The sequence below is a fragment of the Mya arenaria genome, chromosome 1 (assembly GCF_026914265.1).
Source record: "Mya arenaria isolate MELC-2E11 chromosome 1, ASM2691426v1".
Lineage (NCBI taxonomy): Eukaryota > Metazoa > Mollusca > Bivalvia > Myida > Myidae > Mya > Mya arenaria.
The window spans coordinates 34,983,477-35,052,059 of NC_069122.1; the positions used below are offsets into that span (position 1 = coordinate 34,983,477).

A 68,583-nucleotide genomic window follows, 5' to 3' on the forward strand; every position below is an offset into this window, starting at 1 on the left:
TAGAAAAAAGATACCTGATTTGGACACATTATACCAACATTAACATATAATGGATCACAAGTGTCACAATAGCCTAGTAGAAATTGCGTTATTTTTATACCACTAATGACATATGCTAGCAATAAAATGGACTTCTATTGAATTATAAGTTGTTGTTTTTCTTCACTCTATTCCCTTCCCTAACTACGTAGGAATCTTTCCGGAACCAAATGCGTGTTCACTTTGAACGTCTAGGGACGTGTTCTTTCTCCTCAATCCCGGCGATAACGCTACCACCCAATCTCTTGCTTCTGTCGGCGACGTGGCCTTAAACACGAGACCGTTAAACTGGCCGGAATCTTCGTCCTGTTTAATGAAGGTCGTCTCACCGGTATCATCTTCTTGTGTGATGTATTTTGACTCGCCGGGATCGGCTTCCCGTTTGATGTCTTTGGCGATATCGAGGCTGGGCGGTGATTTTGGCGAACCCATATGTTTTTGCTTGTTGACAATGCTTGCAATTTCAACATAAGTGGGGTCCGTGTCGGAAATTATACAATGACATTTGTCCAAAGTCAAACACCCAAAGCAGAATGTTTTATCATCGTCAGAGTAAAGTTTAGCACGAGTACATTTTCCAGAGCGACTGATTTCTAAATATGCCGGGTGTCTACGACTTATATTTCCTGGTGAGCTGACAATCTCTACCTTTCCACTCTTGACGAAAGGGTCTTCAGATGTGCCAATATCTTCCATTTCTTGCAGCAATGCTCGCCTTTCAACGAACCTTGGCGACACCAAAGCGTTCACCGAGTGCATGGCGGAGAGGTTCAACGGTGGAAGATCGGTTCTACTGTACAGTTGATTTTAACCCCTAATTGCAAATTAAATTTTGGCAGTAGTCCTCTGTATATGTGTTATCCAATTTCTTTATAACACACACTATTTTAAAAGTCAATTTATTTCTTAAAGGTAAAAAACATGGGCTGTATGATATACACGTACTTTACTTATAATGCACTTATTTAAATGTATTTCATCGATGCACGATGTCCGTTTTCTGAACTGACAATCTGGTTTGATAACCAAGTCTCTTATATAAACACTTACATGACGTGCATCACACTTTGAAGTGTTTATTCAAACATGTAGGATATCTTTCAACAACTTGAGCACAAACACGATGATATTGCAATACGGATTTTTTCCCGTTAATATTTGGCATGAGTTGCTTCTAACCGGTGTCGATGCATCGTCGGCAACCGCGGTAATTTTTTCCGTTACACTTTGTCGAAACCGTGGTACAATTGACTGACAAAATCTCGTTTAAATAAGTATGTATGAGGCAGGAGAGACAACTCTTCTTCAAATGAATTCGCATGTTACACCCAAATATTGTTCAATAACTGAACAGTCTCAGTAGCCTCTTTTTCAGCATGGTCTTGACAACTAATAAAATATTAATGTACTGAGAAGGCGGACCCGGTTCAACTCCGCCATTCGCCAGAATATTTTTCAATCGGAAAGCATCTGATACTTTGCGGAACCAAAACTGCCTCATTTGTTATTCATGATTACGAGATTTTCCTAGCCAAATTATCCACGGTACACAACGAAGCATATTTTAGTGTTTACCAGGGGTGTCCGACGTTGGTGTTGATGCAGTTTCCATCCAAATTCGTCATTACACACACCATTTAGAGTTGTTATAGGTATAATGCAAAAGAGTTATAATATAAATGTCTTTATATGGCACTAATTGTAATGTATTTTATTGATAGCACGATGTCTGTTACATTAACTGAAAACCTTCTTTGATACTCCGACTCAAATTCTCTTATATAAACACATATATGACGTACATCGCTTACGCATTTGTGTTATAATGGGCTAGCACGAATGCCAGTAAAAATCAAATGTACTTAAACCGTTATATCGTGGTATGACGCACGGATGTATTTCCATAACTAATATCTACAATCCTGTTTGACATTTTTAGATGAAGGCATATTATGTCGATGTATTCATATGTCGATGTACGCAATTATTCGGAACTCCTCGGCCATTTATATTAAAACCAACATCGGATGTATGCCGGTACATCAGTAGAAGTAGTGCGTAAATTTGAATTATATCATTAATTAAATGTATTTGTTGATCTAAGTTTAAATTGATTGCCAGTGAAGTGTATCATTGCAAACATAATTAAGATTCTTAAGAGTTAAGTCATAAAGTTTAAAGTTAAATTAAATTACTACGCGATCTACTTGCAGCGGGCTTAAACATACCAATTTCTGAGTATGAAACCGTCCATATACATCCGAGGTTCTTTTCAATTAAAATGGCCGATGAGCTTTGAATGGTACGCAATATATTTGAATTACCTTTCATCTTTATAAAACGACGTTCGCGATTGGTCAAATACAGTTCCTCTTTCGCTAAAATGTATGTTACGTTGATGAAACATCATTGATATGCCGCTGATCAAACTACGTTTAAATATCTTGGACACGCTATTTTTTAGCGTTTAAGTTGGCCATTCTCAAAGAAAGTGTGCAAAGCATGAGTGTAGATATATATATAAATATCAAATATTTTGGAATTGCGGTTCAAAGGTGTATGAAAACATTCGGGCAGTTGCTTGTATTCAAGTCAACTTTTATGCTATAAAACATGCAAGATCACAATTTATTTTATACTTTTTGATGAACTATGGAGTTAAATCAGTAAAGTAACAGCAGCGTAAATTTGATATTTTCAATGCAAACTAAGGAGTGATCCACTTTATGAACTTCTTTTGAATTTTATTGTAGTTACTTCCCCTTGATCGATACTAAACACATCAAATTTAAAACAGAAACTGTTACCAAGGATGATAAATTTATATCTAAAAAAATAGCATAAGTTAAAATAAAGATATATTAGGAAATAAACAACTTACATTTATTAGAAAAAGGTACTCCTGTTTTTCAAACGTTTTCTTGAACTTTGAAGCTGAATGTTCAAACATTTGCTTTGATACAAAACAAACTACAGACGAAAACAACTGCTCCAGTTGTTAAACTGTTTGACCTTATAACGCAAACTTCCCAGAATATTCAGAAAACAACTACCAGATTAACTGATGATTTTATTAACCCCACCCATGCCTAAAAATTGTCAACAACCTAGCGTGGTCATTACTCTTTACATGGAAAGCGAATCAGACTAGACAATGGCAGTTAGGGATGATTGAATACCCATGCATCATGAAACAAACCCTGAAACTAAGAAAACTGTTTTAAGTCCAGTTGTTTTGCTTACAAGTTCGACCTTTCAAATTTTACTGTAGTAAATGGCAACCAATGTAGTAATTTGGTCATGTACATATATCCGTGCCCTGTTCAACTTAAAGGACTTGCCCACAGGTAATCTTTAGGCTAGTTTACAGATGTAATTGATTTAATGGGTGAATATTGCTTCCTTAATAAATATTGACCAATCAATTTTCATTTTGGCTTACTTTGACCAAGATGAAAACATTTACAACTGCCATTGTGCAGATCATTCGGGATAGAGTTTCATGCGCATTTTTGAGTTCCTTTTCATTAAGTGCATACATTTTCTTCGTCTAGCAAAATTAAAATTACATCAACTATAGCATGTCAATTTAAACCCTCCATTAGGCTATATTGGTGATTGTCTCGCGATTTCGTTTGATCAGTGGACCTAAGTTCTGTACCATGATATCTGTGACGACTTCCAATAACTATGGTATAAGTGAAAAGCGTTGTAATCCATCGACATGCTAGCTGAACGGCTCAGCTGCATCTCCTTGTAACCTAAACAGAACAAAACGTAGCATTTATTGTAAATTAAAACATATGCAGTTCGACGTGTTTCCATTAACGTTAACACGTGTTCCGATATGGGTTTCAACGTAGAGACCCCCCCCCCCCACTGCTAAACATGGAATAAACACCGTTGGATTGTACATCAGTAGGCACTTCTGACACTCTAGTTCCTCTAGTACATTACAGGTTATTGAAGTCATAACGTGACAAAGGTAAGCTTTATTGTCTTGGTTTGAGTCTTCAGTTTCCATTTCGTTACATTATAAATTAAAGGCATTGTATGACATAAGTAAGTTTTTGTGTATTTTGGCTACTCTGCAGTTTCCGTTCTGTTGCATTATAAATTAAAGGCATCACGTGACATAGGTTAGGTTTTGTCTATTGGCTATTCTGCAGTTTTCATGATGTTGCAGTATAGCTTGAAGGCATCACGTGACATGGATAAACGTTTGTGTATTGGCTAATCTGTAGTTTCCATGAAGTTGCTTATAGATTGAAGGCATCACGTGACATGGATAAACGTTTGTGTATTGGCTACTCTGCAGTTTCCATTAAGTTACATTATAGATTGAAGGCATCACGTGACATAGGTAAACTTTTGTTACTTGGTTTCAAGCGTTTGTATGTGTGAATGTGGTGTAAGTTTGTTTTTAGGTGTTTGTATGTGTGTATGCTTCATACTGGCAAAATCAACGTCGTAAATGTCCGATCACCTTTTAATAGTTCAATCGTAGTTTCACCATTCTGATGCTGCGTTTCACCTTTTAAGTCATAACAGAGCAATTTAAACACTTGAAAACCGTTTTTGATGATAACGACATGCAAATAGTACTGGTACCGGAAGCTGTTGCGGTGAACTTTCCCGATTTTTTTTTTATCATAAGCTCCTCTGATTTTAGTTACTACGTTATCAAATATGATCGGCGTTTTGTAGCTTGTAGTATCCTGGCGTTTCTCCTAAGACACATGGAATGTTGTTTCACCTAAATATGTAAGATTATAAGTATCTACCATGTGTTTCCGGTACGGATAGAAAAATCCGACCCGAGGGCACGCGCGCAAGCCGGTAACGAGTATTGTAGTGATTTTGAATAAGAGTATCACTTTACGGCGAGGATAACAACTGGTACCTGTCCACATGACAAACAAGTACATTGACTCGTTCTTGTCATTTGTACAAAATATCCATGAAAAAAACATTGTGGCAGAGATGGAAATGTAAATCATAATGTCTTTTCACGAAATAAATAACCGTTGGGCTTCATTTTCCATGCATATTAATGTATTTTAATGCGTTCTCGAGTAGCAGTTAAGCAAATTTATGTAAATATCTGAATTTATTTTCATTGAACATAATAACTTCTCAATGTATTACTTCAAACAATATAGTTGGAAGGCATTGTGTTAGACAAAGGTAAGCTTATGTTACTTGGCACGACTCCTTAGTTTCCTTTCTGTTTCATTACATTACAGACGGAAGGCATTGCGTAAGACGAAGGTAAGCTTATATTACTTGGCGCAACTCCGCAGTTTCGATGTAATTGCATTATAGATGGAAGGCATTGCGTTAGACATGGTTAAGCTTATATTACTTGGCGCGACTCCAATTTTTCCTTTCTGTTTTATTACTGATGAAAAGCATTGCGTAAAACAAAGGCAAGCTTATGTTACTTGGCGCGACTCCGCAGTTACCTTTCTGTCTCATTACTGATGAAACCATTGCGTAAGACAAACGTAAGTTTATGTTACTTGGCGCGACTCCACAGTTACCTTTCAGTTTCATTACTGATGGAAAGCATTGCGTAAGACAAAGGCAAGCTTATGTTACTTGGCGCGACTCCGCAGTTACCTTTCAGTTTTATTTCTGATGAAAGCATTGCGTAAGACAAAGGTAAGCTTATGTTACTTGGCGCGACTCCGCAGTTACCTTTCAGTTTCATTACTGATGGAAAGCATTGCGTAAGACAAAGGCAAGCTTATGTTACTTGGCGCGACTCCGCAGTTACCTTTCAGTTTCATTACTGATCGAAAGCATTGCGTAAGACAAAGGCAAGCTTATGTCACTTGGCGCGTCTCCGCAGTTACCTTTCAGTTTTATTACTGATGAAAGCATTGCGTAAAACAAAGGCAAGCTTATGTTACTTGGCGCGAATCCGCAGTTACCTTTCTGTTTCATTACTGATGGAAAGCATTGCGTAAGACAAAGGCAAGCTTATGTTACTTGGCGCGACTCCGCAGTTACCTTTCAGTTTTATTACTGATGGAAAGAATTGCGTAAGACAAAGGCAAGCTTATGTTACTTGGCGCGACTCCGCAGTTACCTTTCTGTTTCATTACTGATGGAAAGCATTGCGTAAGAGGCAAGCTTATGTTACTTGGCCCGACTCCGCAGTTTCCTTTCAGTTCCAATACTGATGGAAACATAGCGTAAGACAAAGGTAAGCTTATATTACTTGGCGCGACTCCGCAGTTTCCTTTCAGTTCCAATACTGATGGAAACATAGCGTAAGACAAAGGTAAGCTTATATTACTTGGCGCGACTCCGCAGTTTCACAGATGAAACGGCATTGCGTTAGACAAAGACATAAGCTATATGTGTATTTTATCTTTCTGAGACGTTGACTTCTGACATCTTTTACGCTCGCACAGCTGAACGAGTGATAAAGGTTCAATATTCGACGACCTTCTAAAAATACACACGATCATGTAAAATTGTGTCCGGGGATCTGCTCTCCAATTTGGAGGAATAAAAATTGACAACTTCTCTCATAATTATTTAATAATAAAAGAACAATTAAAAACAATACAACACAACAAGATGTTTGATATTAAATAAATATACAGAAAATTATACCAAACAATAAAGAAGAAGATGTGCAAAAAATGTATGCACGTCAGGTAAAACACTGATGAAATGGAAACATAAATATAAGAATAAGCATTTTATTTCTCATTGGCAATTCACCATTTTACCAATTAATGAGTAGGTTAATCTACTTATTATAAACATATATATATAAATCCAACAATCAAATTACATTTTTTTCCCCAAAAACCTTTTATATCTTAACGATCGACGTAACGCATTCATCAGTGGATAAATAAACGTTCACAGAAATGAATTGACATGAACGTCATGCACTGTCTTATGACAGCACGTTTTTTGGCGGCAAAACTAATGAGGTTGATAGAAAAAAGATACCTGATTTGGACACATTATACGAACATTAACATATAATGGATCACAAGTGCAACAATAGCCTAGTAGAAATTGCGTTATTTTTATACCACTAATGACATATGCTAGCAATAAAATGGACTTCTATTGAATTATAAGTGGTTGTTTTTCTTCACTCTATTCCCTTCCCTAACTACGTAGGAATCTTTCCGGAACCAGATGCGTGTTCACTTTGAACGTCTAGGGACGTGTTCTTTCTCCTCAATCGCGGCGATAACGCTACCACCCAATCTCTTGCTTCTGTCGGCGACGTGGCCTTAAACACGAGACCGTTAAACTGGCCGGAATCTTCGTCCTGTTTAATGAAGGTCGTCTCACCGGTATCATCTTCTTGTGTGATGTATTTTGACTCGCCGGGATCGGCTTCCCGTTTGATGTCTTTGGCGATATCGAGGCTGGGCGGTGATTTTGGCGAACCCATATGTTTTTGCTTGTTGACAATGCTTGCAATTTCAACATAAGTGGGGTCCGTGTCGGAAATTATACAATGACATTTGTCCAAAGTCAAACACCCAAAGCAGAATGTTTTATCATCGTCAGAGTAAAGTTTAGCACGAGTACATTTTCCAGAGCGACTGATTTCTAAATATGCCGGGTGTCTACGACTTATATTTCCTGGTGAGCTGACAATCTCTACCTTTCCACTCTTGACGAAAGGGTCTTCAGAGGTGCCAATATCTTCCATTTCTTGCAGCAATGCTCGCCTTTCAACGAACCTTGGCGACACCAAAGCGTTCACCGAGTGCATGGCGGAGAGGTTCAACGGTGGAAGATCGGTCCTACTGTACAGTTGATTTTAACCCCTAATTGCAAATTAAATTTTGGCAGTAGTCCTCTGTATATGTGTTATCCAATTTCTTTATAACACACACTATTTTAAAAGTCAATTTATTTCTTAAAGGTAAAAAAACATGGGCTGTATGATATACACGTACTTTACTTATAATGCACTTATTTAAATGTATTTCATCGACAGCACGATGTCCGTTTTCTGAACTGACAATCTGGTTTGATAACCAAGTCTCTTATATAAACACTTACATGACGTGCATCACACTTTGAAGTGTTTATTCAAACATGTACGATGTCTTTCAACAACTTGAGCACAAACACGATGATATTGCAATACGGATTTTTTCCCGTTAATATTTGGCATGAGTTGCTTCTAACCGGTGTCGATGCATCGTCGGCAACCGCGGTAATTTTTTCCGTTACACTTTGTCGAAACCGAGGTACAATTGACTGACAAAATCTCGTTTAAATAAGTATGTATGAGGCAGGAGAGACAACTCTTCTTCAAATGAATTCGCATGTTACACCCAAATATTGTTCAATAACTGAACAGTCTCAGTAGCCTCTTTTTCAGCATGGTCTTGACAACTAATAAAATATTAATGTACTGAGAAGGCGGACCCGGTTCAACTCCGCCATTCGCCAGAATATTTTTCAATCGGAAAGCATCTGATACTTTGCGGAACCAAAACTGCCTCATTTATTATTCATGATTACGAGATTTTCCTAGCCAAATTATCCACGGTACACAAAGAAGCATATTTTAGTGTTTACCAGGGGTGTCCGACGTTGGTGTTGATGCAGTTTCTATCCAAATTCGTCATTACACACACCATTTAGAGTTTTTATAGGTATAATGCAAAAGAGTTATAATATAAATGTCTTTATATGGCACTAATTGTAATGTATTTTATTGATAGCACGATGTCTGTTACATTAACTGAAAACCTTCTTTGATACTCCGACTCAAATTCTCTTATATAAACACATATATGACGTACATCGCTTACGCATTTGTGTTATAATGGGCTAGCACGAATGCCAGTAAAAATCAAATGTACTTAAACCGTTATATCGTGGTATGACGCACGGATGTATTTCCATAACTAATATCTACACTCCTGTTTGACATTTTTAGATGAAGGCATATTATTTCGATGTATTCATATGTCGATGTACGCAATATTCGGAACTCCTCGGCCATTTATATCGAAAACAACATCGGATGTATACCGGTACATCAGTAGAAGTAGTGCGTAAATTTGAATTATATCATTAATTAAATGTATTTGTTGATCTAAGTTTAAATTGATTGCCAGTGAAGTGTATCATTGCAAATATCATTAAGATTCTTAAGAGTTAAGTCATAAAGTTTAACTGTTAAATTAAATTACTACGCGATCTACTTGCAGCGGGCTTAAACATACCAATTTCTGAGTATGAAACCGTCCATATACATCCGAGGTTCTTTTCAATTAAAATGGCCGATGAGCTTTGAATGGTACGCAATATATTTGAATTACCTTTCATCTTTATAAAACGACGTTCGCGATTGGTCAAATACAGTTCCTCTTTCGCTAAAATGTATGTTACGTTGATGAAACATGTGACGTCATTGAGATGCCGCTGATCAAACTACGTTTAAATATCTTGGACACGCTATTTTTTAGCGTTTAAGTTGGCCATTCTCAAAGAAAGTGTGCAAAGCATGAGTGTAGATATATATATAAATATCAAATATTTTGGAATTGCGGTTCAAAGGTGTATGAAAACATTCGGACAGTTGCTTGTATTCAAGTCAACTTTTATGCTATAAAACATGCAAGATCACAATTTATTTCATACTTTTTGATGAACTATGGAGTTAAATCAGTAAAGTAACAGCAGCGTAAATTTGATATTTTCAATGCAAACTAAGGAGTGATCCACTTTATGAACTTCTTTTGAATTTTATTGTAGTTACTTCCCCTTGATCGATACTAAACACATCAAATTTAAAACAGAAACTGTTACCAAGGATGATAAATTTATATCTAAAAAAATAGTATAAGTTAAAATAAAGATATATTAGGAAATAAACAACTTACATTTATTAGAAAAAGGTACTCCTATTTTTCAAACGTTTTCTTGAACTTTGAAGCTGAATGTTCAAACATTTGCTTTGATACAAAACAAACTACAGACGAAAACAACTGCTCCAGTTGTTAAACTGTTTGACCTTATAATGCAAACTTCCCAGAATATTCAGAAAACAACTACCAGATTAACTGATGATTTTATTAACCCCACCCATGCCTAAAAATTGTCAACAACCTAGCGTGGTCATTACTCTTTACATGGAAAGCGAATCAGACTAGACAATGGCAGTTAGGGATGATTGAATACCCATGCATCATGAAACAAACCCTGAAACTAAGAAAAATGTTTTAAGTCCAATTGTTTTGCTTACAAGTTCGACCTTTCAAATTTTACTGTAGTAAATGGCAACCAATGTAGTAATTTGGTCATGTACATATATCCGTGCCCTGTTCAACTTAAAGGACTTGCCCACAGGTAATCTTTATGCTAGTTTACAGATGTAATTGATTTAATGGGTGAATATTGCTTCCTTAATAAATATTGACCAATCAATTTTCATTTTGGCTTACTTTGACCAAGATGAAAACATTTACAACTGCCATTGTGCAGATCATTCGGGATAGAGTTTCATGCGCATTTTTGAGTTCCTTTTCATTAAGTGCATACATTTTCTTCGTCTAACAAAATTAAAATTACATCAACTATAGCATGTCAATTTAAACCCTCCATTAGGCTATATTGGTGATTGTCTCGTGATTTCGTTTGATCAGTGGACCTAAGTTCTGTACCATGATATCTGTGACGACTTCCAATAACTATGGTATAAGTGAAAAGCGTTGTAATCCATCGACATGCTAGCTGAACGGCTCAGCTGCATCTCCTTGTAACCTAAACAGAACAAAACGTAGCATTTATTGTAAACTAAAACATATGCAGTTCGACGTGTTTCCATTAACGTTAACACGTGTTCCGATATGGGTTTCAACGTAGAGACCCCCCCCCACTGCCAAACATGGAACAAACACCGTTGGATTGTACATCAGTAGGCACTTCTGACACTCTAGTTCCTCTAGTACATTACAGGTTATTGTAGTCATAACGTGACAAAAGTAAGCTTTATTGTCTTGGTTTGAGTCTTCAGTTTCCATTTCGTTACATTATAAATTAAAGGCATTGTATGACATAAGTAAGTTTTTGTGTATTTTGGCTACTCTGCAGTTTCCGTTCTGTTGCATTATAAATTAAAGGCATCACGTGACATAGGTTAGGTTTTGTCTATTGGCTATTCTGCAGTTTTCATCATGTTGCAGTATAGCTTGAAGGCATCACGTGACATGGATAAACGTTTGTGTATTGGCTAATCTGTAGTTTCCATTAAGTTGCTTATAGATTGAAGGCATCACGTGACATAGGTAAACTTTTGTTACTTGGTTTCAAGCGTTTGTATGTGTGAATGTGGTGTAAGTTTGTTTTTAGGTGTTTGTATGTGTGTATGCTTCATACTGGCAAAATCAACGTCGTAAATGTCCGATCACCTTTTAATAGTTCAATCGTAGTTTCACCATTCTGATGCTGCGTTTCACCTTTTAAGTCATAACAGAGCAATTTAAACACTTGAAAACCGTTTTTGATGATAACGACATGCAAATAGTACTGGTACCGGAAGCTGTTGCGGTGAACTTTCCTGATTTTTTTATATCATAAGCTCCTCTGATTTTAGTTACTACGTTATCAAATATGATCGGCGTTTTGTAGCTTGTAGTATCCTGGCGTTTCTCCTAAGACACATGGAATGTTGTTTCACCTAAATATGTAAGATTATAAGTATCTATCATGTGTTTCCGGTACGGATAGAAAAATCCGACCCGAGGGCACGCGCGCAAGCCGGTAACGAGTATTGTAGTGATTTTGAATAAGAGTATCACTTTACGGCGAGGATAACAACTGGTACCTGTCCACATGACAAACAAGTACATTGACTCGTTCTTGTCATTTGTACAAAATATCCATAAAAAGAACATGGTGGCAGAGATGGAAATGTAAATCATAATGTCTTTTCACGAAATAAATAACCGTTGGGCTTCATTTTCCATGCATATTAATGTATTTTAATGCGTTCTCGAGTAGCAGTTAAGCAAATTTATGTAAATATCTGAATTTATTTTCATTGAACATAATAACTTCTCAATGTATTACTTCAAACAATATAGTTGGAAGGCATTGTGTTAGACAAAGGTAAGCTTATGTTACTTGGCACGACTCCTTAGTTTCCTTTCTGTTTCATTACATTACAGACGGAAGGCATTGCGTAAGACGAAGGTAAGCTTATATTACTTGGCGCAACTCCGCAGTTTCGAGGTAATTGCATTATAGATGGAAGGCATTGCGTTAGACATGGTTAAGCTTATATTACTTGGCGCGACTCCAATTTTTCCTTTCTGTTTTATTACTGATGAAAAGCATTGCGTAAAACAAAGGCAAGCTTATGTTACTTGGCGCGACTCCGCAGTTACCTTTCTGTTTCATTACTGATGAAACCATTGCGTAAGACAAACGCAAGTTTATGTTACTTGGCGCGACTCCGCAGTTACCTTTCAGTTTTATTACTGATGAAAGCATTGCGTAAGACAAAGGTAAGCTTATGTTACTTGGCGCGACTCCGCAGTTACCTTTCAGTTTCATTACTGATGGAAAGCATTGCGTAAGACAAAGGCAAGCTTATGGTACTTGGCGCGACTCCGCAGTTACCTTTCAGTTTCATTACTGATCGAAAGCATTGCGTAAGACAAAGGCAAGCTTATGTCACTTGGCGCGTCTCCGCAGTTACCTTTCAGTTTTATTACTGATGAAAGCATTGCGTAAGACAAAGGTAAGCTTATGTTACTTGGCGCGACTCCGCAGTTACCTTTCAGTTTTATTACTGATGAAAGCATTGCGTAAAACAAAGGTAAGCTTATGTTACTTGGCGCGACTCCGCAGTTACCTTTCTGTTTCATTACTGATGGAAAGCATTGCGTTAGACAAAGGCAAGCTTATGTTACTTGGCGCGACTCCGCAGTTACTTTTCAGTTTTATTACTGATGGAAAGAATTGCGTAAGACAAAGGCAAGCTTATGTTACTTGGCGCGACTCCGCAGTTACCTTTCTGTTTCATTACTGATGGAAAGCATTGCGTAAGAACAAGCTTATGTTACTTGGCGCGACTCCGCAGTTTCCTTTCAGTTCCAATACTGATGGAAACATAGCGTAAGACAAAGGAAAGCTTATATTACTTGGCGCGACTCCGCAGTTTCCTTTCAGTTCCAATACTGATGGAAACATAGCGTAAGACAAAGGTAAGCTTATATTACTTGGCGCGACTCCGCAGTTTCACAGATGAAACGGCATTGCGTTAGACAAAGACATAAGCTATATGTGTATTTTATATTTTTGAGACGTTGACGTCTGACATCTTTTACGCTCGCACAGCTGAACGAGTGATAAAGGTTCAATATTCGACGACCTTCTAAAAATACACACGATCATGTAAAATTGTGTCCGGGGATCTGCTCTCCAATTTGGAGGAATAAAAATTGACAACTTCTCTCATAATTATTTAATAATAAAAGAACAATTAAAAACAATACAACACAACAAGATGTTTGATATTAAATAAATATACAGAAAATTATACCAAACAATAAAGAAGAAGATGTGCAAAAAATGCATGCACGTCAGGTAAAACACTGATGAAATGGAAACATAAATATAAGAATAAGCATTTTATTTCTCATTGGCAATTCACCATTTTACCAATTAATGAGTAGGTTAATCTACTTATTATAAACATATATATATATAAATCCAACAATCAAATTACATTTTTTTCCCCAAAAACCTTTTATATCTTAACGATCGACGTAACGCATTCATCAGTGGATAAATAAACGTTCACAGAAATGAATTGACATGAACGTCATGCACTGTCTTATGACAGCACGTTTTTTGGCGGCAAAACTAATGAGGTTGATAGAAAAAAGATACCTGATTTGGACACATTATACGAACATTAACATATAATGGATCACAAGTGTCACAATAGCCTAGTAGAAATTGCGTTATTTTTATACCACTAATGACATATGCTAGCAATAAAATGGACTTCTATTGAATTATAAGTTGTTGTTTTTCTTCACTCTATTCCCTTCCCTAACTACGTAGGAATCTTTCCGGAACCAAATGCGTGTTCACTTTGAACGTCTAGGGACGTGTTCTTTCTCCTCAATCGCGGCGATAACGCTACCACCCAATCTCTTGCTTCTGTCGGCGACGTGGCCTTAAACACGAGACCGTTAAACTGGCCGGAATCTTCGTCCTGTTTAATGAAGGTCGTCTCACCGGTATCATCTTCTTGTGTGATGTATTTTGACTCGCCGGGATCGGCTTCCCGTTTGATGTCTTTGGCGATATCGAGGCTGGGCGGTGATTTTGGCGAACCCATATGTTTTTGCTTGTTGACAATGCTTGCAATTTCAACATAAGTGGGGTCCGTGTTGGAAATTATACAATGACATTTGTCCAAAGTCAAACACCCAAAGCAGAATGTTTTATCATCGTCAGAGTAAAGTTTAGCACGAGTACATTTTCCATAGCGACTGATTTCTAAATATGCCGGGTGTCTACGACTTATATTTCCTGGTGAGCTGACAATCTCTACCTTTCCACTCTTGACGAAAGGGTCTTCAGATGTGCCAATATCTTCCATTTCTTGCAGCAATGCTCGCCTTTCAACGAACCTTGGCGACACCAAAGCGTTCACCGAGTGCATGGCGGAGAGGTTCAACGGTGGAAGATCGGTCCTACTGTACAGTTGATTTTAACCCCTAATTGCAAATTAAATTTTGGCAGTAGTCCTCTGTATATGTGTTATCCAATTTCTTTATAACACACACTATTTTGAAAGTCAATTTATTTATTAAAGGTAAGAAATCATGGGCTGTATGATATACACATACCTTACTTATAATGCACTTATTTAAATGTAGCACGATGTCCGTTTCCTTAACTGACAATCTGGTTTGATAACCAAGTCTCTGATATAAACACTTACATGACGTGCACCACACCTTGAAGTGTTTATTCAAACACGTACGATGTCTGACAACAGCTTGAGCACAAACACGATGATATTGTAAAACATATTTTTTTCCGTTAATATTTATTATTCATGATTTCGAGATTTTCCTAGCCAAATTATCCACGGTTCACAACGAAGCATATTTTAGTGTTTACTAGGGGTGTTCGACGCAGTTTTTAACCAAATTCGTCATTACATACACTATTTAGAGTTTTTATAGGTATAATGCAAAAGAGTTATACTATATATGTCTTTATTTTGCACTAATTGTAAGGTATTTTATTGATAGCACGATGTCTGTTACATTAACTTAAAAGCTTCTTTTGATACCCCGACTCAAATTCTCTTATATAAACACATATATGGCGTACATCGCCTCCGCAATTGTGTTATAATGGGCTAGCACGAATGCCAGTAAAAAATCAAATGTACTTGAACCGTTATATCGTTGTATGACGCACGGATTTATTTCAATAACTAATATCTACACTCCTGTTTGACATTTTTAGATGAAAGCATATTATTTCGATTGCATTTATATGTCAATGTACGCAATTATTCGGAACTCCTCGGCCATTTTTATCGAAAACAACATCGGATGTATGTAGAAGTAGTTCGTAAAATTTGAATTATATCATTAATTAAATGTAGTGTTTAAGCTTGTATTTGTTGATCTAAGTTTAAATTGATTGCCATTGAAGTGTATCATTGCAAACATAATTAAGATTCATAAGAGTTTAGTCTTAAAGTTTAACTGTTAAATTAAATTACTACACGATCTACTTGCAGCCACAGGGGCAGGTTGCGTTGTTTTGACACACCACGCCCCCGTCCGTTTTTTTATTGTTTTTTTTTTTTATCAAATTTTAGTAAGAATATTATGTGGTAACTGCAACTTGTGAAAATTGGCAAAAAAAATATATATTTTTTTTTTTTAATTTTATTATCTTTGTAAAGGGTGACGACTTGACCCTGAATTTCCATGTATTTGCCGACATGACCCTGTTTAAAAGGCCATAACTTTATCAAATCTTAACCAAACTCTACATTTTTGGACTTTCCTTGTAGAGTTAGTGTCAGTCTTTAAGAAAATGTACAGTTTTAACGAAAACAAATGCAATTTCAAATCCGAATTTCCTAAAACATGTTACTCGACGAACCAACTACCCGCAAATTTCACCGAAATTTTCCAGACTAAATGCATTATCCCGGTATTGCATCATAAATTTAACACGTGTGCTTAAGAGAAACAATATATCTTTCACGATACAGGTGAAATGGAAGTCAAATATCGTCCCATAGAGCCGTATAAAAGATCACAATTTATTTCATACTTTTCGATGAAGTTTGGAGTTTAATCAGTAAAGTAACAACAGTGGAATTTGATATTTTCAATGCAAACTAAGAAGTGATCAACTTTATGAACTTCTTTTGAATTTTATTGTAGTTACTTCCCCTTGATCGATACTAAACACATCAAATTTAGAAACTGTTACCAAGGATGATAATTTTATATCCAAAAATTCAAAATCAAATGTTGTGCTGGCACGACATTGGACATTGGACATTCAAAAGTGAAAGTCGTGCTAGCACGACATTCGATTTTGAATGTCCAATGTCCAATGTCGTGCTAGCACGACTTTCACTTTTGAATGTCCAATGTCCAATGTCGTGCCAGCACAACATTCGATTTTGAATGTCCAATGTCCAATGTCGTATGTTTAGCTAACTTCACACAGCTACACCACTGAGGGTCAGAGGACAGGCCAAGTCAGCCACCGAAAGTGTAAAACGCCTCGGTCCATTCACCTTCGGGACTGACTGGTTGGTCCTTATAATGGCATATAGCCCTAAGTGGTGTGTTAGTATTTCTTATATTATACCGAACATTTTTAATACCATTCAACAATTCTAAAGTGCTTGTAAAATAGATGTGTTTTATTGAACAAAGCTAATAATGTTTACTTGCGACAAATGTTCACCGTAAATAGCATGCCGCGCTCATCAGTTGTATGACGTCAGCGGTCCATATTACATCTTTGGCGAGGTCCGGACCGGCTAAAATATCATATGGACCGTTGAAGTCATAAAACAGGATTTTAATCACAATACAGTGATATACGGACCGATCGACTTTAGATATACAAAGAAGGGACACATTTATTTAAGGTATTATATAAGCCTATATTAGTGATTGTCTCGTGTTTTCGTTTGATCAGTATAAATAAGATTTGTACCATGATGTCATCGGGGACTTTCAATAAGACTAAGGTTGAAGTGAAAAGCGTTGTAATTCATCGGCATGCTAGTTACTGAACGGCTCAATTGCATCTCCTTGTAACCTAAACGGAACAAAACATAACATGTATTGTAAACTTAAACATATGCAGTTCGACGTGTTTCCATTAACGTTAACACGTGTTCCGATATGGGTTTCAACGTAAAGACCCTCCTCCTCTGCCAAACAGGGAATAAACACCGTTGGCTTGTACATCATTAGGCTCTCCTGACACTCTAGTTCCTCTAGTACCTTACAGGTTATTGAAGTCATAACATAACAAAGGTAAGCTTTAGTGTCTTGGTTTGAGTCTTCAGTTTCCATTTCGTTGCATTTATAGATTAAAGGCATTGTATGACATAAGTCAGCTTTTGTGTTTTGGCTATTCTGCAGAGGTCTAGTGCCCCGTCACCCCCAATGAATGGAGAGAGGTGGCCCTGCAGTTCCAGAGGAAGTGGAACGTCCCTCATGCTCTGGGTGGCCTGGATGGGAAACATGTGGCCATCAAATGCCCAATTAAGTCAGGCTCCTATTCCTATAACTACAAGGGTTTTTACTCCATTGCCCTAATGTCAATGGTTGATGCCAACTACAGGCCAGTCACAGACGGCTTGCTCTTGTTCGGGAGTGAGCACCACCTGTGCGTTCTCCTTTTTATTCTGAGCTGGAAGCTCCGTATCATCTTCTGAAGAAGTACCACCATTAACATACTCGTCCTTCTTCTCGACACCAACGTCTGCCTCCTTAATGACCTCGGCTACAATATCTTTATCGCCACGTCCACGTCAACACCCTCTGCTCCCTGCACCACGACCACGACCTCTTGGATGCTCCCCTCGCTCCGCGATGGTTATCACCTGGTCTACTATCTGGTGCTCGTCGTCTGCTTTTGAAGTGTCTCCGGGCTGCATCACGACTTTGCCCTTCATCTTCTTTATTGTCTGGATGAACGTTTTTCTTGGCTTCTTTGGTGGCATGATGCTGTGGAAAACAAATGTATCGCTAACTAACCGTATGTGGCGCACCCGTATTTATAGCAACCGACATTGAACAAACTACAACCCAAGCTGACCGAATATTGGCGTAACACTGGCGCAGACTGACGCAGCATGACCGAATGGCGACCCATGTCTAACCCAGCCATGCATTGCATGACTGTCCCTTACATTGTTGGCTGACTGAATGTGACCGAATGTCGACGCAGAGTAACCGACTGTGACGTAACACCAACGCAGAGAAAAGCACTGTTGACCGAGTCTGATAAAACAATCGGACAGGCAGGGTTTCTCAGGATTTGTGTTAGGTCGATGGGTGTTGCTATTCGGTTAGATTTACGTCACCTTGCGATGCAGTTCGGTTGATGAGGGTTAGTACTCCGTCAAAATGCTATCTTGGCCTGTCGCAGCAGAATTTTATGCATGCTCAAAATGGTCAGAAAATGTTCTCTCGGTCACTCTGCGTCAGTTGGGGTTTCTCGACGTCATCCTTCGGCCAGTGTTTGGTGGATATTCGGTCAATCTACGTTCCTGTCGGATGCTGTCGGATAGTGGCTAACCGACACCGACGCCGCCTGTCGTAGCCTAGTGAAATGCGCCCATTATAATATTATGTTGCATTATAGATTGAAGGCATCATGTGACAACGGTAAATTGTGTGTCTTGGCTTCTCTGCAGTTTCCATTATGTTGCATTATAGATTGAAGATATCGCGTGACATGGATAAACGTTTGTGTATTGGCTACTCTGCAGTTTCCATTATGTTGCATTATAGACTGAAGGCATTGCGTGACATAGGTAAACTTTTGTGTCTTGGCTTCTCCGCAGTTTCCATTATGTTGCATTATAGATTGAAGGCATTGCGTGGCATAGGTAAGCTTTTGTGTATTGGCTTCTCTGTAATTTCTATTATGTTGCATTATAGATTGAATGTATCGCGTGACCTATGTAAACTTTTGTGTCTTGGCTTCTCCGCAGTTTCCATTATGTTGCATTATAGATTGAAGGCATTGCGTGGCATAGGTAAGCTTTTGTGTATTGGCTTCTCTGTAATTTCTATTATGTTGCATTATAGATTGAATGTATCGCGTGACCTATGTAAGCTTTTGTGTATTGGCTACTCTGCAGTTTCCATTATGTTGCATTATAGATAGAAGGCATTGCGTGACATAGGTAAGCTTTTGTTACTTTGTTTCAAGTGTTTGTATTTGTGAATGTGGTGTTAAGTTTGTTTTCTGGTGATTGTATTGGTGTATGCTTCATACTGGCAAAATCAACGTCGTAAATGTCCGATCACCTTTTAATAGTTAAATCGTAGTTTCACTATTTTACTTCTACGTTTCACCTTTTAAGTCATCACAGATCACTTTAAACACTTGAGAACCATTTTTGATAATAACGACATGAAAATAGTATAGGTACCGGAAGCTGGTGTGGTGAACTTTCCCGATTTGTTTTTAAATCATAAGCTCCTCTGATTTTAGTTACTACGTTATCAAATATGATCGGCGTTTTGTAGCTTGTAGTATCCTGGCGTTTCTCCTAAGACACGTGGAATGTTGTTTCACCTATATATGTAAGATTATAAGTATCTATCATGTGTTTCCGGTACGGATAGAAAAATCCGACTCGAGGGCACGCGCGTAAGCCGGTAACGAGTATTGTATTGATTTTGAATAAGAGTATTACTTTACGGAGAGGTTAACAACTGCTCCCTGTTCACGTGTCAAACAAGTACATTGACTCATTCTTGTCATATGTACAAAATATCAATAAAAAACATGGTGGCGGAGATGGAAATGTAAATCATAATGCCTTTTCACGAATTAAATAACCGTTGGGCTTCATTTTCCATGCATATTAATGTATTTTAATGCGTTCTCGAGTAGCAGTTAAGCAAATTTATGTAAATTTCTGAATTTATTTTCATTGAACATAATAACTTCTCAATGTATTACTTCAAACTCTTTGATCTTTATCTGTAGCCAATTGTATAAAACTAATTTACTGATTAGTCAATAGTTATTAACCAAGATTTACTATCATCCAATAAACTCACTTAAATGTGCAAACTAGCCTAAAGATAACCGTTGACAATTTATCCTATAGTTTTATACAATTGGCTCCTGAGTGTAAAATGTTTGTGCGTTTGTACACATATGAGTAATTTTGAAACCAACAAGACACCGTTTATAAGCAAAACGTGATGGAGAATCGAGCCGTAGTATTCACAAATATAAAGGAGCAGGTGCGCTCAAATTCGAGTACAAATCTTTGCATTTTGAAAACTATCCATTTATTATTCCTCTTAATATGCACGGAATGTGGGTTAATTGAGCCTTTCAATCAGACCCTTTTGTGTTGCTGATAATTGCGTTTTTAGGTGCTGAAAGTCGAAAAAGGTGTCTTGATATTTCCAAATTGAAGGAGTACAGAATGTGATGATGTATGTGGTGATTGTTTTATCAGTGAAATGATAATTGTATAACATTGTTTTAATCAATGAAATATAAATTTGATACTTTTACTATTTTGGAATAGTCAGAAGTCAGCGCGAACCGAGCTTTAACACAATTTCAACAACGAATGTGTCCAAAATGAGGCTACTTTCGCATAGATTTGGCTTTTTTCCTACAAAAATACTATATGTATTAACTCATTTTAATACATATAATTAAATGGAAAAAAGATGTTTGTTTCAGTAGAAAATTGAAATATATTTCACCGTGTAAACACATTAAGTGAATATTTCCCTCGTGACTGCACCTCTCCTGAAATATAACTTTTGGTGCTCAATCTGTAAATTAATATTATAATCGTATACTGAAGCAAACAATAATCTTCTTCGTTGTCTTGTGAGGTTTGTGTTTCTCGTTTAATGCATGTTCACATATGATGTTGTGTGTTGCCCATGTACCTCTGAACAAGGTTATAGTTCAATGTGCTTGTCTACTGGGCTTTTGCTGAGGTTTACCTTGAATTATCAAAACAATAGTTTTCGTAGAACAGCGCGCTCGACTACACGTCGTTGTGTTTATACAGTACGGTACACATTGATTACAGTATACTCACCTCCAACAGCTGTATTCTTCGTTATAAAAAGCTTCGCATAATTTGGATATCTTCGAATGAAATGCATACATATCTCAGATATCTATGTAAAGCATAAAAATAAAAGAACAAACAATATTTATATTGTAAGTTATTATCATAAGTCAAGGGCCATACTGTGTATGTAGATTAATATGAAGTTTTGAAACCTAATTGTGTGATTATCCTAAACAATATGTGTGAATAGTAAAGTCCATTGAATGAAGGGTATTTGAGATCTGAGTTAAAACCCCAAGTTGCCCTTAAGCTTTAGACAAAGTTTCCAAGTCGTTCAAGGTCTGTTTTTGTATCAAGGATAACGAAGCGCTACGTTTCCTAATTGTGTGATAGTCGTTAACAATTGTGTGAAGCATAAAGTCAATTGAATAAAGGGTATGAGCGTTTAAAGTGAAAATCCTAAGTAGAACTTTGAACCAGTAACACATGGTGTCCTAAAACTTTTACCTATCAATAGTAAAGGTTAAATAGTTAAGGCGGCAATATTTTGTCTTAATGATAATATGAAGATATCTAACCTTATTGTGTTATGATCCTTGAATGAAAGGTACGAGTGTTATAGATCTATAATCCAACTTGTCCTAAAACTTAAACAGGACACCAACACCGGGCGGTATATCCCTCCTTACTCTACGATTAGTCGAGCCCACAACAACAACGGCAACAGTATTAGGGCGATAGAATCATACAATTGGTATATCGCTTGTACGATTTTTAAAGCCCTATTTCCTTACATGTTAATCTTAGTAAAACATGTATGAAAAGGTGCCCATACTAAATACAATACATATGCTGTTCTATTGAATTGAAGAAGAAAACAACAACTTAGTTTGTAACAATTTATTTCTATGGAAATTAAGGCAAATAATGACTAATACGTGTAATATTAATAAACAAAATGAGATTGTTGACCTCCTTTGAAATCAAATAAACGTTTATGTTAAGGCATGTTTTATATCTATTGCACGGATTTCTTAAAACTTCAACGAAGTTTTAAAATTACAAAAGCTATAACTTATCAGGTCACTTCAATCGAAAAATGTGTTTATCTTCCATTTCAACTAACGAAAACAGTTAATCAATCGTATAACCTCATTTGAATACAATGCTCAAAATATCCATCAATATAACCATCAATAAAGGTCTCTCTAGTAAAAGCAATGAATAAATGTATCATGAAAAGCAATAGCAACAGTGCCTGTTGGCATAGAAACGGTGTTGGTATAGAAACAGTGTTTGCATTAAATCCTTGGGAACATTGGTTTACGAATGTATCTACGGATTGCTTTTTCCAGTAGTATAACCAAAATTTGCTTCATTTTGGAGATTCAAAAAAATCAATAAAATTATAAATATTCATTCAACATTCAACTACAGTTTGTGATCTAACGATATTCGTCGTAATCTCGGTGAAAAGTTGTCCCTATTTAGCCTTATTTCTTTACTTAAAACAATCAAAGAATTACATCAATAAAATTCAGCGCATGTATCCGTTCACAAAAAAGCTGCACTATGGAATTTACATACAGTTTTACAATTTTCTATTATAACTCTTTCAACAGGTATCCGGAAAATGACGTCATCCCATTACCTCGGACTTCACCAACAGTTCCAAGCGGAAACATCATAGTCACATATATCCTGTCACCTCTTTGCAGTCTCAAAATCGTGGTGCCACCGCCTTGATGTTGTATCTCCCCTTTTAAATCATCACATATCACTTTAAACGCAGGCGCGTTGTTTTTATAGATGGCCAGATGCAGAAAGTTGCGTGCAGCACAGACGGCATTGAGTGCAAACATGTAGGTACCAGTCACAGGAGCAGTATAGATCCCGGTTTGAGTATTATAAGCCCCGCCTATGTTTGTCAGAACGTCATCAAACTTAAGAGGCATTTTGGTTTCTACTTCTTGTGGTTTATCCAAGGTCACGTAGAAACCGGACTCACCACCATCTGGGAAGACAAGAATAATGGTCGCTATATCTTTATGTAAGTTATGGACATAAGGTTTTTGATTAAATCACAAGCTCCTGCATTATTGTAGATATATTTTTGCAGTTTTCAAGATTCATAAAATTAATTAACTTAATTCCAAAGTTATATGTAGTAACCAAATGAAAAATGACTTCATAATTTCAAAATAAGAAGTGCTGCTATTTTCCGACTTTAGCATTTCCTTTCAACATCAACCATCTATCTGTTACTATTTACAGAATACAAGACATGCATATGAATTGAAGATTTTAAAGCATAGTTTTTAACGACAAATCCATTATGAATAAGTCTAAATGTGGACTTACCGTATCTTACGTTTGAAAGCTCGGCTTGTCTGGCTTGCCGGGATAATTCGTCTTTATCTGAAGTGAGATGTCAATTTTAAGCCCATGTACACGTACTTTTTGTGTTTTTAAACATGATGTCAATTAATAATCAATTGTGAGTTATGTTTGTTATCTTAAATGAGACGCCAACTTTTAAAGACGGACTTTGACTCCCAAATAAAATTGACCACAACTAATACAAATGTTTTAATCTACCAAAAAGGATGGTTCAATGTCGAAAACAATGATTCTTATGGAGGATACCCAGTTTAATTTAAAAGAAAGGTGCAGAAAACACAGTATTTAAAAACAAAGTTTCTCAAGAAAGACGCGCAATGTTTAGTCTAATAAGAAACTCAAATCGCCTCTCATTACCTGGTGACCTCCGAATAGAACTCTTTTTGATAAAACAATTAAACCTATTTTGTTATATGGTGCCAAAATTTGGGGATTTTGGTAACAATAGCATACTGGAAAGGGTTCAACTTAATTACTTAAAATATGTTCATAAATTAAAACGATCAACATCAAACTACATTGTCTATGGCGAAACAGGCATGAAACCCCTTTTAATCGATATAGAAGAAAGAAATATAGTTGTCTGGGGAAGACTACATACACCATACAATAATACACTCTCATCACTGATATATAAAGTTATATATAACTATAGCACTTCCATTACATGACAGAATAACAAAGAAAAACTATCCCTGGATATATCTCATCAAACGTGACCTGAATAACCTATGGCTTAATCAAGAAGTAAATGTGGCTATAAACTATGTAAAGCAAAAGCTAATCGATTTATTTCTAAATGATTGGTTGTCAAATATAGAATATGCAAGCAACAGTTTAATTTAAGAATTTTTAAAAAGGACTTGGTTTAAAAAAGTATCTCACTAGATTTCCAAATAACCAGTTATTTTCATTTATCAAATTTAGAACAAGAAATCATGGAATGCCTATTGAAATAGGCATTGGCTTAGAATACCACTAAACGAACGATTATGTACTCATTGCAATGACAAACCAGGGGACGAATTTCATTATTTGTTTGAATGTCAATACTTAGATGAAAGAAAACAGTTTCTACAACCTTACTTTTATAGACACCCAAATACAAATTAGAAAAACTAATAAATACAAGCAATACGCAAACACAGATAAATCTATATAGATTTGTTATTTTTTTTCTTTCCAAAATTAAGTAACTATATGTTAATCATTGTGGTTTGCAGATTTTTCACAAACGTATATGTATGACATGTGCTGTAGTTTAAATTATTATACTTCTGTAAAACATTCATATTGACGTCGTAATACGATGTTAGTTAGAAACAAGCTGCGATGTATTTTTAACATGTCTCTTGTCAGAAAAACAAAACATTGAATTGAAAACCCTTTGACTTTCTATCATTTTGTCTCGGATAGGTTTTCTCATATATTAAGGGGTTTTCGTATGCCTTTCTGTTCTTTTACAGTATTTCAATCGCCAAATATGATTAAATATATCATTTTTCAAAACGCATTTTCAAATTAGCAACATAATTATTAGATAATCTTTTTACTATGTACAAGTGATTTAAAGGTAATATTTATAATATTGATACGACCTTATTAGTTGTGATTTGCCAATTATGTTTTTTGATTTCAAGTGAATGACTCTCCGATACTCGTATTGGGTATCATATGAATTGTAGTTTGAATTTAACAATGTATCTGCCGCCATGTATATATGTTTTGTATATGACCTCATTTGCCATGTTTATGGTATGAGTAAATAAACAGTGTTTGACTTCACTTGACTCTACCTTATGAGACGATTGTTGATCAAAGTAAATCTTTTAGCACTCACCAATCATTTAATATGTTTACGTTTTTAGCTATTAAATACACGGTTGCAATCAATGCTATCAGTAATTAATATTTTCCATAAAGGCATTATTTAGTACTTAAAAGTTTATCACTCAAAATTTATGTTTGTTATACATGTGTATATATTGATTTTGAATAAGTGTCACTTTAAAAAATGCAAACTTCTTAATTGTATTTCCGTCTTCAAATACTGTATTGATGTTTGTACAGCTAGACAAGATCAAATTATCGCTTTGGTTTCTCGGCTTGGTCCTTTACTTACCATCGCATTATTAATATCAATTCATACTTGTAGTGTCTGATATTCTATATACGTATTATAATGGTAGTAACAAATAAAAATATTATCATTTTTGTCATTATTTAAAAAACAATCAGGAGTTCTTACACCTGAAAGATGTCAGCCTGAAAACTATGCATGAATCTGTTTAAGTAAGAGGGTTAAATGCCCAAAGCAGGTTAAAGGAGATGAGACCCCTATAGAAACGGTCTCCAAAGACATTTATATTTTCCTACTGCTTCTGACGCAAATGTCCGAGCAAAACACAACTTTAAAACTGAAAAAAATTGTGAAGTTGAAAGCTCTCGATCTTAATATCAGGCATGATCGTGAACTTTAAAACCCTTGACAAATAACCGATACAAATATATGAAAAGATAACACTAAAAAATATCAAAACAATACCTGTACGAATTTCGAGGCTCTGATGTTGCCGCATTTTGTTAACGATGCGTTCAAGCTCTTCGACCTTTGACAACAATGCAAGATGCTGTTGATCCCAAGGTATGGCCTTTCCGTGTACATCATTAATCAGACATACTGCAAGCAGGGCTCCGATGAAAACTGGATTCATGTTTGATAATCAGTGTTGCAACTAGAAAAAGAATACATTTATGGTTGTTTATCTTCAGGAAAAATTTCATATCAAACAAGATTGAAAGTTTCGTTAAAGGTAACGTGAAAAGCTTTTACATTTTAAAATCCGCTATAAACAAGCCACAGATGATAACAAGTCGTTCAATGATAACATATTGTTTACTTCCTGTAAAATCAATAACCATATTAACATTTTGTTTTATCACACCCCTTTCATATATATTATATGACTTACCTTAATGCACTAACACTTCTTTGCTTCCTATTGATGGATAAATTACCTTAATCCATTAATACATCTTTGCATCCAAATGATGGATGACTTACCTTAATGCACTAACACATCTTTGCATCCAAATGATGGATGACTTACCTTAATGCACTAACACATCTGTATATCCAAATGATTGATTACTTACCTTAATTTACTAACACATCTTTGCATCCTAATGTTGAATGACTAACCTTAATGCACGAACACATCTTTGCATACAAATGATGGATGACTAAATTTAATGCACATAGACGTTTGATTCCTAATGATGGGTGGTTTACCTTCATGTACTAATACATCTTTGCTTCCTAATGATGGATGCCTAACCTCAATAAACTAACACATCTTTGCATCCAAATGATGGATGCCTCATCTCAATGTAATAACACATCTTTGCTTTCTAATGATGGATGGCTAACCTCAAAGTACTAACACATCCTTGCATCCTCATGATGGATGGCTTACCTCAATGAACTAACACATCTTTGCATCCTAGTGATGGATGGCTTACCTTTATGCACTTACATATCTTTGCTTCCTATTGATGGATGACTTACCTTAATGTTCTAACGATTGTCCTAATGATGGATGACTTACCTTAATGTTCTAACGATTGTCTTAATGATGGATGGCTTTCTTAATGCACAAACACATCTTTGCATACAAATGATGAATGACTAAATTTAATGAACATAGACGTTTGATTCCCAATGATGGGTGGTTTACCTTCATGTACTAATACATCTTTGCTTCCTAATGATGGATGGCTAACCTCAATGAACTAACACATCTTTGCATCCAAATGATGGATGCCTCATTTCAATGTACTAACACATCTTTGCTTTCTAATGATGGATGGCTAACCTCAAAGTACTAACACATCTTTGCATCCTCATGATGGATGGCTTACCTCAATGTACTAACACATCTTTGCTTCCTATTGATGAATGACTTACCTTAATGTACTAACGATTGTCCTAATGATGGATGGCTTTCTTAATGTACTAACACAGCTTTGCATCCTGATGATGGATGGCTTACTTAATGTACTAACACATCTTAGCATCCTGATGATGGATAGCTTACCTCAATGTACTAACACATCTTTGCTTCCCAATGATGGATGGCTTACCTTAAGTTACTAACACATCTTTGCATCTTATGATGGATGTCTTACTTTAATGTACTAACACATCTTTGCATCCAACTTATGGATGGCTTACCTCAATGTACTAACACATCTTTGCATCCAAATGATAGATGGCTTACCTCAATGTACCAACACATCTTTGCTTCCTAATGATGGATGGCTTACTTTAACTCGCTTGTCTGCCAAAACAAACAAAACTAACAAGGCTTACCTGAAACAACTGAAAAATAACTCGTTTGTTCACTTCAGACTGTGTGTTTAATATATATATACAACCCGTCCATACCTTTTATAGTTCCGACGGGATTGCAAAAGTTTTCCTAAAATAGCTGAACAAGTAGTCATAAAACTACTAATTTATTACAAATGTTAACCCTATTTCGCAATTCACCGTATAAAACCAACGACCACGCATTTGCTATCATTTTAAGTAAATAGATGGCTTTTCACGAGATGATTCAGATAATTATTTCAGATGAGTGTTTAAAATGTTATGACACCTCAATTTAAGGATTACTTTTAAATATGGGTTTGGGCAGGACGTAAACAATACCTTTTTGTGTGTGTGTAAATTGCAGATAATTTACTCCTACGCTAGCCGTATGAAATGGCCCAGCACTAATAAAATGATCCATAAACATTTATATATCAATTTATTTATCTCACCTGTAGTGGCGATGTGCTGTTATAAGCCGTAGTTCTACTTATGAGCACCCACGCCAGGCAAGTCATGTGAGTTGGTGTCTCTCAAAATTTCCAAAATCACCAAATGGAGTTCAACTATAAAGATTTACATTAGCACACACGTAAAGCAACGATTTTTTTAAATGCATGTAGGATGAGACAATTAGATGTAACGACATAATGGCACGTTTTTTTCCCTGACTCATAGAAATTGAAAAGATAGTTTTCGCACAGAGAAATATCCAACAATAGTATCAAAATAATTAATAAGCGGACGTTTGACCTTCCATAGGTCTAAATATTCGGCATAACCTAATTGTGTTATGGTCCTGAACAACTTTGTAAATTATGAAGTGAATTGAATGAAATGTATTGGTGTTATAGGTGAACAGTCCAACTTGCCCTAAAACCTAAAAAGGACGCAGACGCCGGGCGAGTAGTATAGCCCTCATTACTCTTCGATTGGTCGAGCCCACAAACAGCAACGGCAGCAGTGATAGAGCGCCAGTATCATACAATTGGTATATCACTTTAAAGATTTTTAAACCTTTTTCCTTACATGTAAATCTTAGTAAAACATGTATGAAAAGTGCCCATACTAAATACAATACATATGCTGTTATATTGAATTGAAGAAGAAAACAACAACTTAGTTTGTAACAATTTATTTCTATGGAAATTAAGGCAAATAATGACTAAAACGTGTAATATTAATAAACATAATGAGACTGTTGACCTCCTTTGAAATCAAATAAACGTTCATGTTAAGGCATGTTTTTATATCTATAACACGGATTTCTTAAAAGCTATAACTTCTCAGGTCACTTTAATCGAAAAATGTGTTCATCTCCCATTTCAACTATAACAAAAGCAGTTGGTCAATCGTAAAACCTCATTTGAATACAACTATCAATATAACCATCAATAAAGGTTTCACTAGTAAAAGCAATGAATAAATGTATCATGAAAAGCAATAGCAATATAGGCTGTTGGCATAGAAACAGTATTGGCATAGAAACAGTGTTGGCATAAAATTCTTGGGAACATCGGTTTACGAATGTATCGTACGATTGCTTTTTCCAGTAGTATAACCAAAATTTGCTTCATTTTGCAGATTCAAAAAAATCAATGAAATTATAAATATTCATCCGTCATTAAACTACAGTTTGTGATCTAACGATATTCGTCGTACTCTCGGTGGAAAGTTGTCCCTATTTAGCCATATTTCTTTACTTAAAACAATCAAAGTATTACATCAATAAAATTCAGCGCATGTATCCGTTCACAAAAAAAGCTGCACTATGGAATTTACATACAGTTTTACATTTTTCTATTATAACTCTTTCAACAGGTATCCGGAAAATGACGTCATCCCATTACCTCTGACTTCACCAACAGTTCCAAGCGGAAACATCATAGTCACATATATCCTGTCACCTCTTTGCAGTCTCAAAATCGTGGTGCCACCGCCTTGATGTTGTATCTCCCCTTTTAAATCATCACATATCACTTTAAACGCAGGCGCGTTGTTTTTATAGATGGCCAGATGCAGAAAGTTGCGTGCAGCACAGACGGCATTGAGTGCAAACATGTAGGTACCAGTCACAGGAGCAGTATAGATCCCAGTTTGTTTATCGTAGGCCCCGCCTATGTCTGTCACAACGTCATCAAACTTAAGAGGCATTTTGGTTTCTACTTCTTGTGGTTTATCCAATGTCACGTAGAAACCGGACTCACCACCATCTGGGAAGACAAGAATAATGGTCGCTATATCTTTATGTAAGTTATGGACATAAGGTTATTGATTAAATCACAAGCTCCTGCATTATTGTAGATATCTTTTTGCAGTTTTCAAGACTCATAAAATTAATTAACTAACTCCAAAGTTATATGTAGTAACCAAATGAAAAATGACTTCATAATTTCAAAATAAGAAGTGCTGCTATTTTCCGACTTTAGCATTTCCTTTCAACATCAACCATCTATCTGTTACTATTTACAGAATACAAGACATGCATATGAATTGAAGATTTTAAAGCTTTGTTTTTAACGACAAATCCATTATGAATAAGTCTAAATGTGGACTTACCGTATCGTACGTTTGAAAGCTCGGCTTGTCTGGCTTGCCGGGATAAGTCGTCTTTATCTGAAGTGAGATGTCAATTTTAAGTCCATGAACACGTACTTTTTGTGTTTTTAAACATGATGTCAATTAATAATCAATTGTAAGTTATGTTTGTTATCTTAAATGAGACGCCAACTTTTAAAGACGGACTTTGACTCCCAAATAAAATTGACCACAACTAATACAAATGTTTTAATCTACCAAAAAGGATGGTTCAATGTCGAAAACAATGGTTCTTATGGAGGATACCCAGTTTAATTTAAAAGAAAGGTGCAGAAAACACAGTATTTAAAAACAAAACTTCTCACGAAACACGTGCAATGTTTAGTCTAATAAGAAACTCAAATCGCCTCTCATTACCTGGTGACCTCCGAATAGAACTCTTTTTGATAAAACAATTAAACCTATTTTGTTATATGGTGCCAAAATTTGGGGATTTTGGTAACAATAGCATACTGGAAAGGGTTCAACTTAATTACTTAAAATATGTTCATAAATTAAAACGATCAACATCAAACTACATTGTCTATGGCGAAACAGGCATGAAACCCTTTTAATCGATATAGAAGAAAGAAATATAGTTGTTTGGGGAAGACTACATACACCATACAATAATACACTCTCATCACTGATATATAAAGTTATATATAACTATAGCACTTCCATTACATGACAGATAACAAAGAAAAAATATCCCTGGATATATCTCATCAAACGTGACCTGAATAACCTATGGCTTAATCAAGAAGTAATAAATGTGGTTATAAACAATGTAAAGCAAAAGCTAATCGATTTATTTCTAAATGATTGGTTGTCAACTATACAATATGCAAGCAACAGTTTAATTTAACAATTTTTAAAAAGGACTTGGTTTAGAAAAGTATCTCACTAGATTTCCAAATAACCAGTTATTTTCATTCATCAAATTTAGAACAAGAAATCATAGAACGAATAGACGAATTTCATTATTTGTTTGAATGTCAATACTTAGATGAAAGAAAACAGTTTGTAAAACCTTACTTTTATAGACACCCCAATACAAATTAGAAAAACTAATAAATACAAGCAATACGCAAACACAGATAAATCTATATAGATTTGTTAATATTTTTCTTTCCAAAATTATGTAACTATATGTTAATCATTGTGGTTTGCAGATTTTTCACAAACATATATGTATGACATGTGCTGTAGTTTAAAATATTATATGTTAGTTAGAAACAAGCTGCGATGTATTTTTAACATGTCTCTTGTCAGAAAAACAAAACATTGAATTGAAAACCCTTTGACTTTTTATCATTTTGTCTCGGATAGGTTTTCTCATATATTAAGGGGTTTTCGTATGCCTTTCTGTTCTTTTACAGTATTTCAATCGCCAAATATGATTAAATATATCATTTTTCAAAACGCATTTTCAAATTAGCAACATAATTATTAGATAATCTTTTTACTATGTACAAGTGATTTAAAGGTAATATTTATAATATTGATACAACCTTATTAATTGTGATTTGCCAATTATGTTTTTTGATTTCAAGTGAATGACTCTCCGATACTCGTATTGGGTATCATATGAATTGTAGTTAGAATTTAACAATGTATCTGCCGCCATGTATATATGTTTTGAAAATGACCTCATTTGCCATGTTTATGGTATGAGTGAATAAACGGTGTTTGACTTCACTTGACTCTACCTTATGAGACGATTGTTGATCAAAGTAAATCTTTTAGCACTCACCAATCATTTAATATGTTTACGTTTTTAGCTATTAAATACACGGTTGCAATCATGCTATCAGTAAGTAATATTTTCCATAAAGGCATTATTTAGTACTTAAAAGTTTATCACTCAAAATTGATGTTTGTTATACATGTGTATATATTGATTTTGAACACGTGTCACTTTAAAAAATGCAAACTTCTTGATTGTATTTCCGTCTTCAAATACTGTATTGATTTTTGTACAGCTAGACAAGATCAAATTATCGCTTTGGTTCCTCGGCTTGGTCCTTTACTTACCATCGCATTATTAATATCATTTCATACTTGTATTGTCTGATATTCTATATACGTATTATAATGGTAGTAAAAAATAAAAATATTATCATTTTTGTCATTATTTAAAAAACAATCAGGAGTTCTTACACCTGAAAGATGTCAGCCTGAAAACTATGCATGAATCTGTTTAAGTAAGAGGGTTAAATGCCCAAAGCAGGTTAAAGGAGATGAGACCCCTATAGAAACGGTCTCCAAAGACATTTATATTTTCCTACTGCTTCTGACGCAAATGTCCGAGCAAAACACAACTTTAAAACTGAAAAAAATTGTGAAGTTGAAAGCTCTCGATCTTAATATCAGGCATAATCGTGAACTTTAAAACCCTTGACAAATAACCGATACAAATATATGAAAAGATAACACTAAAAATTATCAAAACAATACCTGTACGAATTTCGAGGCTCTGATGTTGCCGCATTTTGTTAACGATGCGTTCAAGCTCTTCGACCTTTGACAACAATGCAAGATGCTGTTGATCCCAAGGTATGGCCTTTCCGTGTACATCATTAATCAGACATACTGCAAGCAGGGCTCCGATGAAAACTGGATTCATGTTTGATAATCAGTGTTGCAACTAGAAAAAGAATACATTTATGGTTGTTTATCTTCAGGAAAAATTTCATATCAAACAAGATTGAAAGTTTCGTTAAAGGTAACGTGAAAAGCTTTTACATTTTAAAATCCGCTATAAACAAGCCACAAATGATAACAAGTCGTTCAATGATAACATATTGTTTACTTCCTGTTTTACGCTTAATGTAACCATGATGCCGATAGGTTCAAAGCATGTGAACATTTTCAGAATTAAATCATCTTAAAATAATGCTATTTGTCGTGTTATTTAAGAACCAGAATATTTTGGAAGGCACAGTTGCCGCCATCGTCGGCAAACATGAAACATTCTTTCGTTATACTTCATTCACTACGGAGTCTTGTGCAGTAGTGATATGGGGGTGACACGACGGTGAGTTTCCGCATGTCACATTGGTTAATACGAGCTTACGAAGAAAATACCAATGTCATGTAGTTCATTTCTGTGACAAGTTCATTTGTTACTTTTTATCAGTTTACAAAGTCAGTGTGTGGTAACACGTGGCTTCACATGGGTCACAGCAGGTCACAACCGATGTAAAGACAAACGTTAATGACGTTAATTTATTAATAACTTTTTTGACAGAAAAGATATAAAATATTTCTTAGCCTATAAAAGACTATGCTTTATTTCTGCTTCTTTATGTGTGCAATATTTTATATTTGTTTGTATTTTAATGATGCAATCCTTGGCCAACATTTCAGCGTTGCATCGTTTTACAAACGTTGAAATTTTTGCCAATGGTTGCATTGTTTACATCGGTTGTGACCCGTGGTGACCCATGTGAGAACCCCTTGAAGTCATTCAAGGTTTCATTTTAGAGTTACAAAATGTTAAGTTTTAATGATTTTTTAATTTTCAATGTGAGCTTTTTAAAATAAACATTTTTTTTAAATACAAACAAATAAAATCAATAACCATATTAACATTTTGTTTTATCACACCCCTTTCATATATATTATATGACTTACCTTAATGCACTAACACTTCTTTGCTTCCTATTGATGGATAAATTACCTTAATCCATTAATACATCTTTGCATCCAAATGATGGATGACTTACCTTAATGCACTAACACATCTTTGCATCCAAATGATGGATGACTTACCTTAATGCACTAACACATCTGTGTATCCAAATGATTGATTACTTACCTTAATTTACTTACACATCTTTGCATCCTAATGTTGAATGACAAACCTTAATGCACGAACACATCTTTGCATACAAATGATGGATGACTAAATTTAATGCACATAGACGTTTGATTCCTAATGATGGGTGATTTACCTTCATGTACTAATACATCTTTGCTTCCTAATGATGGATGGCTAACCTCAATAAACTAACAAATCTTTGCATCCAAATGATGGATGCCTCACCTCAATGTACTCACACATCTTTGCTTTCTAATGATGGATGGCTAACCTCAAAGTACTAACACATCCTTGCATCCTCATGATGGATGGCTTACCTCAATGAACTAACACATCTTTGCATCCTAGTGATGGATGGCTTACCTTTATGCACTTACACATCTTTGCTTCCTATTGATGGATGACTTACCTTAATATTCTAACGATTGTCCTAATGATGGATGGCTTTCTTAATGTACTAACACAGCTTTGCATCCTAATGATGGATGGCTTACTTAATGTACTAACACATCTTAGCATCCTGCTGGTTGATGGCATACCTCAATGTACAAACACATCTTTGCATCCAAATGATGGATAGCTTACCTCAATGTACTAACACATCTTTGCATACAAATGATGGATGACTAAATTTAATGAACATAGACGTTTTATTCCCAATGATGGGTGGTTTACCTTCATGTACTAATACATCTTTGCTTCCTAATGATGGATGGCTAACCTCAATGAACTAACACATATTTGCATCCAAATGATGGATGCCTCACTTCAATGTACTAACACATCTTTGCTTTCTAATGATGGATGGCTAACCTCAAAGTACTAACACATCTTTGCATCCTCATGATGGATGGCTTACCTCAATGTACTAACACATCTTTGCTTCCTATTGATGAATGACTTACCTTAATGTACTAACGATTGTCCTAATGATGGATGGCTTTCTTAATGTACTAACACAGCTTTGCATCCTGATGATGGATGGCTTACTTAATGTACTAACACATCTTAGCATCCTGATGATGGATAGCTTACCTCAATGTACTAACACATCTTTGCTTCCCAATGATGGATGGCTTACCTTAAGTTACTAACACATCTTTGCATCTTATGATGGATGTCTTACTTTAATGTACTAACACATCTTTGCATCCAACTTATGGATGGCTTACCTCAATGTACTAACACATTTTGCATCCAAATGATAGATGGCTTACCTCAATGTACCAACACATCTTTGCTTCCTAATGATGGATGGCTTACTTTAACTCGCTTGTCTGCCAAAACAAACAAAACTAAGAAAGCTTACCTGAAACAACTGAAAAATAACTCGTTTGTTCACTTCAGACTGTGTGTTTGATATATATATATATATACAACCCGTCCATACCTTTTATAGTTTCGACGGGATTGCAAAAGTTTTCCTAAAATAGCTGAAGAAGTAGTCATAAAACTACTAATTTGTTACAAATGTTAACCCTATTTCGCAATTCACCGTATAAAACCAACGACCACGCATTTGCTATCATTTTAAGTAAATAGATCGAATGGCTTTTCACGACATGATTCAGATAATTATTTCAGATGAGTGTTTAAAATGTTATGACACCTCAATTTAAGGATTACTTTTAAATATGGGTTTGGGCAGGACGTTAACAATACCTTTTTGTGTGTGTGTAAATTGCAGGTAATTTACTTCTACGCTAGCCGTATGAAATGACCCAGCACTAATCAAATGATCTATAAACATTGATATATCAATTTATTTATCTCACCTGTAGTGGCGAGGTGCTGTTATAGGCCGTAGTTCTACTTATAAGCACCCACGCCAGGTCAGTCATGTGAGTTGGTGTCTCTCAAAATCTCCCAAATCACCAAATAGAGTTCAACTATAAAGATTTACATTAGCACACACGTAAAGCAACGATTTTTTTAAAGGCATGTAGGATGAGACAAGTAGATGTAACGACATAATGACACGTTTTTTTCTGACTCATAGAACTTGAAAAGACAATTTTCGCACAGAGAAATATCCAACAATAGTATCAAAATAATTAATAAGCGGACGTTTGACCTTCCATAGGTCTAAATATTCGGCATAATCTAATTGTGTTATGGTCCTGAACAACTTTGTAAATTATGAAGTAAATTGAATGAAATGTATTGATGTTTAGGTGAACAGTCCAACTTGCCCTAGAACCTAAAAAGGACGCAGACGCCGGGCGAGTAGAATAGCCCTCATTACTCTTCGATTGGTCGAGCCCACAAACAGCAACGGCAGCTGTGATAGAGCGACAGTATCATACAATATCATATATGGTATATCACTTTTAAGATTTTTTAAACCTTTTTCCTTACATGTAAATCTTAGTAAAACATGTATGAAAAAATGCTCATACTATTTACAATACAACAACTTAGTTTGTAACAATTTATTTCTATGGAAATTAAGGCAAATAATGACTAATACGTGTAATATTAATAAACAAAATGAGATTTTGACCTCCTTTGAAATCAAATAAACGTTCATGTTAAGGCATGTTTTATATATATATATATATATATATATATATATATATATATATATATATATATATATATATATATATATATATAACACGGATTTCTTAAAAGCTATAACTTCACAGGTCACTTCAATCGAAAAATGTGTTCATCTGCCATTTCAACTATATCAAAAGCAGTCGTAAAACCTCATTTGAATACAACAATCAATTTAACCATCAATAAAGGTTTCACTTGTAAAAGCAATGAATAAATGTATCATGAAAAGCAATATAGGCTGTTGGCATAGAAACAGTATTGGCATAGAAACAGTGTTGGCATAAAATTCTTGGGAACATCGGTTTACGAATGTATCGTACGATTGCTTTTTCCAGTAGTATAACCGAAATTTGACTCATATTGCAGTTTCAAAAAATCAATAAAATTATAAATATTAATTCAGCATTCAATTACAGTTTGTAATCTAACGATATTCGTCGTACTCTCGGTGGAAAGATGTCCCTATTTAGCCTTATTTTTTTACTTAAAACAATCAAAGAATTACATCAATAAAATTCAGCGCATGTACCTGTTCACAAAAAAAAAGCTGCATTATGGAATTTACATACAGTTTTACATTTTTCTGTTATAACTCTTTCAACAGATATCCGGAAAATGACGTCATCCCATTACCTCGGACTTCACCAACAGTTCCAAGCGGAAACATCATAGTCACATATATCCTGTCACCTCTTTGCAGTCTCAAAATCGTGGTGCCACCGCCTTGATTTTGTATTTCCCCTTTCAAATCATCACATATCACTTTAAACGCAGGCGCGTTGTTTTTATAGATGGCAAGATGCAGAAAGTTGCGTGCAGCACAGACGGCATTGAGTGTGAACATGTAGGTACCAGCCACAGGAGCAGTATAGATCCCAGTTTGTTTATCGTAGGCCCCGCCTATGTTTGTCACAACATCATCAAACTTAAGAATCATTTTGGTTTCTACTTTTTGTGGTTTATCCAAGGTCACGTAAAAACCGGACTCACCACCATCTGGGAAGACAAGAATAATGGCCGCTATATGTTTATGTAAGTTATGGGTGGAAAGGTTATTGATGAAATCACAAGCTCCTGCATTATTGCAGGTTTTTGTAGTTTAAATTACTCATAAAATTCATTAACTTTCCAATGACATATGTAGTAACCAAATAAAAAATGACTTCATAATTTTAAAATAAAAATTACTTTGTGCTGCTATTAACCGACTTTTTAATATTTTTTTTCAAAATCAGCCAACATCATTTATTTGTTACTATTTATAGAATACAAGACAAGGACATGATATTTGCTTATTCGGATAAAATGGCGTTCTTTCTTTATGCGTTATGAATTGAAGATTTTAAAGCATAGTTTATGACGACAAATTTATTATAAATAAGTCTAAATTTGGACGTACCGTATTGTACGTTTAAAAGCTCTGCTGGTCCGGCTGACTCAGATAATTCGTCTTCATCTGAAGTGAAATGTCAATTTTTAGTTCTTGTACGCGTACTTCTTGTGTTTTCTAAACATGATGTCAATTATTAATCAATTTTAACTATTGTGTGTGTTAACTTCTTAAATGAGATGCCAACTTTTAAAGATGCCCTCTTTCTCCCAAATACGATTTACCACAATTTATACAAATGTTTTATTATAACATAAAGGATGATTAAATGTCGAAAAAATGGTTCTCTTAATACCTAGTTTAATTTAAAAGAAAGGTGCAGAAAACTCGTAATACCTTATGAGATGATTGTTCATGACAGTAATTTTATAGCACTCACCAATGATTTAATATTGTTACGTTTTCAGCTAGTAAATACACGGTTGAGATCTTGTTACCAGTAATTAATAGTTTCAATTAAGGCATTATTTAGTAAGTAAGGTTTATCACTCAAAATTGATGCTTGTTATACATATGTTTGTATTGATTTTAAATAAGAGTGTCCCTTTAAATAATGCAAACTTCTCCATTGTATCTCCGTCTTTAAATACTGTATTGATGTTTGTACTGCTAGCCAAGATCAAAGTATGGCTTTGGTTCCTCGGCTTAGTCCTTTACTTACCATCTCATTATTAACATTGTCCGATATTCTATATACGTCTTAAAATGGTAGAAACGAAACAAATATTTTCATACTTGTCATAGTTTAAAAAAAAGAGTTCTAACAGCTGAAAGATGTAAGTCCTGAAAGCTATGCATGAATCTGTTTGAGTATAAGGGTTTAATGCCCAAAACAGGTTAAAGGAGATAAGACCCCAATAGAAACGGTCACTAAATACATTTATATTCTCCTACTGCTTATATATGACGCAAATGTCCGAGAAAAACACAAATCTTTAAAACTGAACAAAATTGTGAAGTTGAAAGCTCTTGGTCTTAATATCATGATTAATCATGAACTTTAAAACCCTTGACAAATAACCTATATGAATTTAAGAAAAAAAAGCACTAACAATTATCAATACATTATCTGTACGAATTTCAAGGCTTTGATGTTGCCGCATTTCTTTAACGATACGTTCAAGCCTCGTGACCTTTGACAACAACACACGATGCTGTTGGTCGTAAGGTATGGCATTTCCGTGTATACCGCTACTCAGACATACTGCAAGCAGGGCTCCGAAGAAAACTGGATTCATGTTTGATAATCTGTGTTGTATCTAGAAAAAGAATACATATATGGTTGTTTATTGTTAGGAATACTCTCATTTTAAACTCTAATGAAAGTTTCGATAAAGGTGACGTGAAAAGCTTTTACATTTTAAAATCCGCTATAAACTAGCCATAAATGATAACAAGTCGTTCAAAGATAACGTATTGTTTACTTCCTGTTTAGAGCTTAATGTAACCATGATACAGATTGGTAATTCTTCAAAGCATGTGAACATTTTCAGAATTAAATCATCTTTAAATAATGTTATTTGTTGTGTCATTTAAGAACCGGAATGTTTTGGAAGGCACAGTTTGCGCCATCGTCGGCAATCACAGTCCATTCTTCCGTTAGACCCCATTCACAACGAAGTCGTTTGCAGAAGTGTATCATGATTATCCGACGATAAGTTTCCGATAATCACATTGGTTAATACGAGCGTATGAAGAAAATACCAATGACACGTTTTACACTTCTGTGACAATTTAATTTGTTATTTTAATTAGGTAGGGTGATATATTTAAGGCAATCCATCTATCATAAATACCAGCAAAGCTTTGTTAGGTCATTTTAAAGTTAGAAAATGTTAAAGATGCAGTCTTATTCCCAAACAATGTACCGCAAATTAATACAGTTGTTTTAATTTACTGAAAAGAATGAATAAATCACGAAATGAATGGGGTTTTTGAAGGATACCGTGTTTGGTTTGAAACACGTTTTTTTCTACCTTGTGAGACGAAAGTTGATCACTGTAAATCACCAGTCATTTGATATGTGTACTAACACATCTTTGCATCTTAACGATGGATGGCTTTAGCACATCTTTGCATCTTAACGATGGATGGTTTTAGCACATATTTGCACCCTAACGATGGATGGCTTACCTTAATGCACAAACACATCGTTGCATCCTAATGATGGATGGCTTACCTTAGTGCACTAACACATCGTTGCATCCTCATGATGGATGGCTTACCTTAATGCACTTACACATCGTTGCATCCTTATGATAGATGGCTTACCTTAACTCGCTTGTCTGCCGAAACAAACAAAACTAACAAGAACTGCATATTACCTAAAAAACTGCATATTAATTCGTTTGTTCACTACTGATTGCGTGTTTATAATATATACAGAAGTCGTCCATACCTTTTATTCTTTCACCTGGGGTTTAAAACTTTGCCTTAAATAGCTGAATCAGTCATTAAGCTATTACTCATTTAAAAGCTATTTCGCAATTATATTAAAACATCCACGCATCCGGTATCATTTAAATTAAACAGATTGAATGGCATTTTATTACATTATTCAGATAATAATTTTAGATAAGGGATAAAAATAACCTCAAATTAAAGATATTTTGATGTATTGGTTTCGTCAGGAAGTAAATAATACCCTTAACACTAACGGATTTTCATTTGAATAAAGAAGAAATAGTTCGAAATGGTCTAATCACTTATGAAATGATTCATAAATCTAACTCTTTATTTTACCGGTGAATGATTACGTATTGTGACATGTTTACGCATAAATATAAGTGCAACTCATTTGTTTCGAGTTTGTTTTCAGTCATGGTTTTAGTTACGTTTTCCCACGACCGATTCATGGCGGATCGTGTATACATTTGGTAATAAGGCATCTGCGTGAACACTGTCGATGAGCTGCTGCGATATGCTACTAATATGTCAACATGTATTATTGTGCATTCGTAACTTAATCGGTCATAATCTTTCGGACATCGGGTAGGCATTCCTTTCCTTATATGGGTAATCGTTGATGATCTTGAAAGGAATGGACAGGCTTTCTCTATAATTCAATACGATTTAGTACGTATTTGGGGATTGTGACAGACACTTAAGCATGCTTGTGGAATCTTCATCAGTCGCACAACGTACAGAATAGAACAGAACAGAACATTTATTTACCAGAATATCATACACCCATGTGGCCGAATATCATACCAAGTTCAAAACTTGTGTACATATTTTTACATACATATGCAATTTTATACAATACAGACAACATAACATAACAATAATATCAATAAACAATATCATATAAATACATATGAAATACTTCAAAGTTCGAAAGCCTTGTATATATACACACTTAGATTTTTCAAAAAAATATTTTTCTGTATTGATCAAATCAACTAATTAATTCATACTAGAATGCTGTCTATAGTAATTAGGTCATAACTCTTAGGTCATTATACAATGTGCATTCTATTAAAGAACAAACCGTGCATATACGCTCATTTAGAGGCGTCGATTAAAGTCTATTCCATCGACCCGTTTCAATTCTTAATCTATGTGAAGACACCGACATTCTAAATTTAATAGTATTTGATATGTTGAGATATGGTTGAAATCTAAATCCTGACACATATTTGTAAAATCTAGCCCTACTGGACATTTCTAATCTACTTTGCCAATATTGTATAAAATTATCTGTTAACATTTGTTTCGCTAAACACAAAAATGGCTTAGCATTTCGACTCTCTTGAACAAACCCAGGCATCATATGGACCTAGACTACAGAGCAGGTCTTTTGTGAGTGAACACCAATTTGGTTTCTTAGCGTGCTGTTTTATATATGTTTTCCGCATGTTATAAACCTTTTCATAATACTTACTATCATTGCTTTCGTATAGATTCACACGGTATTAAATTATACTCATATGCCTAATGGTCTTAAACATTTTGTTTCGTCTTTCTGACACTGAGAAGACCTTTACAGAAATGTAAATGAACCGGTTCAACTTTATTGCGAAAATAAATATATGCTTAACTGACGTGTTAGTAAACTTATACAATAGGGTTATTAGTACTGCATTTTGATCCGGGAGGTTGTATTCGATTCGAGGGGATTTTTGCAGATTCGGATTTCACGAGGCGCAAGCCGAGTGCAATCAAAATCTCCTAAATTCACGAGAGTAGAATACGACAATCCGGATAAAAACGCAGTACTTATAACCTTTTATTATATACATTACTGGTTAGATCATTTAAAAGTCACATGCTTTCATAATAATAGTTATTTTAACGACGCACTATTTTGTTTTATGACGTCATTTTTACATCGCCCACCGATATCTGTAATGTCGTGACGTCACAAGTGTGTAATACGGCCGTATTGCACTGGAGTGGAATACGGACGACCGTATTTTGCGATATGTATTGCGTGTGGATTTATGATGGGTATATAATAAATATATATATTATTGTAAGTATAGCTTTCAGTGCTTTACCAGCTCATGTTGTTTGAGCAACAAAAAACGACCCTCCATTGCTAAACACAATACAAAGGTACGACAACCTGTTCGTAATTTCTATTTCAACATTGTTGAAATAAAACTTCTCAGTCGTCTTCCTTCATAAAAGATCATAATTTTAGTTTTATTAGTATTTACTACACGCTTCCATTTGTTACAATGTTCAAGTAAAGCGTCTGAACTTAATTAAAGTTCATTTTGAGAATTTGTCAATATAACAATATCATCAGCATATAGAATAAGAAATATTTTAAACATATCAACATTTATGAGATCTAGGCCGATTTTTCACTAAGTTGAAATTATTCACTTAGAAGCTTTATGAATACGACCACAGTAGTCAAATGTATCAAACTGGCCATATCTTTGGTTTGTTTAGTTTTTTTGGGGATAAGAGTAAAGTTTGTGCACTTAAACTGGTTTAAACCCCCCGTAAATTTACATTTAACTGACCGTTACAAGGTGGTACCTAACAATCCTTGATAAACATACCTGGTATGCGCGCAGGTAGTCTTAAGACCGCAAACTCCAAAGAACTACTTCTATTCATGTCGTTTTAACCCATTTTTTTGTCTCAATGCGCTCTATGTTTAGCAGAAAGACGTCGAAACCATACAAATGGATTGGTCGTGTTGCAGTCCGAGTATGAGTTTTTGCTTGTTCGGCTATTTCCGCGCTGTAATTATGTATCCCGGCGTTTTATTTTTAGCAGAATAATACGACTGTTTTTAGACCGTTATATTTATCAGATTAATGAGGGTCAAGATAATGGAGGCTCTGGTAGGAAGATAACATACAGTATTGATATTCACTCTAGTTTACCCCATGATGTTTCAGAAATTATTACCGACCGCAAGTGTCCCATCGCCTGCAGAATTTGTTATTTAAACCCGACGTGACCCTGAAGCACGCTTATTTGTTATGGTGATTTTTTTTACTTTTATGAGATAAGAAACAAATATAATTATTGTCTTAGTGTTAAAATAGTTGCATCTCAGGTTTCGCATTGCTAATGCTTCAAATACTATACATTGTAATTTACCTGCTACACAATAACAAGATATTATCCTTTCTATGATTTTAGGCATTTATATTTCTAATGAGATGTTTTCATTTTTGCATAAAAAGCTTCGTTACGGTGTATTCTTGGCATAGTTTTAGTCATTAGGCTTTCAATTTATATAAGCACACATGCCCTGATACGAGTCATGCATACGTTTGGTGAAGCAAAGTTGTTCGGATTAAACCTGTTTAACATCCAAAGAGTACGAAGCATTCATAACATCACTAGTACTGTTTCTACATAGGTACTTACATTAGACATAAATAACAATAAATTTATCAATAAACTTTAAAAAGCACAATCATATTCTCATTCATAAAAACAGACTAGTTCCGATAATCTAAAAATAGTTTCAACTTCATTAACTGACCGCATGTTTGTCCTCACCGCGGGAAAACGACCATCTGATAAGTTCTGCTTTTTAAAGGTATTATTGCTAAAGTTTCTCGTAAAAATAAAATCATTTTCCTTAAAGAATTAAAACGTGTAAGTTCATAAATTTTGTCTAACGTATGCTATCTAATCAAAACACCGAAAAACCTTTAGACGCGATTGAAAAGAGCATTTACTGTAACTTCAAATACATTGGGATATGTCGACTGAATTGATATAAAGCTGTGCATTTTGAATGTAATTATTGCTGAAGTTGTTTGTAAAAAAAATGATTTTCCCTAAACAAAACGTATATGTTAATAAAAGGAAATGATGTTTATGATGTATTGTATTTTCCTATCGTATGATATCTAATCAAAGCAAAGGAAAACCTTTAGAAACGATTGAAATGGGGCATGCATTGTAACATTAAAAACAAGGGGATGGGGGATTGCGACGATTTAAGTGACATTTACAAAAATAAAATGACACAAGACGCCATAACGATATAGATATGTTTGTTTCTTCGCCCAGTGTGGGCACAACCGCTGTCAGCACATTTTCACTATTATTTATGTGCTCTTCACCCATTCCCATAGTTCAAATAAAATTTGCAAATCTCACATATTTGCCCGCAGATAGCCTTTCAGCGCCTAGCGCTTTGATTATATACAGTATGTATGTGCTGTGCTGCTTGTGGAGTTTTTTGCTGTTCTTCCATGTTCTTGTTTGTGATTTTATGTTCTATGTCTTTGGCGTTTACTCAGTGCCATTAAACCGGGTTTATGTTAAACTTTTTGCTACTGAGCTTGTTTCTGTAGCTTTTCGCATTAATATTGGTAAAAGTTGGCCAAAATAGATATTGACTGGTGCATATTTATCAACGAAAAAAATCAACCAACAAACCCTTTAAACGTGCATCCTATCGATAAGCAGGGTTTAAACCATTGGCTGTAAGTATATTAACGTATATGTTAAGAAGAGATTTATAACTGCATCCTGTTCACATGTAACACAATTACGATGACTCATCCTTGTCATATGTATACAAAGTCCATGAAAAAACCATGGTGACCGAGGTGGAAATGTAAATCATAATGAATTTACGAATTAAAAAGCGCTGGGCTTTATTCTCCATGCATATCAATGTATCTTAATGCGTTCTCGAGTAGCAGTGAAGCAATTTTATGTAATTTTCTGTTTTTTTTTTAACCCAATAACTTCTCACTGTATAACCTCAAACTCTTTGATCTTTATGTGCAGACAATTGGTTTTGTGAACGTAAACCGAAATCAGTACTGATTAGTCAATAGTTATTAACCAAGAATTACTATCACCCAATAAACTCACTTAAATGTGCAAACTAGCCTCAAGATAACCGTTGACAATTTATTCTATAGTTTTATACAATTGGCTCCTGAGCGTAAAACGTGTGTGCGTTTGGTATAGATATGAGTAATTTTAAAATCAACAAGACACTGTTTATAAGCAAAACATGATGGAGAATCGAGCCGTAGTATTCACAAATATAAAGGACCAGGTGCGCTAAAATTCGAGTACAAATCTTTGCATTTCTAAAACTATCTATTTATTATTATTCTTAATATGCACGGAATGTGGGTTAATTGAGCCTTTCAATCAGTCCCTTTTGTGTTGCTGAGAATTGCGTTTTTAGGTGTTGAAAGTCGAAAAAGGTGTCTTGATATTTCCAAATTGAAGGAGTACAGAATGTGATGGTGAATGTGGTGTTTTTTATCTGTGAAATTAGCCAGCATCACAAGTCAGCATGAACCGAGCTATGACAAAATTTCAACATAAAAAATGTCCAAAATGAGGCTACTTTAGCAAAGATTTGGCGCGCTTTCCTATAAAAAAATACCATTAACTCATTTATATATATCATTAAATGAACAAAAAAACATGAAAATTGAAATATATTTCACCCTGTAAACACCTAAAGTAGATATTTCACTCGTGACCACACCACTCGTGACCACACCACTCGTGAAATATAGCTTTTGGTGCTCAATCTGTAAATTAATATTACAATCGTATACTTAAAGAAACAATTATCATCTACGATGTCTTGTGATGTTTCTCGATTACTGTATATTAACTTAAGATGTTGTGTTTTGCCCATTTGCCTCTGAACAAGGTTATAATCCAATGTGCTTGTCTACTGGGCTTTTGCTGAGCTTTACCTTGAATTATCAAAACAAGAGTTTTCGTAGAACATCGCGCTCCACTATGCACCGCTTTGTTTAAACAGTACGGTACACATTGATTACAGTACTCACCTCCAAAAGTTGTATTTTTCGTTATAAAAAGGTTCGCAAGATCTTGATATCTTCGAAGGAAATGCATACTTATCTAAGATATCTTTGTAAAGCATCAAAGCTAAAAGAATTAACTGTATTGAAATGTAAGTTATGATCACAAATTGATGGCAAATTTTAAACACACTTCAGAAGTCAAGGGCCACAATGTGTATTTAGGTTAATATGAAGTTATGTAACCTAATTGTGTGATTACAAATGTGTGAATTTTGAAATCAATTGAATGAAGGGTATTTGAGATCTGAGTTAAAACCCCAAGTTGCCCTAAAGGTTTAACCAAACTCTCCAAGTCGATCAAGGACCATTTGTTTTTATCTAGGAAAATGTAGAGTTATGTTACCTCATTGTGTGATAGTCAACTCAACTGTATTCAGTACATAAAGGCCTCCGGCCCAAAAAACATACTATTATATATACATCATTAATTTCAATACATTTGTATCATTGCTTAATACAAATTGTATACAAATGTTAATATTAATCAGCAGTTTTTAACAAGTAAAAAAATAAATATTGCCACTTGTCTATTAACAAAATCATTATCTGACTGTAGGAGTCTGTAAAAGGCATGAGGGCCAGAACGACCCGTGTACCAGTTATATAAAAACTGTTTCCTACAGTGATACCTTGGGCATATGAAAAACATTTGTGTGAAGCATGAAGTCAATTGAATAAAGGGTATGAAAATTAAAAGTAAAATTCCTAACTAGAGCTTTGAACCAGTAACACAATGTGCCCTAAAAATATAACCAAAGTTCAAAGTCAGGGGCAATAATTTGTTTTTATGATAATGTGGAGATACCTAATTGTGTTGCTTGGCGAGTAGTATAGCCCTCCTTACTCTTCGATTAGTCGAACCCACAAACAGCAACGGTAACTGTGATAGGGCGATAGTATCATACAATTGGTATATCGCTTTTACGTTTTTTTAAACCTATTTCCTTACATGTTAATCTTAGAAAAACATGTATGAAAAGGTGCCCATTCTATATACAATACGCATGTTGTTATATTGAAGTGAGGAAAAAACAATAACTTAGTTTGTAACAATTTATTTCTATGGAAATTAAGGCAAATAATAACTAATATGTGTAACATTAATAAACAAAATGAGACTGTTTAACTCCATTGAAATCAAATCAATGTTTATGTTAAGGCATGTTTTATATCTTCAACGAAATTTTCAAATTACAAAAGCTATAACTTCTCAGGTCACTTTAATCGAAAAAATGTGTTCGTCTCCGATTTCAACTATAGCAAAAGCAGTGGATCAATCATAAAACTTCATTTGAATACAATGCTAAACATAACCATCAATAAAGGTTTCACTTGTAAAAGCAATGAATAAATGTATCATGAGAAGCAATAGCAATAGTGCCCATTGACATAGAAACAGTGTTGGCATAGAAACAGAGTTGGCATAGAATCCTTGGGAACCTCGGATCAACGAATGAATCGTGCGATTGCTTTTTCGAGTAGTATAACCAAAGATTGTTTTATTTTGCAGTTTAAAATAAATCAATGAATTTCTTATTATTCATTCAGCATTCAACTACAGTTTGTGATCTAACCATATTTGTCGTACTCTCGGTGAAAAGATGACCTCCTTCAGCCTTATTTCATTACTTAAAACAATCAAAGAAGTACATATATAATATTCATCGCATGTACCAGTTCACAAAAAGTAGCGCCATGAAATTTACATACAGTTAAGCGTTTTTCTATCATAACTCTTTCAACAGGTACCCGGAAAATGACGTAATTCCATTACCTCGGACTTCACCAACAGTTCCAAGCGGAAACATCAAAGTTACATATATCTTGTCACCTCTTTGCAGTCTCAAAATCGTGGTGCCACCACCTTGATGTTGTATATCCCCTTTTAAATCATCACATATCACATTAAACGCCGGCGCGTCGTTTTTATAGATGGCCAGATGCAGAAAGTTGCGTGCAGCACAGACGGCATTGAGTGTGAACATGTAGGTACCAGTCACAGGAGCAGTATAGATCCCGGTTTGTGTATCATAAGCCCCGCCTATGTTTGTCACAACGTCATCAAATTTAAGAGGCATTTTGGTTTCTATTTCTTGTGGTTTATCCAACGTCACGTGGAAACCGGACTCACCACCATCTGGGAAGACAATAATAATGGCCGCTATATGTTTATGTAAGTTATGGGTGGAAAGGTTATTGATGACATCCTGTATTATTGCAGATTCTTTGCAGCTTATAGTACTCATAAAATCAATTAACTTTCCAATGAAATATGTAGTAACCAAATAAAAAATGACTTCATAATTTTAAAATAAAAAGTGCTGCTATTTTCCGACTTTAACATTTATTTTCAACATCAGGCAACAGCATCTATCTGTTACTATTTATAGAATACAAGACAAGGACATGCTATCTGCTTGTTCGGATAAAATGGCGTTCTTTCTTTATGCGTTATGAATTGAAGATTTTAAAGCATAGTTAATGACGAGAAATTCATTACGAATAAGTCTAAAGTTGGACGTACCGTATTGTACGTTTGTAAGCTCGGCTGGTCCTGCTAGCTGAGATAATTCGTCTTTATCTGAAGTTAAATGTCATTTTTTTAAAAATAAAATAAAATTTTAACCATGATGTCAATTATTAATCAATAGTAAATTATGTGTGCTATCTTCTTCAATGAGATGCCAACGTTTAAAGATGCACTTTTAATCCGAAATACGATTTACCACAATTTATACAAATGTTTAAATATACCAAAAACGATGATTAAATGTCGAAAAAATGGTTCTTATGGAGAATACCTAGTTTAATTTAAAAGGAAGGTGCAGAAAACTCGTCATTTCTACCTTGTGAGATGATTGTTCATCACAGTATTTTTAAGCACTCACTAATCATTTAATATTATTATGTTTTCAGCTAGTAAATACACGGTTGCGATCTTGTTATCAGTACTCAATAGTTTCAATAAAGGCATTATTCATTAAGTAAGGTTTATCACTCAAAATTGATGCTTGTTATACATGTGTTTGTATTGATTTTGAATAAGAGTGTCCCTTTAAATAATGCAAACTTCTTCATTGTATCTCCGCCTTTTAATACTGTATTGATGTTTGTACTGCTAGACAAGATCAAAGTATGGCTTTGGTTCCTCTGCTTAGTCCTTTACTTACCATCTCATTATTAACATTGTCTGATATTCTATATACGTCTTACAATGGTAGAAACGAAACAGATATTGGCATACTTGTCATAGTTTTAAAAAAAACAGGAGTTCTAATAGCTGAAAGATGTAAGTCCTGAAAGCTATGCATGAATCTGTTTGAGTATAAGTGTTTCATAGCCAAAGCAGGTTAAAGGAGATGAGACCCCTTTGAAACGGTCTCCAAAGACATATATATACTCCTAATGCTTTTGAGGCAAATGTCCGAGCAAAACACAATCTTTAAAACTGAACAAAATTGTGAAGATCAAAGCTCTCGATCTTAATATCAGGCATAATCGTGAACATTAAAACCCTTGAAAAATAACCGATACAAATATATGAACAGATAACACTAAAAATTATCAATACATTACCTGTACGCATTTCAAGGCTTTGGTGTTGCTGCAGTTCCTTAACGGTACGTTGAAGCCTCTTGACCTTTGACAACAACACACGATGCTGTTGGTTGCAAGGTTTGGCCTTTCCGTGTACACCATTACTCAGACATACAGTAAGCAGGGCTCCGATGAAAACTGGATTCATTTTTGATAATCAGTGTTGCAACTAGAAAAAGAATACATATATCATGGTTGTTTATCTTTAGGAATAATTTCATATCAAACTGGATTAAAAGTTTCGTTAAAGGTAACATGAAAAGCTTTTACATTTAAAAATCCGCTATAAACCATTAAACTAGCCACAAATGATAACAAGTCGTTCAAGGATAACATAATGTTTACTTCCTGTTTGGTGCTTAATGTAACCATGATGCAGATAGGTTATTCTTCAAAACATGTGAAAATTTTCAGATTTAAATCATCTTTAAATAATGTTATTTGCTGTGTCATTTAAGAACCGGAATATTTTGGAAGGCACAGTTTCCGCCATCGTCGGCAACAACGACAGATTCTTCCGTTATACTTCATTCCCTACGGAGTCTTGCGCAGTTGTGTATCGGGGTTATCCGACAATGAGTTTCCGCCAGTCACATTGGTTAATACGAGCGTACAAAGGAAATACCAACAACTTTATTTGTTATTTCTATCAGTTTACAAAGACAGTGTGAAGAATCACGTGACTTCACATGGCTCTCGACATGGGTCACCACTGGTCACAACCGATGTTAGCACACAAGTAAGTGACGCTAATTTCTTAATTACTTTTTTGACAGAAAAAATATGAACATATTGTTTAGCCTATAAAAAACTATGCGTTTTTCTGCTTCTACATGTGTGAAATATTTTAGATTTGTTTGTATTTTAATGATGCAATCACTGGCCAAAATTTCAGGGTTGCATCGTTCTACAAAATTCTTCAAGTTGAAATTTTGGCCAAGGGTTGCATTTTATATACATCGGTTGTGACCCGTGGTGACCAATGTGAGAACCCCTTGAAGACACGTGATCCCTCGCCCCGAAAGTGAGGAGTTTGATATATTTAAGGTTATCAATCTGTCATTTACACAAAATAATGATACTTGCAAAGTTTCATTTCAAAATTTTTACAAAATGTTAAGTTTTAATATTTTCATCGTCAGCTTTTTAATAGAGACATAATGTTATCTAAGAAACAAAATACTAAAATAATATTTGACCATATTAACATTTTGTTTTATTACATTTAGTTCATAAATTATAAGCATATACCCATTATGGAGTTAATTTAAAATGAAATCCATGCCAAATAGTTAAATGGTACATCAATATAAGTTAAATTTAGAAATAATTTGTATGTTAATTTCTTAAATGCACTGACACATCTTGGCGTCCTAATAACGGACGGCTTACCATCTTTGCATTCATGTGATGGACGTCTTACCTTAATGCACTGACAGATCTTTGCTTTCTATTGATGGATGGCTTACCTTAATGCACTAATACATCTTTGCATCCAAATGATGGATGGCTTACCTTAATGCACTAACACTTCTTTGCATCCAAATGACGGATGACTTACCTTAATGCACTAACACTTCTTTGCTTCCTATTGATGGATGACTTACCTTTATGCACTTATACATCTTTACATCCAAATGATGGATGACTTACCTTAATGCACTAACACATATTTGCATCCAAATGATGGATGACTTACCTTAATGCACTAACACATCTTAGCATCCTAATGATTGATGACTTACCTTAATGCACTAACAATTCTTTGAATCCAAATGATGGATGACTTACCTTAATGCACAAACACATCTTTGTATCCAAATGATGGATGACTTACCTTAATGTACCAAAACATCTTGTTATCCCAATGATTGGTGGCTTACCTTAATGCACTAACACATCTTTGCATACAAATGATGGATGACTTAATTAAATGCACATAGACGATTGCTTCCAAATGATGGGTGGTTTACCTATATGCACTAATACATCTTTGTATCAAAATGATGGATGACTTACCTTAATGTACCAAAACATCTTTGCATACCCATAATTGGTGGCTTACCTTAATGCACTTACACATCTTTGCATACAAATGATGGATGACTTAATTTAATGCACATATACGTTTGCTTCATGATAATGGGTGGTTTACCTTAATGCACTAATACATCTTTGCTTCTCAATGATGGATTGCTGACTTTAGTGGACTAACACATCTTTGCTTCCCAATGATGGATGGCTGACTTTAATGCACTAACACATATTTGCTTCCCAATGATGGATGGCTGCTTTTAATGCACTAACACATCTTTGCTTCCCAATGATGGATGGCTGCTTTAGTGCACTAACACATCTTTGCTTCCCAATGATGGATGGCTGACTTTAGTGCATAAACACATCTTTGCTTCCCAATGATGGATGGCTGACTTTAGTGCACTAACACATCTTTGCTTCCCAATGATGGATGGCTGACTTTAATGCACTAACACATCTTTGCTTCCCAATGATGGATGGCTGCTTTTAGTTTAATCGTATTTTATTGTATATAATATACGCACGTCATATAAGTCATTTCAACAAATAATATAATTATACAATTGGGTTGGGCCACAAGTTATAACAACGTTAGAAAATGGCCCTCCCCGCAGTGTGTCAAGACTATCGTTTAGATTGAAAAGTTATGACGAGATCAATTTACATGTGCATAAATAAATAACATATCCTGATAAAAATCAATTTTAGGTTTTGAATTTGTAAGAGATTGACTTAAGGTAAGTTAACGGAAGAGGGAGAGAGAGAGAGAGAGGAGATATATAGAATGAGAAAAGATACATGTAAACGAATCTGTTGTCGCCAAGTCCCCGTGGCTAGTACTACAAGTATAATGAAAGGCAGGCTACTGAACTCCATTTATTTTAAATCTTTTAGTAGCAACAATATATGTTTGCACTTTTTGGAAAATGTATGTATTTTGTTCGTCGTTCAGGTTACTGTAGCCGTGTAGTTTATTGGTACTCAGTGGGTGATATTGCCTAGTTTGAAGGAATAATTGCCGCCGTTGTGCAGTAAACCGACTACATTTGAGAAGAAAGTGTTCAGCATCCTCAATTTCTGTACCACAGACACAGTTAGGGGAAATTGCGATATGATTATTGTAAATATCGGAATTTAAGTTGCTGCAATTATTACGCATTCGGGCATGATGGACTGAGGCGAATCTGTCACCTTCTAAATAAAATGAGGGAACTTTGGGAACAGAATATACAGATTTTAATCTTTAAACGCGGGCAATGATACTGCTTCTTTAACGGAGGTGCCAAGATCGTTCAACATTCTCAGTGCGGATGGAATTATAGACTGTGCATAAAATTGAGTTCTTCTAGGTAACGTTTGAAAATTCTCTGAGTTCCGTAAATTGTACGCGTTGTTACTAAATGTTTGCACGCTTGGAGGAAATAATTGTTCGAGGTAAGATGGTAACATGTTGTGTTTGTGTTTATATACTAATGTCAGCTTTTGGATTGTTCTTCTATTCGTTAGTGACACCCAGCCAATTTCTTTGAGAAGATTGTTTATTGATACGGATCGTGTGAGACCGGTAACTATTCGAGCCGCTTCATATTGAATTGTGTCTAGCGTTTCTTTTTCATATTGAGCACAATTATCCAAAAGTAATGATCCGTATTCTAGATGCGGTCGAAGATATGACATATATGTGGTTAAGTGTTTTTCTGTGTAGCTTAAATTTCATCAATTTCATAGTACCAAGAATTCTTGAAGCTGTTGCGATGATATTAGTTATATGTTGGTGCCAAGACCCATCCTAACTGAGTGTCAAACCAAGGTGCTTGTGGTGATCAACAAGTTGAACAAAGGTGTTATAAAAAAAGAAGTGTTGGAAACATTGCCTCTGTTTTAGCAGGATTAAAGTTGACTAGCCATTGTTTAGACCATGCAAGGATACAATTTAAATCATGGTTTATTGTGTCTTCTATCATATTTACGTCACGGGAGGAAACAGCTAAAGAACTGCCGTGTGCGAAGAGACGAGTTATGCTTAGTAGAGAATCTGCTATGTCATTTACATAGATAAGAAAAGGTAGAGGACCTAACACGGATCCTTGAGGGACACCACCTCCTAATAATTTTGATTCTGAAAAGGATGATCTTACAAAAACTTTTTGACTTTGGTCTTTAAGTAATCTGTTAGCCAATCCAATAAATTTTCATTGAAACCATATTGTTTTAGTTTAAAAATAAGACCTTTGTGCCAAACTCTATCAAATGCCTTGGATATGTCGCAAAACACAATACATGTTAATTCTTTATCATCAAATGCTTTACAAATTTGGTAATAAATGTCTACCAGCTGATATTGAGTCGAATGGCCTGTCAAAAAACCCTGATTGCTTTTTATATGTAAGGTCATTAGCATGAAGATGATTATAAATATTTTTAAACATTATTCTTTCAATGACTTTACCAACACAGCTTATTAAGGAGATTGGTCTATAATTTGAAGGTTCGTCCGGTACACCTTTTTTTAAAAGGGGCATGACATTGGCTGTTTTCCAATGCTTGGGATATTTTCTTTCTATCAAAGACTTGTTAAATAATAAACACAGGGGGAGGCATATCGTTTTTGATGTTGCTTTCATCATGTTGTGGCTAATACCGTCTGGGCCAATAGCTTTGTTAACATTTAAGTTTTCTAGGACATCAGTTACATCCTGTTCTGTAATTGCAAAGTTAGATAACCGTGAGTGTGTTTTATAAATGAACAAGGGGAGAGTAACATTTGAATCGTCAACGGTTGATATTGACACCAAGAAGTCGTTAAGCAAGTTTGCCTTTTCTTCATCAGAAGTAGCAACATAACCATTCGCTGTTTTTAGAGGAGGAATAGCATTTGTTAGTTGAGAGTTGTTCTTAACTAAAAGTTTCACAATACAATACAAAGTTTTCCAATACTTCTTAGAATCAATTGTACTTAAATCGTTAAGAGATGTTTTAAGGCTACAATAAAACGTTTGCTTAGCATATTTTTTCATATTATTAACTTTATTCCTAAATTGCTTATAAGTTTGCCAATCAGATTGTTTACCCGAATGTATTGCTTTTTGTTTATGTCTATCACGTTGGCGACTTCTACGCCGGATGTCTGTGTTGTACCATGGTTTATCATTTGGTCTTATAGTTACAAATTCGAATGGAATACATTCTGTACAATGTTCAATAAGTTTCTGTAAAAAGATATAACACGAGTTGTCAATATTTTCGTTGTTGATAAATGACCAATCCGTAATTCTGATTAATTCGGTTAGTTTATCAAAATCAGCTCTATTATATCTCCATATTTTGCGCTTATAAATGTGGTAAGGTGATTTTTGTAAATATGTAGGTGTCATAATGGTTACTTACATCCGGATTTGTTTTAAAGACACCTGAATCAAGAACAGTTATATTGTTTGTAATTCCGATTGGATTGATTAATGTTTGAGTATTTGCGTTGACTCTGGTCGGCTCGTAAATGCAGTTTGTCATGTTATTTAACGATAAAATATCGCGAAATTTATGATTGTGTATGTTTAGTTGATCTTCATTTATATCTCCTACTATTATCATTTTATCATTGTATTCAAGCGCTTTTTCTAAGCAGACATTAAGCTTGTCCCAGAAATCTATTGAATAATGAGGGGGTCTGTAAATTGTGCAAAGTAAGTAAAGAGTGTTCGAGTCATTGATCTCAATCCATAGCGATTCCGGTAGTAATCTCTCTAAATCAAGTAATCTCTTAGGGCGCAAGTTTGCTGTAACATAGACTAGAAAACCACTTGAATGGTTTGTAAAATCCTTTCTTAACATATAAGTATAACCTTCTATTTTTAAATAATCGTCCGAAATATTATTATCTAACTTTGTCTCTGTAAAACATAATACATCGTGATCAAGGAAATTGTCCTTAATATATTCTAATTTATTTCTAATACCTCTAATATTTTGATGTAAAATGGAAAGACATCCGTCTTTATGTATTTGAGGACCAGGATTAGTCTCAATATCACCAGAACTAATAATTAATATACGACACGTTAAGAAATACATCAGATCGACTGGCGTGTATAAATCCAATAGTAATACCATTCTATTGTATGAATTTAAAATCATTGAACTATGATATTGATCAATTATCAGTATTGCTGCTAAGTGTAAAAGTACATTTTGCCCATGGGCCAATTCGTACTTGATTATATAGTGCATGCACCTTTTAACAAACAGTATCAATGAAAATGCAAAATGTATGCATTGTCGAATAGGATTAAATGAAATATAAGATTTGTATGACATTCGCTGCCTACAGCTATTAAATAACCCCACTGCTGCCCGCCACACCATTAGCTCATTACCTATTAGGCAAAATAAAAAAAAAACGACAAATATGTGACGAACAGAAATGGGGTTTGAATATAAAGGGGACGAAGCGACCAACAGATTGAAAACAAAAAAAGTTCGCGTAAGAATAGAACAATGAAAGTGGAATATATACATAGGTTATACATTATAACAAGAGCTACCAAAAATAGCCAGTACATCAATAACATCATATTTGACACAATAATTTAAAGCAGTGCAGAAAACCCCTATTTTATATCCATATATTCATGAAATCGGTCAAGCAACGAGGCCAGTGATTTAAATAACAGTAAAGTAGTATGTGTAGGATCTTAAATGTAAGTGTACGACAATGGTGAAAATCAAACGAGAATATCGAGAATCACGAGGCAGGACAAATCAGTGTCTACTTTAAGGCTAAGCAGATATAGTTGTAATACACTGAGCACATGATGTAAATATTTTGCTAAAATAGCTATAATAATTTACATTGTTGAACATGGCAGTCTGTTATTCCAAAAAGAAAAAAAAATAGTCCACATGGCCATAAGTAACATATACATGCATGGACAATTAAAATGTAAGGAATGTTCGTATGGAAAATTATGTAGGCTTAGTAAGACAAAGGATGACAAACGAACATAAGAATCTAATAAATAATGAATGTACAGTTTGAGCAACTGTTGGAAATTGGATTTATGGAATATAACGTCGGTGTAAAAGTGTTAGAAATGTAGAAATTTAAGAATATCACTGCATATGCAAAAAATAAAATCGCTATGTTTGCAGTTATATTTCTTTATCGTTAGATCTACATTTAGCTATTAACTAATGAGGATAGCAGGATATATATGGCTGCTTTTAATGCACTAACACATCTTTGCACCCTAATAATGTATGGCTTACCTTAATGCACTAACACATCTTTGAATCCTAATGATGGATGGCTGACTTTAATGCACTAAAACATCTTTGCACCCTAATGATGGATGGGTAACCTTAATCCACTAACACATCTTTGCATCCTAATGATGGATGGCTAACCTAAAAGTACTAACCTCAATGCACTAACACATCTTTGCATCCTAATGATGGATGGCTTACCTCAATGTACTAACACATCTTTGCATCCTTATGATGGATGGCTTACCTCAATGTACTAACACATCTTTGCATCCTAATAATGGATGGCTTACCTCAATGTACTAACACATCTTTGCATCCTAATAATGGATAGCTTACCTCAATGTACTAACACATCTTTGCATCCTAATAATGGATGGCTTACCTCAATGTACTAACACATCTTTGCATCCTAATAATGGATGGCTTACCTCAATGTACTAACACATCTTTGCATCCTAATGATGGATGGCTTACCTCAATGTACTAACACATCTTTGCATCCTAATAATGGATGGCTTACCTCAATGTACTAAAACATCTTTGCATCCTAATAATGGATGGCTTACCTCAATGTACTCACACATATTTGCATCCTAATGATGGATGGCTTACCTCAATGGACAAATACATCTTTGCATCCTAATGATGGATGGCTTACCTCAATGTACTAACACATCTTTGCATCTTAATGATGGATGGCATACCTCAATGTACTAACACATCTTTGCATCCGAATGATGGATGGCTTACCTCAATGTACTAACACATCTTTGCATCCAAATGATGGATGGCTAACTCAATGTACCAATACATCTTTGCATCCTAATGATGGATGGCTTACCTCAAAGTATTAACACATCTTTGCATCCTAGTGATGGATGGCTTACCTCAATGTACTAACACATCTTTGCATCCTAATAATGGATGGCTTACCTCAAAGTACTAACACATCTTTGTATCCTAATAATGGATGGCTTACCTCAATGTACTCACACATCTTTGCATCCTAATGATGGATGGCTTACCTCAATGTACTAACACATCTTTGCATCCTAATAATGGATGGCTTACCTCAATGTACTAACACATCTTTGCATCCAACTGATGGATGGCTTACCTCAATGTACTAACACATCTTTGCATCCAAATGATGGATGGCTTACCTCAATGTACCAACACATCTTTGCATCCTAATGATGGATGGCTTACTTTAACTCGCTTGTCTGCCAAAACAAACAAAATTAAGAAGGCTTACCTGAAACAACTGAAAAATAACTCGTTTGTTCACTTCAGACTGTGTGTTTGATATATATATATACAACCCGTCCATACCTTTTATAGTTCCGACGGGATTGCAAAAGTTTTCCTAAAATAGCTGAAGAAGTAGTCATAAAACTACTAATTTATTACAAATGTTAACCCTATTTCGCAATTCACCGTATAAAACCAACGACCACGCATTTGCTATCATTTTAAGTAAATAGATCGAATGGCTTTTCACGACATGATTCAGATAATAATTTCAGATGAGTGTTTAAAATGTTATGACACCTCAATTTAAGGATTACTTTTAAATATGGGTTTGGGCAGGACGTAAACAATATCTTTTTGTGTGTGTGTAAATTGCAGATAATTTACTTCTACGCTAGCCGTATGAAATAGCCCAGCACTAATTAAATGATCCATAAACATTGATATATCAATTTATTTATCTCACCTGTAGTGGCGATGTGCTGTTATAGGCCGTAGTTCTACTTATGAGCACCCACGCCAGGCCAGTCATGTGAGTTGGTGTCTCTCAAAATTTCCAAAATCATCAAATGGAGTTCAACCATAAAGATTTACATTGGCACACACGTAAAGCAACGATTTTTTTAAATGCATGTAGGATGAGACAATGAGATGTAACGCGTAATGGCACGTTTTTTTTCTGACTCATAGAAATTGAAAAGACAGTTTTCGCACAGAGAAATATCCAACAATAGTATCAAAATAATTAATAAGCGGACGTTTGACCTTCCATAGGTCTAAATATTCGGCATAACCTAATTGTGTTATGGTCCTGAACAACTTTGTAAATTATGAATTGAATTGAATGAAATGTATTGGTGTTTAGGTGAACAGTCCAACTTGCCCTAAAACCTAAATAGGACACAAACGCCGGGCGAGTAGTATAGCGCTCATTACTCTTCGATTGGTCGAGCCCACAAACAGCAACGACAGCAGTGATAGAGCGACAATATCATACAATTGGTATATCACTTTTAAGATTTTTTAAACCTTTTTCCTTACATGTAAATCTTAGTAAAACATTTATGAAAAGGTGCCCATTCTATTTACAATACACATGTTGTTATATTGAAGTGAAGAAGAAAACAACAACCTAGTTTGTAACAATTTATTTCTATGGAAATTAAGGCAAATAATGACTAATACGTGTAATATTAATAAACAAAATGAGATTGTTGACCTCCTTTGAAATCAAATAAACGTTCATGTTAAGGCATGTTTTTATATCTATAACACGGATTTCTTAAAAGCTATAACTTCTCAGGTCACTTTAATCGAAAAATGTGTTCATCTCCCATTTCAACTATAACAAAAGCAGTTGGTCAATCGTAAAACCTCATTTGAATACAACGCTCAATATAACCATCAATAAAGGTTTCACTTGTAAAAGCAATGAATAAATGTATCATGAAAAGCAATAGCAATATAGGCTGTTGGCATAGAAAGAGTATTGGCATAGAAACAGTATTGGCATAAAATTCTTGGGAACATCGGTTTACGAATGTATCGTACAATTGCTTTTTCCATTAGTATAACCGAAATTTGCTTCATTTTGCAGATTCAAAAAAATCAATAAAATTATAAATATTCATTCGTCATTCAACTACAGTTTGTGATCTAACGATATTCGTCGTACTCTCGGTGGAAAGTTGTCCCTATTTAGCCTTATTTCTTTACTTAAAACAATCAAAGAATTACATCAATAAAATTCAGCGCATGTATCCGTTCACAAAAAATCTGCATTATGGAATTTACATACAGTTTTACATTTTTCTATTATAACTCTTTCAACAGGTATCCGGAAAATGACGTCATCCCATTACCTCTGACTTCACCAACAGTTCCAAGCGGAAACATCATAGTCACATATATCCTGTCACCTCTTTGCAGTCTCAAAATCGTGGTGCCACCGCCTTGATGTTGTATCTCCCCTTTCAAATCATCACATATTACTTTAAACGCAGGCGCGTTGTTTTTATAGATGGCCAGATGCAGAAAGTTGCGTGCAGCACAGACGGCATTTAGTGCAAACATGTAGGTACCAGTCACAGGAGCAGTATAGATCCCGGTTTGTGTATCATAAGCCCCGCCTATGTTTGTCACAACGTCATCAAACTTCAGAGGCATTTTGGTTTCTACTTCTTGTGGTTTATCCAATGTCACGTAGAAACCGGACTCACCACCATCTGGAAAGACAAGAATAATGGTCGCTATATCTTAATGTAAGTTATGGATGGAAGGTTATTGATTAAATCACAAGCTCCTGCATTATTGTAAATATCTTTTTGCATTTTTCCTGACTCATTAAATTAATTAACTTAATTCCAAAGTTATATGTAGTAACTAAATGAAAAATGACTTCATAATTTCAAAATAAGAAGTGCTGCTATTTTCCGACTTTAGCATTTCCTTTCAACATCAACCATCTATCTGTTACTATTTACAGAATACAAGACATGCATATGAATTGAAGATTTTAAAGCATAGTTTTTAACGACAAATCCATTATGAATAAGTCTAAATGTGGACTTACCGTATCGTACGTTTGAAAGCTCGGCTTGTCTGGCTTGCCGGGATAATTCGTCTTTATCTGAAGTGTGATGTCAATTTTAAGTCCATGTACACGTACTTTTTGTGTTTTTAAACATGATGCCAATTAATAATCAATTGTAAGTTATGTTTGTTATCTTAAATGAGACGCCAACTTTTAAAGACGGACTTTGACTCCCAAATAAAATTTACCGCAACTAATACAAATGTTTTAATATACCAAAAAGGATGGTTCAATGTCGAAAACAATGGTTCAATGGAGGATACCCAGTTTAATTTAAAAGAAAGGTGCAGAAAACACAGTATTTAAAAAACAAAGCTTCACACGAAACACGTGCAAAGTTTAGTCTAATAAGAAACTCAAATCGCCTCTCATTACCTGGTGACCTCCGAATAGAACTCTTTTTGATATAACAATTAAACCTATTTTGTTATATGGTGCCAAATTTTGGGGATTTTGGTAACAATAGCATACTAGAAAGGGTTCAACTTAATTACTTAAAATATGTTCATAAATTAAAACGATCAACATCAAACTACATTGTCTATGGCGAAACAGGCATGAAACCCTTTTAATCGATATAGAAGAAAGAAATATTGTTGTTTGGGGAAGCCTACATACACCATACAATAATACACTCTCATCACTAATATATAAAGTTATATATAACTATAGCACTTCCATTAGATGTGTGCCGCAGCTAGGAATATGTTTATTCAATTCATTTCATTTATTCAGCTTTGTAGGTCGCTAACGAGTATGATTCATTGTAGTAATAATAGAACAAATTAATCAGACCCATTGTTTAGATTATTTGCTTGGGATATGCAAAATACGTATACAAAATATATTTAGCATGGTTACCATGAGAATGTTTTGTGTTTTGATTTGCTGGCAGCTGCGAGGGCTCTGGGCGTAAGTAAATTTGGTCAGTAAGTGAGGTGCGAGTGAAAAGACATGAACGAATGTTTGGGCTTTGGTTAAATAAATCGGAATACGTACCAATGTTCAGTAAGTTATATTTTGTAACATTTTGTTTTTTATAAATGAAGTTAATCTACAATATATAACGGAAAGGTTTTTGATAGCTACAAAACTTCAGAGCATTTTCGTAACTTTAAGTATTTTTGAATGTCCTGAAAATACTCTGTGAACATCTATTTGCTATGTTAATTGCATTATTTGGATTATTATTGTGTATATGATGTATGTGTCTTGATTATTGTGTTTGGGTTATTTCAGATAGCCGTTCATACGTTCATACGTTCCTTTGCGTTCATGTACGTTCCTATACGTACAATAGCGTTAAGATGAGTTCCATTACGTACTGTTATGCTGACTGATTGACTGTTTGATTGTATGGAATAAATGTGAACGAGTATATTACAACGAGTTCCGGTTTATTATTTAAAAAGGAAAAAGCAGATCCCGCGGTTTAGTGAATTTGAAACCGCGACAACATGACAGAATAACAAAGAAAAAATATCCCTGGATATATCTCATCAAACGTGACCTGAATAACCTATGGCTTAATCAAGAAGTAATAAATGTGGTAATAAACAATGTAAAGCAAAAGCTAATCGATTTATTTCTAAATGATTGGTTGTCAAATATAGAATATGCAAGCAACAGTTTAATTTAACAATTTTTAAAAAGGACTTGGTTTAGAAAAGTATCTCACTAGATTTCCAAATAACCAGTTATTTTCATTCATCAAATTTAGAACAGGAAATCATAGAATGCCTATTGAAATAGGCATTGGCGTAGAATACCACTAAACGAACGATTATGTACTCATTGCAATGACAAACTAGGGGACGAATTTCATTATTTGTTTGAATGTCAATACTTAGACGATGATAGAAATCAGTTTCTAAAACCTTACTTTTATAGACACCCCAATACAAATTAGATAAACTAATAAATACAAGCAATACGCAAACACAGATAAATCTATATAGATTTGTTAATATTTTTCTTTCAAAAATTAAGTAACTATATGTTAATCATTGTGGTTTGCAGATTTTTTACAAACATGTATGTATGACATGTGCTGTAGTTTAAATTATTATACTTATGTAAAACATTAATATTGACATATTGACGTCGTAATACGATGTTAGTTAGAAACAAGCTGCGATGTATTTTTAACATGTCTCTTGTCAGAAAAACAAAACATTGAATTGAAAACCCTTTGACTTTCTATCATTTTGTTTCGGATAGGTTTTCTCATATATTAAGGGGTTTTCGTATGCCTTTCTGTTCTTTTACAGTATTTCAATCGCCAAATATGATTAAATATATCATTTTTCAAAACGCATTTTCAAATTAGCAACATAATTATTAGATAATCTTTTTACTATGTACAAGTGATTTAAAAGTAATATTTATAATATTGATACAACCTTATTAATTGTGATTTGCCAATTATGTTTTTTGATTTCAAGTGAATGACTCTCCGATACTCGTATTGGGTATCATATGAATTGTAGTTTGAATTTAACAATGTATCTGCCGCCATGTATATATGTTTTGTATATGACCTCATTTGCCATGTGTATGGTATGAGTGAATAAACGGTGTTTGACTTCACTTGACTCTACCTTATGAGACGATTGTTGATCAAAGTAAATCTTTTAGCACTCACCAATCATTTAATATGTTTACGTTTTTAGCTATTAAATACTGGGTTGCAATCATGCTATCAGTAAGTAATATTTTCCATAAAGGCATTATTTAGTACTTAAAAGTTTATCACTCAAAATTTATGTTTGTTATACATGTGTATATATTGATTTTGAAAGTGTCACTTTAAAAAATGCAAACTTCTTAATTGTATTTCCGTCTTCAAATACTGTATTGATATTTGTACAGCTAGACAAGATCAAATTATCGCTTTGGTTCCTCGGCTTGGTCCTTTACTTACCATCGCATTATTAATATCAATTCATACTTGTAGTGTCTGATATTCTATATACGTCTTATAATGGTAGTAACAAATAAAAATATTAGCATTCTTGTCATAATTTAAAAAACAAACAGGATATCTTACATCTGAAAGATGTCAGTCCTGAAAACTATGCATGAATCTGTTTGAGTAGGATGGTTAAATGCCCAAAGCAGGTTAAAGGAGATGAGACCCCTATAGAAACGGTCTCCAAAGACATGTATATTCTCCTACTGCTTTTGACGCAATCTTTAAAACTGAACGAAATTGTGAAGTTGAAAGCTCTCAATTCTAATATCACGATTAATCGTGAACTTTAAAACCCTTGACAAATAACCTATTTAAATAAACGAAAAAATAACACTAAAAATTATCAATACATTACCTGTACGAATTTCAAGGCTTTGATGTTGCTGCAGTTCTTTAACGATACGTTCCAGCTCTGTCACCTTTGACAACAATGCAAGATGCTGTTGGTCCCAAGGTGATGCCTTTCCAAGTACACTATTACTCAGACATACTGCAAGCAGGGCTCCGATGAAAAGTGGATTCATATTTGATAAGCTGTGTTGCATCTAGAAAAAGAAAACATATATGGTTGTTTATCTTGAGGAATACTCTCATTTCAAACTCTTTTGAAAGTTTTGATAAAGGTAACGTAAAAAGCTTTTACATTTTAAAATCCGCTATAAACTAGCCACAAACGATAACAAGTCGTTCAATGATAACATATTGTTTACTTCCTGTTTGACGCTTAATGTTACCATGATGCAGATAGGTAATTCTTCAAAGCATGTGAAAATTTTCAGAATTAAATCTTCTTTAAATAGTGTTATTTGTTGTGTCATTTAAGAACCGGAATATTTTGGGAGGCACAGTATCCGCCATCGTTGGCAACGACGATACATTCTTCCGTTATACTTCATTCCCTACGGAGTCTTGCGCAGTAGTGTATCGGGGTTATCCGACGATGAGTTTCCGCTAGTTACATTGGTTAATACGAGCGAACGAATAAAATACAATTGATATGTCTTTCACTTCTGTGACAAGGTAATTTTTATTTCTATCAGTTTACAAAGTCAGTGTGTGGAACCACATGACTTCACATGGGTCACCACGGGTCACAACCGATGTAAACACACAAGTAAGTGACGTTAATTTCTTAATAACTTTTTTGACAGAGAGGATATAAAATATTTCTAGCCTATAAAAGACTATGCTTTATTTCTGCTTCTTTATGTGTGCAATATTTTATATTTGTTTGTATTTTAATGATGCAATCCTTGGCCAAAAGTTTAGCGTTGCATCGTTCTACAAAAGTTGAAATTTAGGCCAATGATTGCATTGTTCACATCGGTTGTGACCCGTGGTGACCAATGTGAGAACCCCTTGATGTCACGTGATCCCTTGCCCTGAAAGTGAGGGAGTGTGATATATTTAAGGTGATTCATCTGTCATTAAAACAAAAAAAAATGCTACAGCTACTTGTAAAGTTTCATTTCAGAGTCACAAAATGTTAAGTTTTAATGATTTAAAATTTTCACCGTGAGCTTTTTAAAATAGACATTTTGTTTTTTAAGAAACAAACTAATAAAATCAATATTTAACCATATCAACATTTGTTTTATTACATCCCTTTCATATATTATTATGCATATACCCATTATGGAGTTAATAAAAATGTAACCCATGCAAAAATGATGGTTTATCAATATAAATTAAAATTAGAAAAATATCTATGCTTTAACACATTTTTGCAACCTAATGATGGATGGCTTACCTTAATGCTCTTACATATCTTCGCATCCTAATGATGGATGGTTTACCTTACCTCACTAACACATCTTTGCATCCTAATGATGGATGGCTTACCTTAATGCAATAACACATCTTTGCATTCTAATAATGTATGGCTTACCTTAACTCACTAACACATCTTTGCATCCTAGTGATGGATGGCTTACCTTAATGCACTAACTCATCTTTGCATCCTTATGATGGATGGCTTACCTTTATGCACTAAAACTTCTTTTCATCCTAATGGTGTATGGCTTACCTTAATGCACTAATACATCTTTGCATCCTTATGATGGATGGCTTACCTTATTGCACGAACACATCTTTGCATCCTTATGATGAATGGCTTACCTTAATGCACTTAAACCTCTTTGCATCCTAATGGCATATGGCTTACCTTAATGTACTAACACATTTTTGCATCCAAATGATGGATGGCTTACCTTAATGCATTAACACATTTTTGCATCCTAATGATGGATGACTTACCGTAATGCACTAACACATTTTTGCCTCCTAATGATGGATGACTTACCGTAATGCACTAACATATCTTTGCATCCTTATGATGGATGGCTTACCTTAATGCTCTTACACATCTTTGCATCCTTATGATGGATGGCTTACCTTAATGCTCTTACACATCTTTGCATCCTTATGATGGATGGCTTACCTTAATGCTCTTACACATCTTTGCATCCTTATGATGGATGGCTTACCTTAATGCTCTTACACATCTTTGCATCCTAATGATTGATGGCTTACCTTAATGCACTAACACATCTTTGCAACCTAATAATGGATGGCTTACCTTTATGCTCTTACACATCTTTGCATCCTAATGATGGATGATTTACCTTAATGCTCTTACACATCTTTGCATCCTAATGATGAATGTCCTTCCGTGAATGCACTAACACATATTAACATCGTAATGATGGATATCTTACCTTAATGCACTAACACATCTTTGTATCCTAATGATGGATGGCTTACCTTAATGCACAAACACATCTTTGCATCCTCGTGATGGATGGGAAACCTTAACTCGCTTGTCTGCCGAAACCAACAAAACTAACAAAGCTTACCTGAACCAACAGTATATTAATTCCTTTGTTTACTTCAGACTGTGTATTCGATATATGTTTATATACAACCCGTCCATGCCTTTTATAGTTTCAACGGGATTGGAAAACCTTGCCTTAATAGCTGAAGAAGTAGTCATGCATTCATATTCGTTACACATTTTAAATCTATTTGGCAATTCATCGTATAAAAACAACGACCACGCATTGCTATAATTTTAAGTAAATAGATCGAATGGCCTTTTACGTCATAATTCAGATAACAATTTCAGATGAGTGTTTAAAACGTTATGACACCTCAAATTAAGGATTTCTTTTAAATATGGGTTTGTGCAGGACGTTAACAATACCTCTTTGTGTGTGTGTAAATTGCAGGTAATTTACTCCTACGCTAGCCGTATGAATTGGTCTAAACACTAAGCAAATGATTCATATACATTGATTTATATATTTATTTATCTCACCTGCGAGTGTTAAGGTGCTGTGATAGGTCGTAGTTCTACTTATGAACACCCACACCAGTCCATCCAAAGTCATGTGGGAAGGTGTCTCTCAAAATTTTCCAAAGCACCAAATAGGGTTCAACTATATAGATTTACATTTGCACACACGAAAAGCAACGATTTTCTTAAAGGCATGTTGGATGACACAATAAGATTTAAAAACATAAAGGCACTTTTTTCTGACTGATAGAAAATAAAAAAAGACAGTTTACGCATTAAAAAACGTCCAACAATTATATCAAAATAATTAATACGCGGACTTTTGCCTATCCAAAGGTCTAATTTCGGCATATTAACAGTATATAGACTAAATACAGAACGCATTCGTTTAGATTTTGTTCGTTCAGCTTATAGCTCTCACAGTCACGGTTTTGGCTACGTTTTCCCACGACTGATTCATGGCGGATCGTGTATACATTCGGTAAGGCATCTGCGAGCTGCTACGATATGCTACGAGTTTTTCAAAGCGTATTGTAGTGCATTCGTAACTTAATCGGATATAATCTTTCGGGCATCGAGTAGGCATTCCTTTCCATAAATGAGTAATCGTGGATGATATTGAAATGATTCATAGCGAATGGACAGGCTTTCTCTATGCTCCAATACGATTTGGTACGTATTTGGGCATTGTGACAGATACTTAAGCAACCGTGTGGAATCATCCTTACTCACTCAATACCTGAGTCAACTAATTATTCACTAATCTCAAAATACAACAACACAAACAGTTTA

General features: G+C 34.7%; 4 protein-coding genes across 8 annotated transcripts; all 4 read right to left on the reverse strand.

Moving 5' to 3' along the window:
• Nucleotides 1-22,304: 22,304 nt before the first annotated feature.
• Nucleotides 22,305-28,324, reverse strand: LOC128224084 (collagen alpha-1(VIII) chain-like). Of its 3 annotated transcripts, none has more exons than XM_052936561.1 (4): nt 28,206-28,324; nt 26,304-26,493; nt 23,720-23,776; nt 22,305-23,372 (listed from the first exon to the last, which is right to left on the reverse strand). In XM_052936561.1, exons 2-4 carry the CDS (start codon nt 26,470-26,472, stop codon nt 22,963-22,965), a joined length of 636 nt encoding a protein of 211 aa, XP_052792521.1. In that variant the 5' UTR covers nt 26,473-26,493; nt 28,206-28,324; the 3' UTR covers nt 22,305-22,962. The 3 variants fall into 3 exon arrangements, with proteins under 3 accessions (XP_052792521.1, XP_052791823.1, XP_052791274.1); XM_052935863.1 differs by lacking the exon at nt 28,206-28,324 and adding an exon at nt 28,131-28,202; XM_052935314.1 differs by lacking the exon at nt 28,206-28,324 and adding an exon at nt 28,039-28,149.
• A 941-nt stretch (nt 28,325-29,265) lies between these two features.
• On the reverse strand, nt 29,266-35,894 carry LOC128240851 (collagen alpha-1(VIII) chain-like). Of its 2 annotated transcripts, none has more exons than XM_052957794.1 (4): nt 35,846-35,894; nt 33,171-33,360; nt 30,693-30,749; nt 29,266-30,346 (listed from the first exon to the last, which is right to left on the reverse strand). In XM_052957794.1, the coding sequence occupies exons 2-4, from the start codon at nt 33,337-33,339 to the stop codon at nt 29,937-29,939; spliced, it is 636 nt and encodes a 211-aa protein (XP_052813754.1). In that variant the 5' UTR covers nt 33,340-33,360; nt 35,846-35,894; the 3' UTR covers nt 29,266-29,936. The 2 variants fall into 2 exon arrangements, with proteins under 2 accessions (XP_052813754.1, XP_052813759.1); XM_052957799.1 differs by lacking the exon at nt 35,846-35,894 and adding an exon at nt 35,754-35,832.
• An 11,999-nt stretch (nt 35,895-47,893) lies between these two features.
• On the reverse strand, nt 47,894-59,015 carry LOC128234608 (complement C1q-like protein 2). The gene is made up of 4 exons (XM_052948982.1): nt 58,934-59,015; nt 50,356-50,545; nt 49,304-49,360; nt 47,894-48,916 (listed from the first exon to the last, which is right to left on the reverse strand). The coding sequence occupies exons 2-4, from the start codon at nt 50,522-50,524 to the stop codon at nt 48,507-48,509; spliced, it is 636 nt and encodes a 211-aa protein (XP_052804942.1). The 5' UTR covers nt 50,525-50,545; nt 58,934-59,015; the 3' UTR covers nt 47,894-48,506.
• Nucleotides 59,016-60,062: 1,047 nt separating this feature from the next.
• On the reverse strand, nt 60,063-68,042 carry LOC128243101 (collagen alpha-1(VIII) chain-like). 2 transcript variants are annotated; one of them, XM_052960752.1, is made up of 4 exons: nt 67,813-68,042; nt 64,852-65,041; nt 61,502-61,558; nt 60,063-61,154 (listed from the first exon to the last, which is right to left on the reverse strand). In XM_052960752.1, exons 2-4 carry the CDS (start codon nt 65,039-65,041, stop codon nt 60,745-60,747), a joined length of 657 nt encoding a protein of 218 aa, XP_052816712.1. In that variant the 5' UTR covers nt 67,813-68,042; the 3' UTR covers nt 60,063-60,744. The 2 variants fall into 2 exon arrangements, with proteins under 2 accessions (XP_052816712.1, XP_052816632.1); XM_052960672.1 differs by lacking the exon at nt 67,813-68,042 and adding an exon at nt 67,352-67,490.
• Between the last annotated feature and the right edge of the window lie 541 nt (nt 68,043-68,583).

Excerpts from the sequence above, each read along its gene's own strand:
- LOC128224084 (XM_052936561.1), bottom strand. The coding sequence starts at position 26,472 with ATGAATCCAGTTTTCATCGGAGCCCTGCTTGCAGTATGTCTGATTAAT. Across the intron at positions 23,777-26,303 it reads GAGCCTCGAAATTCGTACAG|ATAAAGACGAATTATCCCGG; the intron begins GTATTGTTTTGA and ends ATCTCACTTCAG. Across the intron at positions 23,373-23,719 it reads GCTTTCAAACGTAAGATACG|ATGGTGGTGAGTCCGGTTTC; the intron begins GTAAGTCCACAT and ends TTGTCTTCCCAG.
- LOC128240851 (XM_052957794.1), bottom strand. The coding sequence starts at position 33,339 with ATGAATCCAGTTTTCATCGGAGCCCTGCTTGCAGTATGTCTGATTAAT. Across the intron at positions 30,750-33,170 it reads GAGCCTCGAAATTCGTACAG|ATAAAGACGACTTATCCCGG; the intron begins GTATTGTTTTGA and ends ATCTCACTTCAG. Across the intron at positions 30,347-30,692 it reads GCTTTCAAACGTACGATACG|ATGGTGGTGAGTCCGGTTTC; the intron begins GTAAGTCCACAT and ends TTGTCTTCCCAG.
- LOC128234608 (XM_052948982.1), bottom strand. The coding sequence starts at position 50,524 with ATGAATCCAGTTTTCATCGGAGCCCTGCTTACTGTATGTCTGAGTAAT. Across the intron at positions 49,361-50,355 it reads AAGCCTTGAAATGCGTACAG|ATAAAGACGAATTATCTCAG; the intron begins GTAATGTATTGA and ends ATTTAACTTCAG. Across the intron at positions 48,917-49,303 it reads GCTTACAAACGTACAATACG|ATGGTGGTGAGTCCGGTTTC; the intron begins GTACGTCCAACT and ends TTGTCTTCCCAG.
- LOC128243101 (XM_052960752.1), bottom strand. The coding sequence starts at position 65,041 with ATGCAACACAGCTTATCAAATATGAATCCACTTTTCATCGGAGCCCTG. Across the intron at positions 61,559-64,851 it reads AAGCCTTGAAATTCGTACAG|ATAAAGACGAATTATCCCGG; the intron begins GTAATGTATTGA and ends ATCACACTTCAG. Across the intron at positions 61,155-61,501 it reads GCTTTCAAACGTACGATACG|ATGGTGGTGAGTCCGGTTTC; the intron begins GTAAGTCCACAT and ends TTGTCTTTCCAG.